The following is a 72,089-nucleotide window of genomic DNA, read 5'->3' on the forward strand; positions in this document are numbered from 1 at the left end:
CTATTTTTCCTTTTTCCCTTTAATCTTAATCTAACTTACAAAATTATTTTTTAATACAATATTAAATCATATTTTCAAATATTCTAATAATTATATTTCTTAAAAGTTTCTATTTTTAAATTAATTCTATTAAAAAATCTTTTATGTATAATAATATAAATTTTATTTAAATTTCGATTTTATAAAATAAATTAAAATATTAACTAATCATGAAAGTCACATTATGAACTTCTATACCAACTGTATTGAAATGAAATTATTAAAAAAGTTACACTATGTAAACTACACAATGGAGATGGAATGGTTAAAAAATATGCTCTATGAATTTATAGAGCATGGAGATATATATTCGCACATTCAACCAGATTACCATCCGCGACATTGGTTTTTCTCTGTCTCCCTTGTCAAAGCTCTGGTCCATTTTCTTGATCGAAAGGGGAAAATTATTCAATTTTTTGTTGCAATAAATACAAGTAGAAGGTGTCGGAGATATTATAATGCAAATTGATTTTCAATATTATTTTAATGTGTTTAATATTTATTAATAAAATTGAGTTTGAAAAAAATTTGCTTTCAAAACAAAAATTGTTAGAAAAATAGCTTTTTCAAAATTAATTATAAAATAAAATATTTTAGTATTTAACTACGAAAAATGATTTTATATAATGATTTGAAAAAAACACTTATAATAATATGCTATTCATGCCATTGTGAATCGACATTTTATGAGTAGAAATATTAAAAGAATTTCGGCATGATTTTATTAAATAAAATGTTGAAATTGATATAAAATTATATCAAATTTGATATAAAATTATATATTTGACCTAAAATTATGCTCTGTAAAACAATTTTACTTGATATAAAGATCGATATATTTGATATAAATTTAATTTTATATTAAAACATAAGCAATAAAATAAGGATTTTCGCATGATTTGATTCTTTGCAAATCCCTTTACATTTATGATTATTTATAATTATATTTCGTGGTCCCAAGAAAATGGATTTATGAATGAAACTAAAATAAACTACTATTTTTTTCCTTGGATATTCATCTCCTGCAAAGGGGGAAAATATCCCTAATGAGGAAACAAAATCCAATCTTGCAAATCATTAAATATTAAATAAAATGATTAATAAAATATACAACATCACTTTCAATTGTGCAAATAACTTTGAACATATCTTAGGGCAATGAATCTCCCTACACACCAACCATTGAAAATTATTACAAGAATTTAAATTAGTGTACATCAAAATTACTGATTTTATATTTTTTCTTTGTCACTTTTGACTTTTGGGAATTCTTTTATTTACCGTCAAACAAAACAGCTTTTTGTGAATGTCAGAAAAAGTAATCCAATTGCAAGTTCTGAGCACTATTAGTGGAAAAAGAACATAAACTATTCCAATGGCACAAGTTCTGAGCAATATTAATGCAATAAACAATGAAAAAAGAAAAGAAACTATGCCAATGGCACAAGTGATCCATAAAGATTTTACAACATTTGTTGAAGTGTCTTTTGTAAAATCCTTGTTAATTCAAAGTCTTGCAATCTTCTTGCTAGATATTCTTATTCCAATTTCAAAATACCACAATGGTTAATCCCCACAATCTGACCAAACATTAACCCAACAAATGTTCAGTTCTCCACCAAAAATAATTTTGTCTGCCCAACCATTAACTGCATACTATATATAAAACACAGCTTCAGTAGGACAATGATCTCAAATAATTCCAGTGACAAATAACATAAGTGAAGACAGCATCAATGAAGCAAAGGTAATTCCAGTAGCTGTTTCTGGCCTTCAGTGGCTTTGAGCAGGCCGAACTGTAGCTTTGCTGCAACACTGGGGCTGCACGTATAGTATCTTGCAGCCTTACTGCAATATTGGGGTTGCTCGCATTGAAAACACCAAAGCAACAAATTTTCCGATCGTCATGTTCATGGGCCACCATTCCGTTCATGACTGAAATGCCCTCTACTGTAACTGAAGAGACATATGTCAACCTATCAGGAAAAGGGAGACCAGCCATGTCGCTCTAATTCACTCAACAAATGTCAGCCGCCTAAGAAAAGTGCAGACGAAATTGCATAGTGAACTGATTCAAAAGATATGCCTATGGGCATAAACATCATGTTGTGTTATATTATAGATCAAGAAAGTAAATGAGGTTTTGCTCTAGGATCGTGAGTTTTATAATATTCACTATATTTTTAGTTTGATAAATATAGTTTGAGATACCAATATAATATATGGATCAAAAGAGTTTGGCTTAATTTTAAAAATAGTTTAAATGTTTTACATTTGGATTATTTTGTTTTTTTTGAAATTCAATGATATAATTTTTAATTATTAGGATTTTTAGATCGATTAGGTATAGCGTAATTGGTGTTGTCCTTTTAGGATAAGTAATATATAATATATGAAGTATGAGATTTAAAGTTAAAATTTGTGAGTTAAAAATAAAAATATTATGATTTTTAGTTTTTATATAATTCAAATTTATAATTTTAATAAATTTATATCTAATTTCAAATAAAAATAAACTAAAAATATAATAAAAGAGAATTAAATTAGAAATATAATAAAAGAGAAACCTGAAAATTAAGAAAATTAAACTATAAATAAGTTTATTTTTAAAATATTTATAATTTTATGTATTTTTAAATAATTATTTTGTAAAAAAATGTAACATATTCCGTTAATTTCACATAAAAATGTAGGGAGTTAGAATTTCTTTATACAAATTACCTCAAGTTTCGGGTAATTATCCACATTCCTCATTAACCATTAGATAGAATGTTCATTAATATATAAAGTAATTTTCAATAGAAGATAGTAAGTTGCATAACATTAACCACCACTGTTGTAGTAAATTAACATAAATTGTGAGATGAACCTTGCATCTATTTCATGATTCCCTTAACTAGATTAATTAATCACATACTTGACATTATGATTATCACATGAAATAAGAAGCCAACATCATCAAGGAATCAACATCATAAAACTGACACAATAATCAATCACATCATTGAACACCGATATACCCTGGAAACCCCATAGGGTGAAAACCAACAAACGTTTAATTTTTATTATTAAACGCTCGTGAGGTTGTTCACCCCTCAATCAATGGCTTATAAGCGATTCCATCCCCTATCTATTGTTATAAAATATTACAATGAAATATCATTAAAATACCACATACCTACCTAAAAGTTATTACAATTTTCATCAAACCATTTACCTACATATCACCACTCTCTACATCCTTGTGGCATGATTTCTCCATCCATATATGGTCCTACAACTCGTACTCATGAGCATGGACCGTTAGTTATTTATCTACCACAATGTTAAACATAATTTGTCTTTGGCACAAACCACTATCGTTTCCTGTCATTGTTGTCGTCAACAAACTTTGGTAACAGAATTAAGTAAAATATTAATCAATCAATAATCAGTCCCTAAAAGACATCTTTTAACATCTATTCATGTGCACACATGAGATGTAAATATAATATCACAACATGCTTCATCCAACAACATTGTGCATGTATAAACAAATAATTATCAAGCATGTCACCAGCACACGTTCATATTCAAAGGATACCACTGTAACTATTCTTTCTATTTAAAGGATACTAGCAACTTACCTTTGTTTTTCGTGCATGTAATTAGATAAAAACTTATTCAAAGAGAGCTAATCCCTTAGCCTCTTAATTGTGCATGTAACTAAGTATTCTTTCCAATACAATAGATATTATTATGATACATAAAAATACATGCCCCTTATAAGGAAAGACTAACATGATAGACATCATTATCATATCACTTTTCGAAAAGAATCTTTCCCAAGATAGAGCTATTTACAAAATCTACTGTATGCACAATGACGTGCATTGCTCTAAACCAGAAATAATGTGTTAGTCATTATTTCTTACATGTGGATTTATGTATTTTACAAAGGAAAGCTAGTACATTTATTCCAAGTAACTACTTATTTTACTTTCCACAATACTTACTCTTTTTTGCACGCAATTCATATTTCTCTTTAAAATATCTAACACAATAGTTCTACAAATCCATGTTTCTCTTTAAAATATCTAACACAATAGTTATATATTCATACATGTAATCAACTATGGTAATGAACTATTGTTTCTATGCCTTTGCATATGTGCATATGTGTTCGTTTCACATAGTTATTTTCAAGAACCCAACATACTTTCTCTATTGTATGTACAAGTTCTCATGCATTTGTTTTCAAGAAAGTATCATAATCAAAGTTCCCATGCATTTATTTTCATAAAAGTATCATAATCAACCTTTCCTTTGGGCATAAGAACTAAGATAACAATAATGTTAACTTTTTATGCAATAAACCATGCAATTAAATCAAACTATCCAATTTACAACACCCCCGTCATTTATCTTTTTACCCATCAAAGATGTAACTTTTACAAACCCTTGCAAAGCTTTTTACCCATCAAAGATGTAACTTTTCCAAACTCTTGCAAAGGAATTAACACAATTAACTTATCTTTTCTTCAACAAACAATTATGTCTTATAAACACATAATTTAGTTATTAAAACTATACGTTTCAAAAGGAATTCTCACTTTCCAAGAAAATAATTTAATTAATTTTTCTCTTTTATTTTTCACCACCCATGAAATTATTTCACAAGTTACCCTCTTTAATCTATATTCACTTCCAAGAAAATAACTTGGATAAGAAAAGCACATGCACCCTATATTTTCTTACATAAAAGGCATTTGCATTCTTATATAAAGACAAGAAAGATTACTCATCTCTTAATGCTACAAATATATTTATAATAACAATCATTTTCTATATATAGTAATAATAATCTTTATCTACATGAAGTGATATATTTTCTTGACCAAGAAACATATATAAAAATTAATCTTTATCTACATGTGGTAATATATTTTCTATTGCTTAAGCGAGAGTCTTTCCTTCTATTCAATTAACTAAAAGTTACATATTTTAGATAAAAAACAAAGGCGGTGTGGCCCACCAACATTACAAGCCAGCCCAACCTTTGTTACCAAGCCTAAATAACATTCCCTGGGCTGAGGGCCCACAAAAAAAATACAAAATACATACCCTGGGCTGAGGGCCCACATAACCATACGAAATAGCCTCCAAAGACCATGCGATCTTCCCCCTTAGATCAAACAATCGGGAGGCATTTCGGGTGGCAAAAATGCTCACCCCTTAACCATAAATTCGGATCCGAAAAGACCATTGAACTGGCTTTAAAAGTCATTTCGGGTCCGTCTGGGGAATTAACCCCCGAGCACATTACCTGCCCGAAATCCATCAGATGCATACTATTCCAAGATGTCAATACGACTAGCCTGTAACTTAACCTCCCTATCAGATCCGAAGCTTGATAAAAATCTGTCCTAAGTAATTTCGGGTCCGATTTAAATGTTAAATTTCTTGTTGTTGTCCACGCGAAATCCATAGGATTGTTGTGATTGCGCTGACCTGCTACCCTTTTAAATGAGTCTTTGGCCCAATTAATTAAAAGGCCCATCTGAAAGTAATTATGGTCCATGCAAAGATTAGACCCATTTATAGTTTCCCGCCCAAGAACTATAAGTGTATATAGTTCCGGGAGCATTTTCCACCCGAAAACCAAATGCATATTTTCGAGGAGTGTCTGACCTCTAGCTCACACTTTGCCATAAACTGCTTCCCCCTGTGGATAAAAAATCCTCTGTCTCCAGCCTTCTTCATCCTGTATAGTTTCCTTGCTTTGATAGAACTCTCTGTCTAAGGCTGCCTGTTTGGAGCATTCTTCCCGCAGATGTCCTTGGGGAGTTCTTATCTAGTCATAATTTATATTTCTTTTGGAACAGAGCACGCTTTCGTTTGCCAAAATATATGCTAATATGTTGGCTATTCTGCACACATGGATAAAAATAAGGGTTCTCATGGTCTACAGGTGGGATTGAATCCATTGATAAACTTGTAGTAACCTCCAGTGTCTCGACACTTTCTCTGGTGCTGAGCCATTGCCAATTTTCTTGACCAAATTAATTGTTAATTCGGAATTGGCTTCAATTATGATGAGACCCTTTTCATCTCTTATGACTCCTCCATATCCAACCATTCCAGGGTTTCCTTTTGAGGCTCCGTCTATATTAAATTTCATAAAACCATGAGGTGGAGGTTTCTAGAATTCCTTATCAGCTATCATATGACTAACAATCTTGTTTGTGCCCTGGGGGAAAAGCCCTTGCAGTCCCAAATTAAGAAGAATCTGCTCATCCTGAACTTGAGGTTGGTTTTCAGGGGGGGTTTTTATGAGGGTTCCAACAGTCTCTTTGAGCTGACTTATAATCAGAGACATGATGCTCTAGGGTGACCCAAACTCGTTCTTGAAGATTCTGTTGTTGCGCTCTTTCCAGACATCCCAGATTATAAAGCCTAGAACCAAAGCCCACGCTTTGTTGATTATTTCATTTTCAGAGAAATTTTTCCTCCAATTCTTCAAAGTACTAGTGATGCTGCCAATGTCCCTGTCTGTTTGTCTAAAGATTGAAGCCATCCAATTCCATAAGGTGGAAGTGAATGAACAAAGGTTGAGAAGGTGTTCCATAATTTCTTCTTGTAATTTACATAGCTGGCATCTAGATGGACCTGCTACCCCTCTTTTCCTAAGGTTTTCCCAAGTTAGAATCTTTTTATACTGCACTAACCACGTAAACAATTTAATTTTCATCTAGTTTTGGTTCTGCCATAGATCCTTCCATACCTTATCTGGGTTTGGGAAGTCGAGCCCCAGGGCTATTCGTTTGGCCTCTTTGAGGTTAAAGTTGCCCTCATTATTTTTACCCCATCTTTGTTGGTTTGAAAATGTTGATTTCAAAATCTTTCTCTGTTCCAAGATGACTGTAAGAGCTTCTGCCTAGGCTTTCAACGGGGAATCATCACTGTTTACTAGGTTCTTCCATATTCTCCATTTTCCGTCACTTCTATCCTGATCCCAAAAGTCCTTTACTTTGAGTAATCCTTTGTCATCAGTATTATACTTGAGATTGGCATATTCTTCTTTTAACAGTTTAGGTTCCTCTTGCCAATTATCTTTCCAGAACCAAGCAAGGTCTCCATCTTTGATCTCCCAGAAACTGTGTTCCTGATCTATGGCTTTATTCTCCCAAGCTTTGTTCCAAATGTGGGAGCCTTTGATGAGTCCAGACATCTTGATGTAATCCCTTTCTTGCCAATCGTTTGCATATATTTGTTTCCATACTTTGGCCGAAGGGGAAGCTGATTCTTTTAGCCATCTCCACCATAGTTTTGCTCCCAAGACTTTGTTTAGGGTTTCGGGGTCATCATGTCCTAAACCTCCGTGTATCTTTGGTTTACATATCTTATCCCAGGCTACCAAAGCCTATTTCTTTTTCTCTTCCCCTTTGCCCCAAAGAAAATCCCTTTGGATATTTCTAATGTTTAGCATTACTTCTTTAGGAGCTGGAAAGGCTGAAAGCATGAAGATGGGGACAATTTGAAGGATATCTTTTGTAAGCACTAGCCTTCCTGCTAAATTCAAAGACCTATTTGTCCATTTCCAGATTCATGTGGTAATATATTTTCTTTACCAAGAAAAATATATAAAAGATCAATATTTATCTACATGAAGCAATATATTTTCTTTACCAAGAAAATCTATCTTATTTAGTGTCATTTGTGTGCGTTAAACACATATTCAACTTAAATTTTTGAACATGGAAATTTATGAATCTTTTCAAAATAAATACTAACTACTCTTTAATGTCATTTGTGTGCATTAAACACATATTCAACTTAAATTTCTGAACACAGAAATTTATGAATCTTTTCAAAATAAATACTAACTACTCTTTAATGTCATTCGCATTTAAGCATTAGCATTATGTGGGTGGATTTCTTCAAGAAAACGTGGAATTAGAAGGATATTTCAATTTTATCTTAATGAAATTAACAAAAATATACTTATCATTTCTTGGCATACTACATCATTCGCTTTGTTTTCTTGACATCCATGGCCAGTGTACATGGTTGCATCGCATGGAGTTTTCCTTTGAATGGCATCCAACCAGTATGATCCCGCCATCTCTAAGGAGATATTTTCCATTATCCCCCTTGTCCAACACAATACAAACATTGAATAAAATCTTGACCTCTCTGATTATGATCATAACCGCGTCACCAAGTTTGCATTACCTCACTGTTCCATGGTAACTGCCCCTAAGAAATACGGACTTGGTTGTAGTAGAGTGTAAACCCCTAAACAACCAAGCTGCATCTTGTATTGTTTGGAACCATTCTTCCACCCCGGAATACCTTCTTTCTCCTGTCTTTTAGTTGCACGAATTCTTTTACAATTAGTTTTGGAACTAATTCCCTAACTCATAACCGATTCAAGTAAATTATAGTTACTTTTCTAACTAATTTTGATTTTCCATTTTAGAAGTAAATGCTATTACTTTTGAGGGAGATATATATATATATACATACATACATACATACATACATACATACATATAATTTTTCTCTTAATTATTAAAATTAAAATAAATTTCAAAAAAATCAAAGTTAATTACCTCAAGAAGCAGTGCAAGGGTAGAGATGTAGGGATAAATGTTTAACATTTAACACTTATATGTCAGCTCAATTAAAAAACAATCAAAGATTAAAACTAATATAGTGTTGAGTATGGTGGAGATGTTTTAGTGTAAACATCTAAATCTTGGTTCAATTAATAATAATAATAATAAGTAATAAAAATAAAAAATTCCAATTTGTTATATAGAAGTTTAGTCTTCCCAATTCAAGTTAAAAATTATGCTCTAGGAAAAATTGCATAAATAGTATAAGTTATATTGATCAATGCTAAATTAATAATGGTTGATCGACAAATCATCCTATAGTCTTGTTTTAATCCTATAGTAAGTCTAGACATTTACCATTTTAATCCTACACAAGTGGTTAAGAAAACATAAATAATGGTGGGAGCATCTTATTCCTATCCAATTTTTTATGAAAAGACTTGCTTAAATTACGGTGTGAAGTAATTAATGGTAGATGTGTTATTTAATTGAGTATATAAGTTATTTTCAAGTTTTTAATTTTTGGATGGTTTTCTTGCAAAGCTTAAGAATAAGAAATCACTACACAAAATTTAAAAATCATGCATGAATATTGCAATGATATCCATAAATTATGGCATAAAATATGTAAGGAAGTTATCCACATGGCATTATGTTGTGCAAAGATTGCAATAAGATAGTTATGGTCCAATCAAATGTTTGAAAATTAATTATTTTAAAAATATTAAAAATTTGATATTTATTTTTCAAAGTTAAACATTATAGTTTGCATTGGTCAATGCTAAACTAATAGTGATCAACAGGAAAATCGATCTTGGCAAGGACTAATAATTATTCCATAACCATATTTAAATATAATTAATAAGCACATAAAAACTTAATGCTTACAATAAACTTACAATATAACAAGTTCCTTAGCCATGTATATCCATCCCCACTTTACCCTGGATATTATTAACTTGTAAATAGGTTTTGTTACAATACCATGTCTTACCAATACCACATCTTGAAAAACCATAACTCATTTCACAATAAAAAATTAAAATGTAAAATATTTTAGACATTGCATATAACATTGATTACATAGAGTGAAAATTATTCATTATATGGAGAGAGAGAGAGAGAGAAAGAGAAAGAGAAAGAGAGCAAAAAGAGAAGGGGGGGAGAGAGAGGGAGGGAAGAATCAAGAGAGAGAAATAGAGGTGGAGAGAGAGGGAGTGACAAGGGAGAGATGGAGAGAGAGGGGGAGAGGAGAGGAAGGAAGATAGAGAGGAGAGAACAGAGAGGGGATGAGATAAAGGGAAGAGAGAGAGGTAGACATAGAGATGGATGGGAAAGAGGGGGAAAAAGAGAAGGAGAGGGAGGGATATAGTGACATAAGTGGAAGGTAGAGAGAGGGAGAGATGGAGGGGAGAGATAGAGGGAGGTGGGAGAAAAAGGGATAGAGAGGACTTGAGAGAGATGAGGAGAGAGTAAGGGAGAGAGTAGAGTAGGAGGGAAGAGAGAGAGAGCGATAGAGTAAGGGAGAGAGTAGAGTAGGAGGGAAGAGAGAGAGAGAGCGAGAGAGGTGAGAGAGGGAGAGATGGATCTAGCATAGATATGGTATGCATGTATATAAAAACCATCATATATCAAACTTAATCCCAGATCTATCAAGTGTCGAGAGGGATCAAATATTTCAAGGTGCAAACCTTTCCTCAAGTTTTTCACTCAAAAAAGAGATTTGCACCTCCAGGGATTTGATCCCACTCAGTGCTTGATAGATCCTAGGTTAAGATGCACCTATGTTGGTTAATTTTATTTCCATAATTTTTTTTTTATATTGATAGATTTTTATATTTTGGATATGGAAGGGGGTTTCTAAATTAAACCATAATGTACATTTAACAATCTTCCTTATTTTTAATTCCCATTTTTCAACATTAAAATTACACAGAAATTAACCATCATTTACATAAATAAAAATCTCTTCCCACATCATTCTATATATACATAAAAATATATTCCCACCTTTAACTAAAAGAAGGAAATAAACAACACACAATTGATAAATAAATGTGCCAATTCAAACTGAGTAAACCTCTCTGTCTGCCACATTCCTCGAGCTCAATTTTTTTTTCTATTTTCTTACCTACTCACTAGTTGAGACCGCCCTCTTCTTTCTCATCCACAATGCCATTCAACGATTTCTATTTGTTGGTAGCAGCCGATAAGTAGAGGTGTTATCTACCGAGCTTCAATTTGGACAGCCAAAAATCATCTGATTTTAAAAAATTTGACAATAAGAGTACTTGAATCATGTTTTTTATAGTGGAAATGGATTCAATACCATCAAAAATTCAGCCAAAACTTGAATCTCGATAGCTATAACCTGGACTTCCAAAAATTTCCACCATCTTTTATCAAAATTGTTTGAAATTTTCATTATTTTTTAGACAAAAATGATGCCAAATTAGACTACGGCCTACGAATAGAATGACGTGTTTTTTTGCGAACTATGAAAAATCCTTGAACTGCGGTTATTGGAACTTATTCTCCTAATTGATTACGAGTTTATTAATTTTATAATTAATATCAAAGAAATATAATTATGGTTCTTCACAAAAAATAAATATGTTGCGGAAAAATTAAAATGGAACTGAGAAATTCAAGCGCACAATTAACACAATTATTTTGGACTAATGTCCCTAGAAAAACCAAAGGGAAAAGTGGTGTAGAAAATGAGAGTTTATTTTATTATGTAGAAATAAAAATCGAAGTACAATAATCTAGATTCCCAAATGGAAATCCTCTGAAAAGTATATTGGAAAAATAATTTGGAGAATTTGCAAATCCACTGTAAATTCTGGTAATCGTGAATTCCTGCATAAATATTCGACCTCCTCTCTCCTGCCAAACTAACACTGGAGAGACACTGGAAAATCTTCTAGATCTCTCTATTGTTTCTCCCTCAATCACCAATGCTCCTCCATTGGCTCGAATTCTTCCCTCGATGAATACTGTGTAATGGGAAATTCTTAGTCCTTGGAGAATAACTCCCTCACTTATGTATCACCATTGTATCTATCTCAATCCCATCGAATTGCTCATATAAGGAGCTTCAACGACCATGATTAAATCATCATTAATAACTAAGATAATCTTAGACTCAATCCATGTGAGTCTCTAAAGCCTTCTTGATCATCCTTAATTAATTCCCATTAATTAATCAATTTTTCTAAGTTAAAATTAGCCATCTTTTAAATATTTTTTAGAAATATTTGACCTTCTCTCTCCTGCCAAATTGACACTAGAGGGACATTGGAAAATCTTCTAGATTTCTCTATTGTTTCTCCCTCAATCACTAATGCTCCTCCACGGGCTCAAATTCTTCCCTCTCTAAATACTGTGTACTCGAAAATTCAAACTTCTTGGAAAATAGCTCCCTCACTTATGTCTCACCATTGTATCTATCTTGATCCCATCGACTTGTTGTTATAAGGAGATTCAACGACCATGATTATAAACTCATCAACAACTAAGATCATCTTAGACTCGATTCATGCAAGTCTCTAGAGCCTTCTCAATCATCTTCTGATTAATTAATCAATTTTTCTAAGTTAAACTTAGGCATTTTGTAATTATTGATTAATTAATTTAATTAAGGTGTTTCACAAGCTCATCCCATGAGACCTTCTCCAGGTTTTGGAGATATCCCGTTCCTTAATCTCTCAAACAAAATCGATACTACAACACTTATCTAAAGTTACAAAAACTAACACTCCCTCTTAGCGACAAAGGTGTTCTCTCTCCACATCATTAGGGGAATTTTGAGGTCTAAAATGGGCCTCCTAAGAAAAATTTCAACCGAAATAAACCTTATAAGAACCAATAGGATTCAAGATGACGATGTCAACCATGGGGGATGATTCACTATTTTTTGAGTAAAAAAGTAAAAAGATTAAAAAATAATAAAATAATAAAACTACTTTTCAACTCACATTTTCAACTTATCTCCCTAAGGTTTTACTCAAATTTTGAGCGGGAGTACTCATTGGATGAAAAATTTAATTCCTCATCCAAGGAGTAACCATGTATCATACTTTTGATAGACCCTGCTACATGAAAAATGAGAAATACATGAAAAAACGTTATTGCAATCACAATTTTCATGTATTTCTCATTTTTCGTGTAGTAGGGTCCATCGAAAGTATGCAACATGGGTATTCCTTGGATGAAGAATCAAATTTTACATCCAACGAGTGTTGTTGCTCGAAATTTGAGTAAACCCATAGGGAGATAAGTTGAAAATACGAGTTGAAAAAATAGTTTTTTTTTTCTCCTCTGAAATTTGATGATGTAATTTAATCTTATTTTATTATTTCTACTATTATTTTTATAATTTCCTTAGGAGCGATTTTAGACCTCAAAATTACCCTAATGCAATTCTAGTCTTCTGCACCTGAATGGTCCTACGTTGTTGATGTCTAACTAACATTCCCCAAGCTGAGCAATCTCCCTATCACTATAAATCACTGTGAAGAGAATATTTCCCATCATGTTATTGTTTAACTTTGATTTGCTTATATTTTTGTTGCTATTGCTCCACTACTATCTTTTCACTACTACTATAATAATGAGTCTGATTTCCTTAGACCCTGAAGCACTAGCTTCCATGGGGTTGCTCCCTCTGAAGCTAGACTCCCTCTAAGTCTCGATATCCATGTGGGAAATATCTATTCCCCCTTGGAAACTCGCACTATCCTCCTACACTAGAAACTAGACTATGTAGCTCTATGCTAGGAATATTCGGGTTGGAATTGCACTTGCATATTATAATTGGGAAATTCACACTGCCCGTGTCACTGCAACTGTCTCACATGTATTGGTTGTAACTAGTTTTGCAACAGTCACCTGATTGCATCTTGTTGACACTACGTCATTGTAGCTAGCTCTGCGTCATCTCACATGCACTAATTGCAACTAGCTTTGTTGATATTGAATCTTGCTACTATGATATTGTAGGATCCTATAGCAAAGGTGATGGTCCTATTGCAACAATTTGGAACTGATCTGATTGATCTTCGTGTTGCTACTTTTTTGGACACTTCCCAGCTTGATATTCATAGGTATCAAGTTTCTCCTCCACTTGGAGGCACTGCTACTATCAATAATGCATTGTTTGTTTTACAGGGTCTGAGGCCGAGTCGTTTGACTACAAAAACGATCCAAGAGGGCCTAAACACTGGGGATGTCTGCAGAAAGACTAGAAACCCTGCATTGATGGTAAACACCAATCTCCCATTGATTTGGCGAGCCAGAATGTTAAGATCCTTTCTCCTCTTGGTAGATTACAACGCAACTATCACGCTGCCAATGCAACCCTGATCAATCCAGGCCCCTATCTCATGGTAATTTGTAAATAAATAAGTTTTCATCTAGGCATAGTATATAGGAAGTTTTTTTTTCAACTAATCAAATTATGCTTGGAACAATGTTTAGGCAATGCATAACTTAAGATTAGATCACGAGAATTTGAATTAGAATTGGGATGGGAATTCACTATAAAAGTTCCAATGAAAATAAATTAATTTTTTAAAAAATTTGATAATAGGTATCTTACTAATAAAATTATTTTAAAATTTTCTAATTCATCTTTTTCTTCCAAAACTTATTTTTTTTTAAACTTTGATGTCATATTTTTCTTTAATTTGAAACTAAAAAAATTTATAGATGCAAATTTATAAAATCTATATTAAAAACTAGTTTATCTGTAATCTTTCCATAAATAAAAGACAATCACTTTTAAAATTAAGCCACTTCACACATTTCTTTATATCATTTTCTCTAGATTTCCAGGATCGAAAAAATAGAATTTTTCTAATATCACTTTTACTTTCTATTTTGTTTTATTTTTTTAACTTTTTATTTTCCTTCTTTATATATGCCATCCAACCTCTATTTATTTCTATTCAAAACATCTTATAACGATTAAAGAATAAACCACTTTCATACATTTTCTTTCTTGTCCTTTCCAAAATTGAAAAAACATATTTTTTCTAATTTCACTTGTCTCTTCATTTTTTTCATTATTCTAAATGTAATTTTTTTTCTTTCTTTATATATCCTATCCAGCTTCTATCTATTTCTGTTCAGAGCTTTTTATAATAGTTAATGAATAATCGTTTTGGATATATTCCATAAATTTTCAGTCAATATAATTATGCCGTAAGGCGTTTCCCTCTGAAATGAACTTTCCTAAAATCCACCTGTCATCCCTATGTGCCGTTAGATTATGTGTTAGACGTATAGATGATTGTTAATCGTTTGATCAATGGAAGGTAGTTGGAACGGTTCACGATATTTACTTGATCAGCCTTCAACTTTCTGAGCGCTCGAAGAAAAAATCCGTTATTGTTTCCTCCCTGGTTATCGCATGAGCAGCGCAAGGAGTGTTTCAAATGGATTATACAGAGAATCATGGCGGTGCAGCTCAAGGCCAGTATTGTAAGTGGAGGCATCTGTTTTCTTGTGGGTGCAGCTCTCAACGCCGGCGCCATCAGCTTAGGCATGCTCATTATTGAGCGCATAATGCTTGGAGTGGGAATAAGCTTCGCAAATCAGGTTGGCTCGTATGGGTTGTGGGCTCAATGATTTCGAAAGGGTTTCTCCATGATATATTGATAAAAGCACGCATTACTCAAGCTTTAGACATTTGGCTTTGAATTGGAGTGATTTGAGTTACAGAGTTTTTTTTATAGATATGAATGCCTAGGGTTTACAGAGCTTTTTGTTTGAATTTGTGTCAAGGGCGTTCCTCTGTACCTCTCAGAGTTAGCACCACCAAAATTCCGTGGAGGGCTTAATATAATGTTCCAGTTGGCGACAACACTCGGGATCTTCACAGCAAATATGGTTAATTATGGGACTCAGCACATAAAAACTTGGGGATGGCGTCTCTCTCTGGGCTTGGCTGCAGGTCCTGCACTTTTGATGACTGTTGGAGGGATGTTCCTTCCTGATACCCCCAACAGTCTGATAGAACGTGGTCATCTGGAGAAAGGTAGAGCTGTCCTGGAGAAGATCAGGGGCACTAGGAATGTAGAAGCAGAGTATGAGGATATGGTCGATGCAACCGCACTCACTAAATTCATGAGGCATCCATTCAGGAATATTTTAGAGAGGAGGAATCAGCCACAGGTTGTGATGGAAATCTGTATGCCAATGTTTCATATTTTGACTGGAATCAATTCAATATTGTTCTATGCCCCTATCCTTTTTGGCAGTTTGGGCTTTGGTGCAAATGCTTCCCTCTACTCGTCTGTCATGACTGGAGCTATTCTTGTAGCTTCAACCCTTGTATCTATTGCCACTGTTGACAGGTGGGGGCGCAGAGCCCTGCTACTTAGTGGGGGTATTCAGATGATAGTCTGTAAGGTAAGACTAAAACACACAGAGGTAGTCTCTGTTCTGCTTTTTCACAGCATTTCATGTTTCCTATTTTTAAGAATGACAATATATATCTTAGACTTGGTAATTGAGCTGCCAAATCTCAAGAATCATGACCCATGTTCTAACCATGGATTGGGAGGTCCCCAATAGACAGGGAATACCAGTTCCTATCCATTTTCTGAGATTTCCTGTTCCTCGAATCTAGAAACTGAATGAAAGTGATGATCTCTTATCGATTATTAGGGTCAGAAAAGTTTTAAACCATGGGAATTGCATTGGTCTCTTACTTTTACACCAGCTGTTAGCCTCCTGCTGCAACAGGTATTCATCTTTCATGATTGACATTTTTACATGCCAAATATGTCATACTTTTCAAGCTGCAGTGTTCCATATTTCCACAAGAAGCAATGAAAGTGTGCTGGTCCAAATGCCACTGTTGTATTCCATTTTTGATGAGTTTTTCAGTTAAGGGAAGGCCAAACAGCTAAATCCTGGCCTCCCTAGGTTTCAATTTCCTATTTTAGAATATAGAGAATGATATCTATCCAAACAGTTCAATCTTGGCAGAATTGTAGATAGGTAGAGAATCGAAGGGACCCAACTGTTTAATCTGGGCCCTGGCAGAAATAAGTGTAGATTTAGATAGGAAATGTTCAAAAGAAAATTGTAAATCTGGGTTTGCAAGCCTAAGTGCACCCAATTAAAAAGAAGAAAAAATGTTAGAAAAATAGGCTGGGTAGGTAGCTGTGTGGTTGCAGAATGATAAATTGTGATCAATTTTGTGGTACAAAGTGTTTTATCTTTTTTAGATCACAGTGCAGGCAGTTTTCATGCAAAGGAGCTCAAAGGCAGATATAACTAACTCCCCCTTCTTCTAAAAAAGTCACTTATTAACTCCCCAAAGAGGTCAAGATCTGCTTGATTCCTCTTAGTTTCATCATCAGTTGCCTTGGCAAAGATCTGCTTCACTCAAGGAGTTCATTTCTCTACAAGTTCTTTTCCCCAAAATTAGCCTAAGGTCCCTGACCTTAGCGCTTGCTAGTCACCTTCATATTAACTACTAACAGTATTATATAACTCCCTATCAGTTTTCCCATTCCCCTACTAAAGTTATGTACATATAACCCCCCTATGTAAATATCCCCTCCCTGGCAATATAGCCATATTTTTATAAGTCAGGGAAAAAATGGTCCATCTAGGGTTGTTTTTAGCCCATCCGAGTCATAGCAGGGATTAATCTGACACCTGGCCAGATTAATAACCTCCCCCCTAGCCCAAAAAAACCCCAAAAAAAAATCCTCTAAAACCATGTTTTACCCCTTTTTCCCTAAGTCCTAAATATAAATATCATACTCCGCGCGCAAATAACCCCCTTTTTCCACCCCTAACCCAAAGTTTTTCACATAAAACATCAACCCCGCCGCTTATTAAACCTATAACCCACTTTTCCCTAAGTCATAACCCACCCACGCGCATATTAAAAATGACATATTCTTCGCATATTCCCCGTCTTTTATCCCACCATTGCCTCGCGCCTACCACCAACCGTTGGATCGCCCGCCCCACAGATCAACGGTGGGCAGGCCGCCCCATCCCTGAACCGCCCGAGCTTTAGCGTCCGGGAGATGGGTGGTATTGCCGCCATACTCCCGCCACGCGTCAGCTCCTGGGCTGTGGCGGAGGCCCCCCTCACGAAACCGCTCTCCCCCAATGGTGGTGCGCCACAATACCACTTACCGCCTCCTGCCTGGTGACATCACCGCATACGTCACCCCCTGCACAGTGACTGCTTACGTCACCCCCTCTGCCCAGTCACATGTCCAGTCATCTACCTACGTGGCCCCTTGCCATGTGTCATGCCACGTCACCATCCGTACATGATGACATCATGCTGACGTCATCCCGCCACGTCATCATGCTGACATCATCGCTGACGTCACCCGCCATACAACGTCACGTCATGCTGACGTCATCAGCACTTTTTTGGCGCGAAGGGCAAAAGTCGCACTTCGGAGCCCCGGAATCCAATTCTGAGGCAATTTTTGATGAGCGATTTGCGCCTCATCGCTAGATTTTTTGGGCTTGAATGGGGAATCTTCAGGGAATCTTTTCATTCTGCAGCCCCCAGCAAGCCCGAAAGGCGCCGAATAACCCATTTTTCTTCGTGAAGCTTGCCGGAAGGAGCAGAAAACAATTTTGAAAGAAATAGAGGCCGAACAGCGGCCATTAATTTGTGAAAAAGACCCACAGCACGCCAAAATAGCATCAAGTTATTGCCAAATAGTATCAGAGGAAGGAGGAGAGCCAAAGAGTATCAGCCGAAGATTTTTTAAGGGCTCGAAGCACCTGAACATTGATGAGCCCCACAGAAAGTCAAAAACAAGAAGAGTAAGCCCGTCCTAGCTCTCAAATCATAGTCAGAAGCATTCAATGCCACCGAACAGCAAGGGTGCAAAGACCAATGCACAGTTATGAGAGATGAACAGCACACAGCCACCAGGACAGACATTAACTCATCTTGTTACAGCTGCCCCCAGCATAGCTCAAAGATATTTTCTGGCATTTATTTCTGGATAAGATTAGGTTAAAGCAATCAGTTTTCTGTCAGACCTGTTAGGTCGGCTGCAATAGATAAATTTTGGATAAATCTTCCCTATATAGACCACCCTCTGGATTATTTTTAAGGGTCGGTTGGTTGATAGTCTTCAGGGGAGACTCGCACTGTATACCTGATATGTTTTCTGTAATCAAAGACTGTTGAAAGGCTTGGAGGAAAGACTATCTGCTCTGTGTCTAATGGTTTTGAAGAAGTGAATTTGGAATTCTTGTGCTGCAACATGATTCAATAAGTTTTCCTACCTCTGTTTTTCCATTGGTATACCTTCTAAAATAGTACAAAGAAAGAATAGTCTAGAATTGGTTTAAACGCCCTCTATGCTCATTTTCTGCTATTTCTTTATGTTTTCATCTGGGTTAGTAATGAATATGAATTCCATATGGCTCATGTTTCCCCTAATCCCTTCATCTTTGACAGTTGTCTAGGAATTCTTAATTGCTCCTAGACAGAGCTCATTCACCTTTCCCCCTTTTAAGCTGAGTGAGAGATTCTTTATTGCCTCTCATTCCTTATCTCTCATTCCATCCTTTTAAGCTTTAAGTGTTGTTTCATGAGCAGCTACCTTGCTCCTTATTTCTCTTGTGACCAAGAAAACGCACCAGCAGTCCCACTCCTTGACTCCACGCCCAATGGTTTGAAACTTACCAGACTATGTTTTGCCTCTCTACTTGAGACATCTTCCTTCCCACCAAAAACAAAACAAAAACCCCTGAACTCAATAACTAGCCTAAAATCATTTTAAACAAAGCTAAACCTAAAAGAGAGAGCCCTCTCTGATTGCAGGTTGGCTAGAACCTGCAGTCCAAAGTTGGTCTGTGGTTACCTCGGCCGTATCCTTTTCCGGAGCTTAAGGACAACCTGAGTGATAACACCAGCTAAACAAAGCCTCAGATAACATGCTTTCTTCTTTATTTTAGTTTTCTGCAACCATGGTAGCTCTCCATGCCCGAGTCCTTTTGTGACCTATCTCGCTTACATTTTCAGAGCTGAATAGGAAACCAGAGTTCTTGCCTGCAACATCTGAGTGAGGTGAGAACGGAGCTTGAACAAACATGCTTCAATTATCTTGATGAATGCCTTTATTCACCACATAGGTCCCTATTACTTCTGAAATTTTATTGTTACATAAATTCCTGTTAATTTATGGAAAAAAACTTGGATATAAATTCTCCAATTAAATTAGAAATTTACTTAGCCAGTGTGATTCAAAATTGCGGGGAGGCATTGCATTGTACCAACCACAACTACTGGGATGTGGGATTTAAAATGGAATGGAGGGGATAACATTGATGTGAGATTTAAAATTGGATGGAGGGGATAAAATCCCATTATATCAGCAACAACCACTCGAACGTGCAAAATGAGATGAATTGTAAGTTTGTAACCCCATCTTCTAAGTAGCTTGGAAGGAGAGATTTTATAGTCTGTCCAAGTTGCAACAAGGACACGCGAATTTGTTTCCAGAGTTCTTAAATCTAAATCCCTTCATTAATCTGGGAAATTGACTGCATTGCACAAACGAAGTTGACCATATTTTCATTTGATCCCGAAATAATTAATAGCAGATTATAGAGATTTTTCCCTTTATCGTTGGATTGTTTACTGTTGGATTCATCAATAATAATTTTATCCTTTTTCATAGGTTTCTGTTGCCATAATCTTGGGCCTAAAGTTTGGAGGGGACAAAGTACTATCCAAAGGGTTCTCAGCGTTGTTGGTGGCAACCTTCTGCTTATTTGTGGCTGCATTTGGGTGGTCATGGTGTCCTCTTGGATGGACCGTGCCAACTGAAATTCTCCCACTAGAAACACGTTCTGCTGGACAAGAGATAACGGTCTCTGTGAACCTTCTTTTCACATTTGAAATTGCGCACGTCTTCCTATCTCTTTTATGCACATTCAGGTACGGGATCTTCACAGCAAATATGGTTAATTATGGGACTCCGCACATAAAAACTTGGGGATGGCGTCTCTCTCTGGGCTTGGCTGTAGGTCCTGCATTTTTGATGACCGTTGGAGGGATGTTCCTTCCTGATACCCCCAACAGTCTGATAGAACGTGGTCATCTGGAGAAAGGCAGAGTTGTCCTGGAGAAGATCAGGGGCACTAGGAATGTAGAAGCAGAGTATGAGGATATGGTCGATGCAACCGCACCGACTAAATTCATCAGGCATCCATTTAGGAATATTTTAGAGAGGAGGAATCTGCCACAGGTTGTGATGGCAATCTGTATGCCAATGTTTCAGATTTTGACTGGAATCAATTCAATATTGTTCTATGCCCCTGTCCTTTTCGGCAGTTTGGGCTTTCGTGCAAATGCTTCCCTCTACTTGTCTGTCATGACTGGAGCTGTTCTTGTAGCTTCAACCCTTTTCTCTATTGCCACTGTTGACAGGTGGGGGTGCAGAGCCCTGCTACTTACTGGGGGTATTCAGATGATAGTCTGTAAGGTAAGACTAAAACGCACAAAGGTAGTCCCTGTTCTACTTTTTCATAGCATTTCATGTTTCCTATTTTTAACAATGACAATATATATCTTAGAACTGGTAATTGAGATGCCAAAGCTCAAGAATCATGAACCATATTCTAACCATGGATTGGGAGGTCCCCAACAGACAAGGAATACCAGTTCCTATCCATTTTCTGAGATTTCCTGTTCCTCGAATCTAGAAACCGAATGGAAGTGATGATCTCTTAACGATTATTAGAGTCAGAAAAGTTTTAAACCATGGAAATTGCATTGGTCTCTTACTTTTACACCAGCTAAACAAAGCCCCAGATAACATGCTTTCTTCTTTATTTGAGTTTTCTGCAACCATGGTAGCTCTCCATGCCCGAGTTCTTTTGTGACCTGTCTCGCTTACATTTTCAGAGCTGAATAGGAAACCAAAGTTCTTGCCTGCAGCAGCTGAGTGAGGTGAGAACGGAGCTTGAACAAACATGCTTCAATTATCTTGATGAATGCCTTTATTCACCACAGAAGTCCCTATTACTTCTGAAATGTTATGGTTACAGAAATTCCTGTTAATTTATGGAAAAAAACTTGGATATAAATTCTCCAATAAAATTAGAAATTTACTTAGCCAGTGTGATTCAAAATTGCGGGGAGGCATTGCATTGTACCAACCACAACTACTGGGATGTGGGATTGAAAATGGAATGGAGGGGATAACATTGATGTGAGATTTAAAATTGGGTGGAGGGGATAACATCCCATTATATCAGCAACAACCACTTGGATGTGTAAAATGAGATGAATTGTAAGTTTGTAACCCCATCTTCTAAGTAGCTTGGAAGGAGAGATTTTATAGTCCTTCCAAGTTGCAACAAGGACACGCGAATCTATTTCCAGAGTTCTTAAATCTATATCCCTTCATTAATCTGGGAAATTGATTGCGCTGCACAAGCGAAGTTGACCATATTTTCATTTGATCCCGAAATAATTAGTAGCAGATTATAGAGATTTTTCCCTTTATTGTTGGATTGTTTACTATTGGATTCATCAATAATAATGTTATCCTTTTTCATAGGTTTCTGTTGCCATAATCTTGGGCCTAAAGTTTGGAGGGGACAAAGTACTATCCAAAGGGTTCTCAACGTTGTTGGTGGCAACCTTCTGCTTATTTGTGGCTGCATTTGGGTGGTCATGGGGTCCTCTTGGATGGACCGTGCCGAGTGAAATTTTCCCACTAGAAACACGTTCTGCTGGACAAGAAATAACAGTCTCTGTGAACCTTCTTTTCACATTTGCAATTGCGCACGTCTTCCTGTCTCTTTTATGCACATTCGGGTATGGGATTTTCCTATTCTTTGCGGGCTGGATTTGTATCATGACTGCCTATGTGTACCTCTTCTTGCCAGAAACCAAGGGTGTACCCATTGAAGAAATGATTTTTGAATGGAGAAAGCACTGGTTTTGGAAGAAAATAGTTCCTTGTGTCGAGGAGGGGGCACTAAAAGGAAAACTACCAGAACTGTAATTCACTTAAAGAATAACTTAGTTTAGTTTAGTAATTCACTTAAAGAATAACTTAATTTGGGAGGTTTGTCATTTGTTCATTGCAATTTACAAGTCTATTTCAGTAGCTTTTGTCTCCACTTCCGGAGAATTGTTAAGAAAGTTCAGGAAAAGTTATGGATTTCCTTTGATGGTTTTTTTTTTTTGTTTCTGGAGTTCAATTCATTATGAATTTCTAAATACAAAACATCAAAATTATCATCACCAAAATGATCATTCATAGACAAACATGACTGCAACGATTTTACACCCTAAATAAAATTTGTCAATGGTATCAATCACTGTTTCTCAATCTCAATAAATAATTTATGCTTTCTTTTCATCCCTGATGAGGGATGATGATGAGTGAAGTGCCAGAAAAGTTGTTTACTATTTCAGTGATTTTTCCATTCTTTTTGTTTACTAATTGAGCAACGTTTGATATTGTGGGAGCCTTTATCACTGTTGAGGGAAATACCACATTCACTAGGCATTAAAACAAGCTCTCTGCTGTCTTTCTGAGGCTGGGAAATTGCAGAGAGGTTGATCTTCATATTGGAAATTATAGAGCATACTATTTTTATTACTAACATTGGGTATGATTTTCAGATTTTCAAGTCCAAGTTGGTTAAGAGCTCAGATTCTGGATTGCGACCAAAGTCTAAAAACAGGGCACATAGGGAGATCCCAAGCATCAAAGATATGGATGCTAAGACTCCAAAGATGCCTGGGTGGTGCTCACTCTGTGATGTTACCTGTAGCACAAAGGAAGTTCTTCACAAACAACATGTGTTTTGGAAGAAGCACCAGTCCAGGTTAAAAAAGTTGAAGGAAAAGGGTTCAGAAGATGTAGTAAAGCCACAAAAAAAGCAGCCATAAGGACTGGTGGGGTGGTGTTCTCTTTGTGAAGTTAACTGTGGAAGCCTAGAAAATCTTCATGAGCTGCATATGTCAGGGGAAAAAACACCTGTCCATGTTAGGAATGGCAAAGACAAAGGAGCAGGAGACAGTAGAGACTGGCAAAGACAATGTTCTTGGAAAAAGAAAATATGATTCAGTGAAGGAAGAAAGAGATATGCCATCCAAGAAACGCCACAAGTTACATAAAGGAGATGTTGCCCATGCCCAACTTACAGAGGATGGAAATTCTGAAGCCCATTTACCGGTCTATGGTGAGACAGAAAGTGTTGTTGGTCGCAAAGTTGCGGAAGAATCTTTTTTCAAAGCTCAAGATGAAGGGAAAGATTAAATGTTCCAAGCTTTCAACCCGTTGAGCGTAAAATGGTCTGTGTTTTAGGTTTTGTGGACATTAGATTTCAAAATTTTCTTTAAGGTTTTGTGACAGTTGAGACACTTCAGGATTGCAGAACAGAAATCCCTAGAGATTCATAAGAAATGTTTTTGAACATGCTGGAATTAAATATTACGTAGGGTTGAGTTTCGAAAATTTTGATGTGATTCATAAGAAATGTTTTTGAACATGCTAGAATTAAATATTGCGTAGGGTAGGATTTAGAAAATTTTGATGTGATTTTGAACTTTCCCTATGTAAACAGTTCTTAAGGTGGCTGTGATTACAAAAGAAATTGATTAACCTCTTTGCAATTTAATTCGTTTATCCTTTCAACGTTGAAAGGTTTTTAGAGAAGGTTCTCTGTAGCAAGGGGCCTCTGTAAAACTGAATCGGGATTAACGAACAGAGCTGGATGTTTCCATTTGTGCTGGTAAATTGTCTTCTGAACAAATTCATCTGTCTAAACTTGATGGAAATATCGCTTCTCTAGGTACTCAGTGTTCAGTTTACATTACAGTCTCCCATGCAACATTACTTGCAAGTGCCTAGACGGGTAGATTCACGTGTTGGCTCCAAAAAAGTTCAGTTTATTAATGTGGACTAAGTTCTTTTGTTGCAATTTTGATGTAATCAGGAACAAATGACTGAAAGAGGAACAGCCCCGAGGATCAACCAACAGAGCAAGATGTTTCCACTTCTGGTGGTAAATTTTCTTCTATACGGATTCATGTGCCCAGTGGAGTGTACCAAATGGATTATATAGAGAATCATGGCGGTGCAAGGGCTCCTTTATCAAGGTTATCTTCAGGCCACACTTATTACACACTTGAATCTATACAAGGCGTTACAAATCTTCCCCCTTACCATTCTCATCAACATCGTTGCCTTCCTCGGTGTTTGCTCTCCGCCAATCTGTCCCCATTCACATGGGAGGCAGGGAAATGCTGCCTACCCTTTCTCCTCGATTGGTACCCATGACCTCAGAGACACGATGATTAGGGATCCCTACAGACAACCCATTACTGATAGAGAACCCACTTTGAATATTATGAGTTATGGGGCAAAGCCTATTGGATATTCCATTGGCCATTTGCAGAGCTTGAACCGGTCTGTGAATCCAACTCAGCAATATCAACAGCAGGAATTTGTTAATCAAACTTCACCTCCACCTCAGATCTATCAACATCAGTCACGCCAACAAGAGGTATTTGTTTTTTATTTCAAATTTCCATTCCGGATTGTGTAATGTATCCATCCTTTTTCATTCACTTCTTAGCCTCTCAACTTTGAACTTTGTTTTCTGATTCAGTAGTGTATCCATTCTTTTTCTACCTTTTCTTATTGTGCCAGAAAAGTTGTTTACTGTTTCAGTAATTTGTCCATTCTTTTTGTTTACAAATTGAGCAATGTTTGATATTGTGGGAGCCTTTATCACTGTTGAGGGCAATACCACATTCACTAGGCATTAAAACAACCTCTCTACTGTCTTTCTGAGGCTGGGAAAATGTAGAGAGGTTGATCTTCATATTGGAAATTATAGAGCATACTATTTTTATTACTAACATTGGGTATGCTTTTCAGATTTTCAAGTCCAGGTTGGGTAAGAACTCAGATTCTGGATTGCAACCAAAGTCTAAAAACAGGGCACATAGGGAGATCCCAGGCATCAAAGATATGGATGCTAAGACTCCAAAGATCCCTGGGTGGTGCTCACTCTGTGATGTTACCTGTAGCACAAAGGAAGTTCTTCACAAACAACATGTGTTTGGGAAGAAGCACCAGTCCAGGTTAAAAAAGTTGAAGGAAAAGGGTTCAGAAGATGTAGTAAAGCCACAGAAAAATCACCCACAAGGACTGGTGGGGTGGTGTTCTCTTTGTGAGGTTAATTGTGGAAGCCTAGAAAATCTTCATGAGCTGCATATGTTAGGGAAAAAACACCTGCCTATGTTAGGAATGGAAAAGACAAAGGAGCAGGAGACAACAAAGACTGGAAAAGGCAATGTTCTTGGAAAAAGAAAAGATGATTCAGTGAAGGAAGAAAGAGATATGCCATCCAAGAAACGCCACAAGTTACATAAAGGAGATGTTGCCCATTCCCAGCTTACAAAGGATGGAAGTTCTGAAGCCCATTTACCGGTCTATGGTGAGACAGAAAGTGTTGCTGGTCGCAAAGTTGAGGAAGAAGCTTTTGTCAAAGCTCAAGATGAAGGGGCAGACTAAATATTCCAAGCTTTCAACCTGTTCAGCGTGAAATGGTCTGTGTTTTAGGTTTTGTGGACATTAGATTTCAAAATTTTCTTTAAGGTTTTGTGACAGTTGAGACACTTCAGGATTGTAGAACAGAAACCCCTGGAGATTCATAAGAAAATTTTTTGAACATGCTGGAATTAAATATTATGGAGGGTTGCATTTCAAAATTTTTGATGTGATTCATAAGAAATGTTTATGAACATGCTACAATTAAATATTGCGTAGGGTAGGATTTAGAAAATTTTGATGTGATTCTGAACTTTCCATATGTAAACAGTTCTTAAGGTGGCTGTGATTATGAAAGAAATTGATTAACCTCTTTGCAAGTTAATTCGTTTATCCTTTCAGAATAAATTCCAGCAGTGAGTTCATGAGAAATAAGTCCCCAACCCTTCCAAGAAACATAAGGAGTAACATCCCCTTACCAATGCAATCAGTGGCTCGTCCATTGCAGAATGTCAGACATCTACCTCTGCAAATGCATCCAGGACAGGTTGTTGGGCTGCCACCTATGTCACAGTCGTTACCATCAGAGACTCCATGCAGTAGCAACTTCACAGGAAACAATTTAGGAGTCCTTGGAGCAACATGTCCCAGTAGTGTAGTTTCCTCAACTCCGACCCCAATCAAACCTGATGCCACTGCAACAGAGCAACTCCCGACCCCAATCTGACTTGATGCCCCTGCAATAGGGCAACATGTCCCAGCCCCTATCTGACCTGATGCCCCTGCAACAGAGCAACATGTCCCAAGGTGCAGTTCCATTAACTCTAGGCCCAATCCAACTCAATGCCAGAGCAACATGCCCTAGGAATGCAGTTCCATTAACTCCAAACCCAATCCGATTAACATGTCCCAAAGGTGCAGCTCCATTAACTCCATCCCAAAGCAACATTATTCCATAAAAACAGTTCCATTTACTTCAATCGCAATACTATCAACATGTCCCAAGGGTGTAGTTCTATTAACTGTAGCCCCAATGTGACCAAATGAAGAATTTGTTGCTATTTTGTTGAACACATATCTAGGCTGTCCTTTGGTAGAAATTAGTGTTGGAACTTGGCAGGTTCATGCTTCTTCGTGAGACCAATATAGATGTACTGTTTCAACGTCGTTGGTGGCAGATTTATGCAACATATTTGATCATTTAAGTTTAACAGATTTGCCTTTTCTTTTCCTACAAAGAATTTGCTCTTTATATGTGCTGGAGTTATTGGATATTCTTTAGGAACTAGCAGGCATGCAAATTTATATTTTTAAATCCCTAATTCTCCTCATCATTTTCAAATTGTTTGTCTGCATCTATGCTCAGAGAAGACAACTTAGCTTCAGAATGTTTGTAAGACAGAAAATGAAAATTTTAGCAAATATGGAGGTAATAATAAATGCCCTGTGGTGTCAGAACAATGTTTTCTTGGGTTTCTTTTGAGCAATAGCATTAGAGAGCCGTATATTGGTGAGGGGCCTTTAACCAATGCATCAGTGGCTTCATACAGGTGTGATTGGGGGTGCTCATCTTTGTAGGCAAAAGAAAGGAATGTCATTGATACATTTGTGATTATTGCTTTCAACAGATCTCTTTGCAGTGTTATCGATCCTAGGTCTGGCATTTACAAAATGTGACTCAGCTTTTAAAAATGAGGTAATATTCTTTGTATTTTTAGAAAAGAAAGAAAAATTGAACACTTGTTTTTGCAATGGCAGAGTATGGATATGTTGTTTGCATGATATCAAGGGAAATATCTTATTCAGCTGACATATTCCTTACATTCCCGTGCTATTTGTAATCGTGTTGTTAAGATACTTAATAGTTTTCTTATGCACAACACTCATGTGAAATTTGCTAATAGTGATTTCTGGTCAAGTTTCCCAGCAGATCTATTTGTACCCTGAATGGCAGTCACTCTTTTATCATAGAAATTTATACTTGAAAAGTGCTGATATTACATTCATAATAAGGCCTCATGCTAATTGAAAATTAGTCTTGAATCCCTACAAATTACATAGTTTAATTTATGTCACAATGGAACCATTTTTACACCCAGTTTGATGATTTAATGCATTTGTTCGAGATATTCAACTATGTTTCTTCAGATTGAATGCGGTTGTGGGAAGTCATGAAGTCGTTGTCGATGATGGTCAGTGTAATAATTATATTGTATTTGGCAAAAATGTTGAAGATCCAGTAGCTGCTCTTAATGTACAAGGTTGGAACAACTCTTGATTTCGTTTTTGGGAGGTATCATCTTTTCTTCTCCCCATAAAGATATAAGCTATGGAGGATGAGTGGATGGCTATAATGACTTTGAATGTGTAGTAATCCTCTGGATGGTATTTATTGTGAGAATGTCATGCACTTGAAAAGGTTTCCAAATCAAAAGACAACGCAGCTTGGATGTACACATTCTTAAGGAGAAGGCCATAATGAAGGGTTCATCTTCCTCATTATCTATATTAAAGATCCTCTGCATACATGCCAATGAAGAATTTGTTGCTTCTAATTCAGCAGGAGCAACCTACAATACCATGTACCAAATTTTTTTATCTTACGGCTGAGTTTAAGAAGAATTTACCTAATTGTTTGCAAAAGTTTAGCAGAATGCACATATTAACAAGTTAAGACTTCTCAAAGAGATGTAGGTAACCCCTGGTAACCGTTATATTTGATCAACTCTTTCAATCTATCCACTACAAAGATGTAACCATCATCATCAATGTAACAAAGATCACCTGTTCGTAGCCAGCCATCCACATCCAGAGCAGAAGTAGTAGCTTCTGGATTGTTCAAATAACCTACAGTAAAATAAATGACAGTGTCAAAATGTAGAATAATGAACCCTGAAGGAAAGGATCAGATTGTAAATTATTCATCATTATAAATACCGTTGTTTCACTTATTTATCAGAAACCCTGCAACAAAAGTAAAATCATATTTTGAAGGTGTGTCATCTCACCCTTAAATATTTCGTTATTGAAGGGAAACAACACATTTCCACAATCCTTATTTTCAAGAAGTTTTCTGGTCTAAAAGAAATAATTTTCTCAGGAACATCAAGCTAAATTCAAGTATATATGTTACCCAGAGTGGGGAAACAGGAAGGAAACTGTAAATGGGGTCATAGAGTTTTGTGGGAGAAATGGGAATAGAGGGTATGAGTAAAAAGGCCTGAACAGACCACCATCTTGGCATATATTATGCATACAAAATTGATGAATAAGTTCAAATCACCATGTTTGTTTTAGAATAGTGGGTAGTTAAATAATGTGTATCTTTTCAAAGTGGAGTTTTCTCTAGAAAAGGTTAATGCTAAAATTCATTATGCGGACTATCATGAAAATCGTTAATTTTATGATGACAAAGACCGAATTGAATATTTAGTCTCAGGTACTAGAGCATTTGGCCAGTGTGTGAAATTTAGTCTCGATCTGGTTACTGATTTAAATTCTGTAGTACCTCTCTAACACCTCAGCCCTCTTCAAAGCCATGAACTCCTGGTAAAATAAAGTACTTAATTGAGTACTTCTATAGAACAGGATTGGATGCTTCCCATTTTATAGCTCTATTTTGTTTTATGCCATAGGGTAAATATCTTTGATAGCATAGTTTACTTCTTGGTCCATGGCAGTTTTACTACTTATATTGGGTCCAAGGATGTGTTTGGTTCATTGATCTTACAGTAAAATACATTTCATGATATCAAATTTTCATTTTATGAAGGAAATAATGTTTAAGAAGCACATACCTTTCATAACAATGGGACCGTGAAGCCACAATTCTCCTCTGTTGTTTGGAGGTACAGGAGTCCCAGAATCAGGATCAATTAGTTTTGCTTCAGTATTTGGAGTCAACAAGCCAACTGATCCATAGTGCCTACTTTCTTCTTCACCATCTAAATATGCTGCTACTGCTGTGGTTTCCGTGAGCCCATAGCCCTGCAAAACTTCTTGCAACATGGCTAAAGAAAGAGCATAACATAGGTGTAAGCTCACCAAAATAGTTAGGTACTATGTCTAGATTCTAATGCCAGGAATAGCAAGGGTAAAGATGATAGGACCTATCTTACAGTTTGATTCAATGTTAGATTGGGAAACCCCGATGGGCATATGCACAATAAGATTTTTTCCTGATGATGAACCTTAGTAGAAGTTCAAAATGCATCGATCTTAAAACTTGATGTGATTTATCCAAGAGAATTTTGCTTTAATAAGAATGAAGTTTATGAATCTCAAATTCCCAATCATCCAAGATGCAACAATGTAGTCCCAAAGACCATAACCACCATTTTAGACAAGAAGAGTCAAACTACCCACCATGAGGGAATGAACAGGAGGGGCGTGAGGATACACCAAGAGTTTTTAATCTGGCCAGTAGCCACAATTATGGTGTAAAACCCTATGTTGATATTAGCTCTCATGAGTGCAAATTTGATGTTAAAAGATTTCCAGAAGTTATGCTATAATATTGTATCTGATAATAAAATGAATAATTATTACAAATGAATGGTTATATTAGGGTTCTGGGGAGTTTGAATAGCAATAAACCATAAAATAAAGTAAATGCCCTATTACCTCTCAAAACCACCATCTTCAGGTGTTAAGCCTTGAACCAATTTGAGGCAGCCCTAGGGCCCATAGCAGTGCTGCCCACTACCACCACAATGGCTACACCTTTCAAACCTTTCACTATTTCCTTTTGTGAGGGCTATGGAGTTGAATGATGAATGAGTGGGTTTGAAGTGGCAATGAATAAATTCAATGGGTTATCTTGCTTTAGATAAATCCCGAAGGATGAGCCTCCTTGCCCTGGGAACTTAAGAAATATGTTAGTTGAAGGTGAACTGATTCCTTGATGGGTTGCAACTTTAATACATGAATCAGATCAAAATGATCCCCTCATAGTAGATGAGGCAATTCAAATGGATAAGTATTATGAGAACCAATGAAAGAATTGGGATGATTTTGATAAGTGGAAGTAGGAAAAAAGCAATAATAAGGTTATAGGATCTATTTTTTTTATATGCCTACAATGCTCCCTACCTAAACCAAATTGCTCAAAGTAGGACACAATACACAAAAAGTCATAAGAAAGAGGAAAAGAATATTGAAATGAAAGAACACTAAAATGTTTCATATGTGATTGGGTTCATATTGAAAGGATTCCCAAGGTGAATAAAGAATACTAGAATTGTCAACAATGTTCAAGAAGCAACAATGGACAATGCTGCATGCGCACACAAGATCTATGAAACATTGGAGAACCACTAAGCTGATCACCAGTCCATCATGGTTAAGGTTAAAAGCCAATTTATTTAAATTTTAAATAACCTTAGAGCTAATCATAGTAATATTACATCTAAGTTGGTTGAAAGTTGCACCTAACCCCAACTATTGTGACTATTGTGTGATGGAAGCACATTCACAAACATTAGCATGTCAAGGACAGGATTTTAAACTCTAATGGAAGCTATATTAACTACCCACTTGCTTCCATTAACTACCCACTTTCACCAACCAAGGAAGCTGCACTTGACTTTATTGTTTTTTTATTATATAGAAGATTCATTCTGGACTTCAATGGTGGTTACAATGGTTGTTTACCATTGAAGGTAGATTCAATACTCTATTGCGCCACATAAAAGAGTGAAGAGCCTAGTTAGGTGGTCTTTTACGCGGCGTAAAGCAACTAGTGTTGTGTTGTGAGAAAGCGACAACTTATAATAGCATGCTTGAGATGGCATAGTGAAAAATTTGCATACGTTGAGGCATAAGGAGTGCCTTAATTGCAATAAGGAACTCCAACCTCTTTTCAATTTAATCTGAGTGTTGGGAGTCAATGCTTACGATGACAACGATAGAGGAAGAGATTGAATGGATGTAATCTAATGAAGTGACTTTTTGGTTCTTTTGTAGGTAGATCTTCTGCTTGGTTTTATTCCAAATCTAGCCCAAAAAACAAAAGAATTGTAGTCATAAGTTGTTGACATTGATAATCAGATTCCTACCCCAAAAAAACTGAAAAAACACCATGCCCGTTAAATGTGTTTAGACTGTCTTGCATCGTATGACCAGGCCCGATGACGCTACAAACCTTAATCTCCAAACAAAAACATCATTTACTTGCATCGACTACCTGGAACAACGATGCACAGGAAACCCATTATTGTAGGCAGGGTGGAACCATGATGTGGCAGAGGTCGTCTATCATGGTCGTTTCCACCCCTGCTGCCTTGCCCATCATGGTTTCTGGCAGTGACTGCCAGACAGCGTTTCTGTCTGGCAGATGATGTGTGTCAATGCTGTCTAGCTAGGTGGGCGATTGTGTATTAAGAATTGGACCTATTTTAGACAATTCATCGTTTTAGATATGAACTCTGGAAGAGGACGGTGAATCTGCTAGGATGTCACTTTGGCGCCTGTCATCTGTCTATAGCACTACAATTTAGCCTGGACCCTAGAATAGCTAGAATCGAGTGAATATTTTTCATAAAATCTATTTTTAAGAGTGTTTGAAAGGTTTTTTTATGTTAGAAATGGATTTAGCACCATCAAAAACTTCAAACGCTCAAAATCTTAGAAGCTTAAAGCTATAACCAGTATTTCCAAACATCTGCAAAATCTGGCTGAATTTCCATTGTAATGAATTCAGCACCATCAAGAACATCGGGCACCCGAAATCTTAAAAAATTAAAGCTATAACCACGATTTCCAAAAATTTCTATAGAATCTTATTGAATTCCATTATTTTCCAGACGAAATTGTAGCCTCTTTAAACTCTGACAACTTTTTAAAGTAAACATACAGACATGTCCTCGAATTTGCTGCAACTAGGAAAATAACGAGCTACCTGTGATAGCGTGACTGTGGGGAACTGAGAAACAAATTCTTCTGCAGACTCCTTGCTGAGGGGAGCTCCACCACAGACTACAGTGTGCAATGACTTCAAAACCATTCAAACCGGCCGGCTTGAGCCGAAAACTGGTCAAACCAACCTGTTCATTGGCGATCGAGTCAAACCAGACAAAAAAACCTAGTTTATGGGCCTATTTCACCGGAAAAACCACAAAAACTGGTCCAAACGTTTTCCATAAATGGTAGGTTTATTGCCAAACCAACTACGGACCCACAAAATGCAATTTTGTGAGTATTGATGTTGTTTTGAGGGAAATTTGGGGTTGTTTCCCTCCAAAAACAACTCATCTAAGAAAAGCATGTCTCCCCTCATTTGCCTCACACATATCAACCCTAGCAACACTAGCAATCAATGCCAAATGGTAATGCTAAATTCTTAAAGTAAAAGTGGCATTTCCTTTATTTTTCATTTTCATACTTTTACTTGAAATGACTGAGGATGTTTGAGAGTGGTTTCGACCTCATTGGATTTCATATGGAGAAACTAGAATTTTAAAGTTTAGTCAACATTCGACAGACTTAATTTAATGGTTTTTAGGATTTCATGGTTTGGGGGTTTTCATTGTTTCCATTTGATATGCCAATGAAGAATTTGTTGCTATTTTGTTGAACACATATCTAGGTTGTCCTTTGGTAGCAATTAGTGTTGGAACTTGGCAGGTTCATGCTTCTTCGTGAGACCAATATAAATGTACTGTTTCAACGTCATTGGTGGCAGATTTATGCAACATATTTGATCATTTAAGTTTAACAGATTTGCCTTTTCTTTTCCTACAAAGAATTTTCTCTTTATATGTGCTGGAGTTATTGGGATATTCTTTAGGAACTAGTAGGCATGCAAATTTATATTTTTAAATCCCTAATTTTCCTCATCATTTGCAAATTGTTCGTCTGCATCTATGCTAAGAGAAGACAACTTAGCTTCAGAAAGTTTGTAAGACAGAAAATGCAAATTTTAGCAAATATGGAGGTAATAATAAATGCCCTGTGGTGTCAGAACAATGTTTTCTTGGGTTTCTTTTGAGCAATAGCATTAGAGAGCCGTATATTGGTGAGGGACCTTTAACCCAACGCATCAGTGGCTTCATACAGGTGTGATTGGGGTGCTCATCTTTGTAGGCAGAAGAAAGGAATGTCATTGATACATTTGTGATTATTTCTTTCAACAGAGCTCTCTGCAGTGTTATCAATCCCAGGTCTGGCATTTACAAAATGTGACTCAGCTCTTAAAAATGAGGTAACATTCTTTGCATTTTTAGAAAAGAAAGAAAAATTGAACACTTGTTTCTCCAATGGCAGAGTATGGATATGTTGTTTGCATGATATCAAGGGAAATATCTTATTCAGCTGACATATTCCTTACCTTCCCATGCTATTTGTAATCGTGTTGTTAAGATACTTAATAGTTTTCTTATGCACAACACTCGTGTGAAATTTGCTAATAGTGATTTCTGGTCAAGTTTCCCAGCAGATCTATTTGTACCCTGAATGGCAATCACTATTTTATCATAGAAATTTATACTTGAAAAGTGTTGATGTTACATTCATAATAAGGCCTCATGCTAATTGGAAATTAGTCTTGAATCCCTACAAATTACACAATTTAATTTATGTCATAATGGAACCATTTTTACACCCAGTTTGATGATTTAATGCACCTGTTTGAGATATTCAACTCTGTTTCTTCAGATTGAATGCGGTTGTGGGAGGTCATGCAGTCGTTGTCGATGATGGTCAGTGTAATAATTCTATTGTATTTGGCAATAATGTTGAAGATCCAGTAGTTGCTCTTAATGTACAAGGCTGGAACAACTCTTGATTTCGTTTTTGGGAGGTATCATCTTTTCTTCTCCCCGTAAAGATATAAGCTATGGAGGATGAGTGGATGTTTATAATGACTTTGAATGTGTAGTAATCCTCTGGATGGTATTTATTGTGAGAATGTCATGCGCTTGAAAAGATTTTCAAATCAAAAGACAACGCAGCTTGGACGTACACATTCTTAAGGAGAAGGCCATAATGAAGGGTTCGTCTTCCTCATTATCTGTACTAAAGATCCTCTGCATACATGCCAATGAAGTCTTTGTTGCTATTTTGTTGAACACATATCTAGCCTATCCTTTGGTAGCAATTCTGCATGCACCATTGAGAGAAGCTTCTGAATGTAGGGAATTCGTGATGCAACATATAGTCATTATGTGAGTAATAAGGAGTAGAACATAGAGTTTCCCCAAAGAAGTTGAGGAAGATGAAGCCCTAGAAGAAATGCTTATCAAGGCAGTCATGGATTGGAGAAGTAGGTCAAAGATGGAAGCTTCTAGCTACTAAGGGTGTTTAAACTCCCATGAATGATTTATTGGATTGGGGATGTCATAACATTTTCTTTGCAAAATAATATAGTTAAAATTTTTGAGCTTTTCCAGAAATCCACCAGCTTTATTGGTTGTTCTTTTTCTCATAACAATTGGTATATGGCCCAAAGATTTTTTCACTATATTCTTTGCATCATAGTCGAGCTGTATTCAAGATATTATAGGGTTGTATTACTCAATGATTATCAATGGCATACCTTAGTGTTAGTACTATGACAGGGGCATTATCACCTTTTGTTGCATCTATCACACAATGTTTTTAATTGCACCAACAAAAGTCATTGAATTGTAGTCATAACAATGCCAGGGTTCTGTAATGAATGTGAGGCATATATGTTCATAGAAATGAGATGGAACAGTGAATGGATGGGCAAGCAATATTCTATTTGCACTTCGTTTTATGATTGTGATATTGTCAATGGAAACTAGATTAAACTTCCTCATTGGTCATATCAAAGATCTCCTAGGAATATGTTTTATTGCCAAATAGAAGTAGATATTCTATACTTCTAATTAATTAGTCATTCACCAGTGGAGAGAACTCAAGGATGGATCTTCTTACAATCCTTAGTTTTGGTATTGAATTCACTGGTTGAAAGGGCATTTTCCAGAGGCCAATCATGATTCCGACTGCCATCTTAGTTAGATTGCAAGGATGAAAGGATGACACATTTGTTATTTGTTTGTCTCAATTTTCTTAATTTTGAGAATCTTGACAACAAGTTATAGAAAGGATCAAGAGATTTGCAGATCCACAAACCTTAGAAATTGTATATATGTTAATGCTGCATTGAGATATTGGGGCTCTGAAATTCAAGCTGGAGCTCACGGATATGGTACATTCTACCCAACTTCCCCTTCTTATAGAATCTAGATCAATCAATATATCAATGATGATACACTTTTCCTATAGTGACTGCAAGTGTCTCTTTTCTGTCAATGGATTCTACAATAAACTAGGACATTGCCTTCAAATATTTGAATGCAGATGCAAAAAATCTACTTACAATGAACAATGATAGTGGGAGAAACATATCACCAGTGATATTTGATCAAACCAATAATGAAAATATGGCTAAGTTGTGAGCAAAGGCAGATGTGTGGACAACCAGGGTCCAGTAAGATGAAATTAGTGAAGGTTGAAAAAAAATTAATATGCAAAGTCAGAGAGATAATATCAGAAATTTACAATTGCAGACACGGTTGAAAGAGCCAAGAGGTTCGTTTTTGCTGGGTGTTTTGGTGACCAAAATGTAGTATAAAAATAGGACTAATTCACTAGGATTAGATCCATGATTTTGCTGAGAATTTACCAACCAAGTTGCAACAAAAGGGAGCACATTTTTAGTTGGCAAGGCACCCATCAAATCGCTGTATTGAAGGGCCATGAAATGCCGTTGACAGAGACACAATTTCGTTGGGGAAGCAGCAACCAAAACACAGTAAATTTTAGCACAAATTAGCCATGGAAATTGGTATGATTTCGCTTGGTAAAAGGTTCATTGAATCTGCTGTTTGAGGGGCCATTAAATGGTAGTGGTTTGTGCAATGGTTTGCAGAGAAAACTGAAAGAGACACAAATAAAAACTAAGTTCGAAAATAGCCAAGAAAATGGCTAACCTAAGAGGATCATAAATGTGCCAGAAATATGAAATTATGTTCACGCCAATTTGGACTATGGTTTATTTGGGTTTCAAGTCAACTAGGTGTAGATTGTGAATTGGTGAAGCTAACCACCAGGGAACCACCCCCACGCAATTCCACTTTTGGTTTTTGTCATCCCACTTTTCAAATCTCAGCAACAGACTAAGAGTGCCAACAAGAAAATATCCATGTGTTGAAAAAACCAAGCATGTCACCAAGAATCAAACACAAGTGCGTGCCAAGAAAGACTAAGTGCGCCCAGGAAAAGAACTTATGAATATCAAATGCACAATGCATCCAATAAAGAGATGAACACATTTCCATATATATGTTTTAAAAAATATTTTAGTGTTGGAACTTGGCAGGTTCATGCTTCTTCGTGAGACTAATATAAATGTACTGTTTCAGCGTCGTTGGTGGTAGATTTATGCAACATATTTGATCATTTAAGTTTAACAGATTTGCCTTTTCTTTTCCTACAAAGAATTTTCTCTTTATATGTGCTAGAGTTAGGATATTCTTTAGGAACTAGCAGGCATGCAAATTTATATTTTTAAATCCCTAATTCTCATCATTTGCAAATTGTTCGTCTGCATCTATGCAAGAAGACAACTTAGCTTCAGAACGTTTGTAAGATAGAAAATGCAAATTTTAGCAAATATGGAGCTAATAATAAACACCCTATGGTGTCAGAACATTGTTTTCTTGGTTTCCTTTGAGCAATATCATTAGAGAGCCATATATTCTTCAAATTGTTGAGGGACCTTCAGCCCAACGCATCAGTGGCTTCATGGGATTAAATGTTCCTCTTCCAATGGTGGCAGATTTATTCAACATATTTGATCATTGAAGTTTAACAGATTTGCCTTGCCATCACACTCATCTCCTCCAAATTCAACTGAATTTCTTAATGCTGTCTCATTTTCTTCCTGCAATCCTTCGGGAAAGCTTCTTATTTCCACCACAGTCTAGGTGAAGATGGAACGGTAGCATTAAGAATTTCTAAAGTCAGTTTGCCCTCATTTTCTTATTGCTTTGGGAAATAAGTTGGGGTTTAATAACATATTCCTAATTATTCACTGCATATCTCTGTACACAAAGCAAGTTCGTTTGGAATGGCATCAGTCTGAATACAAAGAGCAGTTTTCCCTTATTTATTAACTGTTCGGTTAGGTTGGATAAAGAACCATCTAGAAGATGGAAGCAGAATATTGAAGAAACCAGTTCTGTTTGTAGATTTTGGGAAATCCTCTAAAGACCCAGGATTCGACATCGACTAGAGAGACAAAATATTTGATATGGTTTATAAACAAATATATGCTTCTGCTACATGGGAAGAGCAAGTGGAGGAGCCATGTTTTGGTAGCTGATGGCAAAAGGAATGAGCTCATATAGAGATATAGCAATTGCTTTTTAATTGAGTGACTCAAATTCATGTTTCTTTAGGTTGAACGTAAAGCCACTAAAGTGAAAAAAATTGTGATGCCAATAATCAAAGGGATTGTGATAAGAAATTTAATATTCCAAGAAGAGGAGGTAGTAGTAGATTCTAAATAAATTAGCAATGCAACAACATAAATGTTTACAACAAATTTAGAGAGATCCACCTTGTTGAATAATGCATACACTACATGGATAATGGATTTCCGCACTTTATGCCTTACGGCGTTTCCTTTGCAACATTTGATGCAAATGCTAGTTTAATAAATTAACCCATATATGTTCGGAAGCATCATGAGCCATAGAATTAACCAACTACATTAACCCATTGGATTAAATTTTGGTGAATTGTTAACCTTAGGATTGGATTAAATTTTGGTGAATTGTTAAACAATCGAACTGAATTGACAAATTTCCGTGCTGTTTACCCTAATTTGAATTAACTCGGTAACTATAGTTCACTAAAATAACAAAAAATAGAAGAAAGAAATTATTTTAACGTCCACGAAACTGAAGTTAGTCTATAAAACAGATTTCTTATTCATCTGCTTGATATATTCAACCTTTTTATGTGAAGCTTCAAAATAAATATTTAAATATATAAATTCAATACAGGAGTAAGATCGAAAAAACCTGGAAACCAAACCCAACATAATGTTTGGACCACATCCACGGCACTTTAGAAAGCCGACGTAAATCTAAACTTCCATTATTTTTGCAGGTGAGCTGGCCAAGCGGTGCGGGGACTATACGCGTGAATAGGAGCAACTTTACTCTCTTTCAATGCCACTGGCATTCTCCGTTTGAGCACGCTACTAAAGGCAGACGGTAACACTGCCTTCATATGTTTTTCTGTGTAATCCTATGTGATAATATTTTCAATGCTCTGAACTGGGTTTCAATTGCAATGCAGATACCCATTAGAGATACATATGGTGCAGAAGTCCAGTAACAACAAAACAGCGGTTATTGGAATTTTATACTAGTATGGAAGACATGATACGTTTCGTGGAGAGGTATTGAGAAGGTTTACATAATTTTTTTTTTGGTTTTGTAATTGATATTCTCAACTAATAATATATAAATGATTAGTATAATTAGTTGATAATTGGTTTCATCTTTTAAGATGTTATTAATAATATTGTTTTAGAAATTAATTTCTATAATGTTTAATTTTTATGATATTTTTATAATTGTATTAAGTAAATGTGAAAAAATAATTTAATAATTTATAAAAAAATGAATTTATTATTAGATAATTTGTTATAATTCTATTGAAATCTATTTACAAAATATTAATTACTTTTATGTTTTTTTTAATCATAATTTTATTAAAATAAATATACAAAATGCCATATGTTTTCGTTTTTAAAATCTATACCTAGTCACGACATATACCCTGGAATTGAGTTGCATGCTTGCTTCTAGTAGCTTATCTTTTAGAGAGGAAAATGTAGATATTTCAAAAAGACTACTTAAAAAACTAATATAACTATATGACAACACGAATATATCTTGCATAAACATCCCAGCAAAAGACAAGATTTATAATAAGAGTACATTAGTAAAGGAGTGAATTCCCTTATCTGAATTCCCATTGAGTTCAAGAAAAAAATACAACTTAAACATCCCAAGAAAAAACAAAATTTGCACTTTAAATACATTCACAAAATTTGCACTGAAAAGACATTAATATAGGAGTGAATTCCCTCGTCTCTATTCCCGTTGAGGTCAAGAAGGGGGCTTTCTGCATCCCTGCTAATAGCGCTTATTCATAGTTCTTAATGTTCATGAAAGAGAGCTGTTTAATCCTATTTATTAGTGTAATTAATGGGTCAATCCTCCCTCAAGTCTTCATTTGTTCTGGTAGTTTCATGTTTGCCTCAAGAATATGAAGTTGTAAAGCTTCCATCAAGTGTATGGAATTGTTACATAGATTACTATTACTATTTCCTGGTTCTTTGTTATTACTTCCCACATTTCAGTCCAGGTGAGAATGATTGACAAATGGTCCCCTAGTGTCCTTTAACAACCTTGTGAGGAAATGATTAGGCACCATTGACCGTTCCTCTCTGAATCCTCGAGAACCTGGTGGGTTGACTGACAGATTGACCAAAGCCCTAATAGAGTGGATTGCTCGAATTACACAAGATGTCATTTAATTTATAGGGTAGTTTTATAATTATAATAAATAAATGTGTGAACAACATCAATATGTGGATGGATTTAGTGGTTGAAAATAGTTTATAATTGAAATTTATCATTTAAAAATATCATAAAGATAGAGTAGCATTTTTCATTTATGAACATAAAGTAAAGAGTACGATTAAAAAAAATTATAATAAAGATTTAGATTTTAGGAAAATTAGGTTTATGTTTAACAAATCTGGCCCATCACATAAAGTACGATTCAGCTTTGACATTCTGTTTGTGGACGTGGTACTCATGTGCAGTTAACGGACGAAATAGTTGCCATTGCTGGCATGAAACCAGCAGAAGAAAAAGAAGCTTTGGGCATTGTACATCCGATGCATATAAACTTTGGTAGCAGGAAATATTATAGATATATCGGTTCTCTCACCACTCCTCCCTGCACAGCAGGAGTCATCTGGACGATTGTCAAAAAGGTATGTTTTCAGCCAGAAACACATGCGATCCTAAGTGTAAGTTTGGAGGCGAAGAGATAGTGAAATGAGATAAATTGGTGGTTGTTGCAGGTGAGAACTGTTTCAAGGGAGCAAGTCAGGGCCCTCATAAAAGCTGCTAATGATGTGAGTACTGTTATTCTTTAGTCAGTCAACATTTAATGATAAAAATTTCCTGAGAAGCTGTGAAGTTTATGATAATTTAGTGAGATTATAATTTAAATATTAACATTATTAAAGTTAGATTTTTTATAATATTTAAGTAGTTTAATTTAAAGATGAATAGGTTTTTTCATTAGATTAGGTAAAATAATTAAAATAAAAATTCGATTTTTTTGTTGTTTAAAATGCATTTTTGAATATAAAAATAGATCAGGTGCTCTGAAAAATCATGGGACACTCAAAATCTACAGATTAAACAACTTAAACTAGAGTTTTTAAAAATCTCTACAGGATTTAACAATACTTTTAAATTATTTTTAATTGAAATTTCATACACAAAACAAATTCAATACTATTTTTAATCACTTACTTTAATATAAAATCAAATAAAATATATTTAAAAAAATAAAAAATAAATTGTTATAAATTATAAAATTTTGCTTTCACTGCTTCATAAATGAGTTTTTAATAATATTTTTAAAATTTAAATTTAATTATTAACAATTATTATTAAGTGGATAATAGAGAATTAACATTTTTATCTAATATTTGAAAATATTTTTATAATAGTTACAAATTAAAGTTGATATTTATCTCATAAGTAATGTCCTTTCTACCCTTCATAATAACAATAAAGTTATAATTTATTTAATTTTTAAATAAAGTTATATTTTAGTTCATTTTTATGCATCAAAGTTGAAATTTTGCTTATGTCTACCAAAATACAAATTTAAAAAAATAAAAATAAATAAAAAAATTTAAATAACTACACAAAACATTTAAATAATGTCTCATAAAAAAAATTGCATGTAAAGAAATTGGATCCCTCTTGGCTCATGTTAGATTCATATTTAAGATCGATCTATGCTAGTTCTACAGCCCAGTATGATGTGTAACTTTGTGAGTCCATCAAAGTTGAAATTTTGCTCATGTCGGACAAAAAAACAAAAAAACAGAAAAAACATTTAAATAATGGCACCTCATAAAAAAAATTGCAAGTGAAGAAAATGGATCCCTCTCTCTCATGTTAGATCCATATTTAAAATGGATCTATGCTGGTGATAATGTGAAATGTATTATTGGAGGCATTTTGAAGCCTAGTATGGGGGAGATGTTGTAATGTTCTATCTTGTTTTGTCTTATCATATAAACATTTTGACTCGATCAAATTACATATCAAAAAAATAAAATAAAATAAAAAAACAAAATGGTTAAAAGAATAAAAATAAAATGAATTTAATAATTAAAATAAAATAAAGATAAAACAGTCCATTTATCAGTGTGGTTTCTTGGTTCTAGCTTTTGACAACCCATGGTTTTCTTATATAAGAACATATATAAAAGAAAGAAAAAACATAATTAATAATTAAAATAAAATAGAGGTAAATGTTGAAAAAAATACAACAAGAAATTCCACTCAGTTAACTTAGTTAATTCTAGTTAAGGACATGAAGTTCAATTGTGTGTAGTGATTCCTAAATTTTAAAAGCCTACGTTGAGTTAATTTGACTTAATTTCAATTGTAGCAATCTAATTCATTTAAATTGAATTATGGTCAATTAAACTAGTTCTAATTGTTAATAGAATTAGTGGGCGGTCAGTTAAGCAGTGGGACATGAGCCTAACTCATCTAGTTAACTGATCAAATAATTAACTCATGCATGCAAAGAATACCAGTTGCCTAGTTGTGGTGGAGTTTCCAAGGAAGTTAACAAGCAATGGTAAACTAGTTGAGTGTACATGTGTTCCATCAGGTCTGGAGTTTCCAAGGGAGTTAACAAGCAGTGGTAAACTAGTTGAGTGTACATGTGTTCCATGAGTAGTGGTAAACTAGTTGAGTGTACACAATTTTCATAAGCAGTTGCAAATCTACATCATATTTCTACACTAAAATAGTCTATTACATCATATTTCTACACTAAAATAGTCTATTTACCATTTGTGGTTTCTTGGCTATACGTTTTGACAACCCATGGTTTTTCCAATGGTATTATCCATCTTTAACTTCGGATCTACCAAGCTTGAGAGGGATCAATGTGCAAACTTATTTTCGAGATATCAAATATCTTTTCACGTTGATCCCTCTCTAGGCTTGGTAGATCCAGAGTTAGATGGATATAGGCTAGTGAGATAAGTGTTTTAATGTTTATAAACATTTAGTGACCATTTAATTTATATGGTTGTTCCAATATCATTTTATTAAAGAAAAAAATCATATAAAATTTCTATCTTAATCACATTCTTTTAAAATCTCTATCTTAATCACATTATTTTAAAATCTCTATCTTAATCACATTATTTTAAAATCTCTATCTTAATCACACTCTTTTAAAATTTATAATATTAAAATAATAATATAAATATGAAAAGATCTATTTAGTATAAAATAATTTTTATTTGTAATTGTTTTAATTTTTTTTCCTTTATCTTTTCTTATCTATATTTAATATATTATTAATTTAAATAAAATAAAAATACTTAATTATTAATTTTGATTTTCTTTATCTTTTCCTATCCATATTTAGTATACCATTAATTTAAATAAAATAAAAATAGCTAATTCTTCATATTTAATCCTCAATATTATAATATTATAAACCAAATTTTCAAATATCAATGTGCTATCAAATTACTTTTATTAATCACATTATGTTTGCTTATTGCAGGGATTTGAAAAAATGCAAGGCCATTACAAAAGGAAAATGGGCGAGTTATTGGATTGTACAACCGTGGGCATACACCATAAGAATATCCCGTGCTATCCTCATATACAACTTGATTAACCTTTAGTAAAACCAATGAAGCTTTGATTGGGATAATTTGATTAATCTTTAATAAATAAAAATAAAGTCCCTGAGGCTTTGTTTTGGGATAAGGAGTGATATGTTATTTATTATGTTTTCAGGAGTGATATGTTATTTATTATGTTTTTTAGTTTGTTGTATATATAATATATTAGAAATTGTTTTAGAAGGTGTAAGGTGTAAAGAGAGATTGATAAGATTGTTAAATTGAAAAAGTTGTATTTTGATTATAATTATTGAGCAAACAAATTTTGTTATATGATTTAAATTTAGTTTATTATGAGTTTGTCTTTGCAACTTATTATTTTGTAAAGATTATCAAATTGAAGAAGTCGTAATTTGGGTTCCACAATCATGTTCTTGAAACATTAATTATAATATAGAATATTGTAATCTATAAAAACTGGAAAAATAATTTTATGTCATTGTGAACAAACATTTAATGAATAGAAATATAAAAAAAAATTATGAATAATTAATTAAATGTAATATTAAAATTGACCTTGTGATTATCTTACTTGGGACTAGCACAAATAGATTTGATACAAAATTAATACAAACTGCTCATTTTAAAATAAATCCAAAACATATTAAAAGTAGATATTTATATATAAATAAAAATTCCCAACTTTCTTTTAAAAAATATTCATTATCATTTATAAACTATTCTTTATAAAATAAAATAAACTGTTTCTTAAGAAATCAATATTTCTTTTTTTCCCTTTTCCCTTTAATCTTAATCTAACTTACAAAATTATTTTTTAATACAATATTAAATCATATTTTCAAATATTCTAATAATTGTATTTCTTAAAAGTTTCCATTTTTAAATTAATTCCATTAAAAAATCTTTTATATATAATAATATAAATTTTATTTAAATTTCGATTTTATAAAATAAATTAAAATATTAACTAATCATGAAAATCACATTTGAACCTCTATACAAACTGTATTGAAATGAAATTATTAAAAAAAGTTACATTAAGATGAACATATTTCTCCGAAATTGTCTTATTATTTCTCCCAGATCCACTATGTAAACTACACCATGGAGATGGAATGGTTAAAAAATATGCTCTATGAATTTATAGAGCATGGAGATATATATTCACACATTCAACCAGATTACCATCCGCGACATTGATTTTTCTGTGTCTCCCTTGTGAAAGCTCTGGTCCATTTCTTGATCGAAAGGGGAGAAATTATTCAATTTTTTGTTTTTAATTTTATTAATACAGTGTTCTAAAGTTCAACAATTTGGTTGCAATAAATATAAGTAGAAGGTGTCGGAGATATTATAATGTAAATTAATTTTCAATATTATTTTAATATGTTTAATATTTATTAATAAAATTGAGTTTGAAAAAAATTGCTTTCAAAACAAAAAATCGTTAGAAAAAGCTATTTTTCAAAATTAATTATAAAATAAAATATTTTAGTATTTAACTAGAAAAATGATTTTATATAATGATTTGAAAAAAACACTTTTAGTAATATGCTATTCATGCCATTGTGAATCCACATTTTATGAGTAGAAATATTAAAAAAATTCTGAATGATATTATTAAATAAAATGTTGAAATTGTCCTGGGATAATTTTACTTGATATAAAGATTAATATATTTGATATAAATTTAATTTTATATTAAAATATAAACAATAAAATTAAGATTTTTGCATGATTTGATTTCTTTGCAAATCCCTTTACATTTATGATTATTTATAATTATATTTCGTGGTCCCAAGAAAATGGATTTATTAATAAAAAAAAATTCCTGGGATATTCATCTCCTGCAAAGGGGAAAAATATCCCTAACGAGGAAACAAAACCCAATCTTGCAAATCATTAAATATTAAATAAAATGATTAACAAAATATACAACATCACTTTCAATTGTGCAAATAACTTTGAACATATCTTAGGGCAATGAATCTCCCTACACACCAACCATTGAAAATTATTACAAAGAATTTAAATTAGTGTACATCAAAATTACTGAATTTATATTTTTTCTTTGTCACTTTTGACTTTTGGGAATTTCTCTTAGTGAGAAAGTAATCCAATTGCAAGTTCTGAGCAATATTACTGGAAAAAAGAAAAGGAATTATGCCAATGGCACAAGTGATCCATCGCGGTTATACAATATAAAAGATATTTGAAATTATTTGTTGAAGTGTCTTTTGTAAAATCCTTGTTAATTCAAAGTCTTGCAATCTTCTTGCTATATATTCTTATTCCAATTTCAAAATACCACAATTGTTAATCCCCACAATCTGACCAAACATTAACCCAACAAATGTTCAGTTCTCCGTTCATGAGTGAAATGCCCTCTACTGTAACTGAAGAGACATATGTCAATCTATGAGGAAAAGGGAGACCACCCATGTCGCTCTAATTCACTCAACAAATGTCAGCCGCCTAAGAAAAGTGCAGACGAAATTGCATAGTGAACTGATTCAAAAGATATGCCTATGGGCATAAACATCATGTTATGTTATATTATAGATCAAGAAAGTAAATGAGGTTTTGCTCTAGGATCGTGAGTTTTATAATATTCACTATATTTTAGTTTGATAAATATAGTTTGAGATACCAATATAATATATGGATCAAAAGAGTTTGGCTTAATTTTAAAAATAGTTTACCTCTTTTACATTTGGATTATTTTGTTTTTTTGAAATTCAATCATATAATTTTTAATTATTAGGATTTTTAGATCGATTAGGTATAGCGTAATTGGTGTTGTTGTTTTATGATAAGTAATATATAATATATGAAGTATGAGATTTAAAGTTAAAATTTTCGAGTTAAAAATAAAAATATTATGATTTTTAGTTTTTAAAAAAGATTGTGTAAATTATATAATTTTAATAAATTTATATTTAATTTCAAATAAAATTAAATTAAAAATATAATAAAAGAGAATTAAATTAGAAATATAATAAAAGAGAAATACTGAAAATTAAGAAAATTAAAAGTTTATTTTTAAAATATTTATAATTTTATGTATTTTTAAATAATTATTTTGGAAAAAAAGTGTAACATATTTCGGTAATTTCACATAAAAATGTAAGGAGTTAGAATTTTTTTGATACAAATTACTTCAAGTTTCGAGTAATTATACAAATTATTTCAAGTTTCGAGTAATTATCCAAATCACTATTCCACATTCCTCATTAACCATTAGATAGAATGTTCATTAGTACATAAAGTAACTTTCAATAGAAGACAGTGAGTTGCATAACATTAACAACCACTGTTGTAGTATATTAACATAAATTGTGAGATGAACTTTGCATCTATTTCATGATTCCCTTAATTAGATTAATTAATCACATACTTGACATTATGATTATCATATCAGATAACGAATTAACATCATCAAAGAATTAACATCATAAGACTGACACAATAATCAATCACATCATTGAACACCGATATACCCTAGAAACCCAACCAACAAACGTTTAATTTTTATTATTAAGCGCTCGTGAGAGTGTTCACCCCTCAATCAATGGCTTATAAGGGATTCCATCCCTTATCCATTGCTATAAAATATTATAATGAAATATTATTAAAATACCACATACCTAGCTAAAAGTTATTACAATTTTCATGAAACCATACCTACATATCACCACTCTCTACATCCTTGTGGCATGATTGCTCCATTAGTATATAATCCTGCAACTCGTACTCATGAGTATGGACTGTTAGTTCTTTATCTACCACAATGTGAAACATAATTTGTCTTTGGCACAAACCGCCATCGTTTCCTGTCATTGTTGTCGTCAACAAACTTTGATAACAAAATTAAGTAAAATATTAATCAATCAATAATCAGTTCTTAAAAGCCATCTTTTAACATATATTCATGTGCATACATGAGATGTAAATATAATATCACAACATGCTTCTTCCAACAACATTGTGCGTTGTGCATAATTGGTGTTGTTGTTTTATTTGTGCATGTAACTAAGTAATCTTTCCAATACAATAGATATTATTACGATACATAAAAATACATGCCCCTTATAAGGAAAGACTAACATGATAGACATCATTATCAAGTCCCTTTTCGAAAAGCAACTTTCCCAAGATAGAGCTATTTATAAAATCTATTGTATGCACAATGACATGCATTGCTCTAAACCAGAACTAATGTGTTAGTCACTATTTCTTGCATGCGATATATGTATTTTACAAAGGAAATCTAGTACATTTATTCCAAGTAACTACTTGTTTTATATTCCATAATACTTATTCGTTTCTGCACGCAATTCATATTTCTCTTTAAAAGATCTAACACAATAGTTCTACAAATCCATGTTTCTCTTTAAAATGTCTAACAAAATAGTTATATCTTCATACATGTAATCAACTATGGTAATCAACTATTGCTTCTATGCTTCTGCATATGTGCATATGTGTTCGTTTCACATAATTATTTTCAAGAACCCAACATAGTTTCTCTATTGTATCTGCAAGTTCTCATGCATTTGTTTTCAAGAACGTATCATAATCAAAGTTCCCATGCATTTGTTTTCATGAAAGTATCATAATCAACCTTTCCTTTGGGCATAAGAACTAAGATAACAATAATGTTAACTTTTTTATGCGATAACCCATACAATTAAATCAAACTATCCAATTTACAACACACCCATCATTTATCTTTTTACCCATCAAAGATGTAACTTTTCCAAACCCTTGCAAAGCTTTTTACCCATCAAAGATGTAACTTTTCCAAACTCTTGCAAAGGAATTAACGCAATTAACTTATATTTTCTTCAACAAACAATTATGTCTTATAAACACATAAGGTAGTTATTAAAACTATACGTTTCAAAAGGAAATCCCACTTTCCAAGAAAATAATTTAATTAATTTTTCTCTTTTAATTTTCATCACCCATAAAATTATTTCACAAGTTACCCTTTTTAATCTATATTCACTTCCAAGAAAATAACTTGGATAAGAAAAGCTCATGCATCCTATATTTTCTTACATAAAATGCATTTGCATTGTTATATAAAGACAAGAAAGATTACTTATCTTTTAATGCTGCAAATATATTTATAATAACAATCATTTTCTATATATAGTAATAATTACCTTTATCTACATGAAGTGATATATTTTCTTTACCAAGAAAAATATATAAAAATCAATCTTTATCTACATGTGGTAATATATTTTCTTTACCAAGAAAAATATATAAAAAAATCAATCTTTATCTACATGCAGCAATATATTTTCTTTACCAAGAAAATATTATAAATTTGAATATTTTCACAAAAATATCTCCAAACATTTTATAAATTTCATATTATGGACTAGTGAGATTCGCCAAAGTTTCTAAACTTTAAGATAAATTTCCATCCTTAAAATTTTCTTTGCGAAGAAGGATCAAATCTCCTGAGGTGCAAACTATTTTGGAGTGAAAAGAGATTTGATCACTCCAAGTGCTTGGTAGATCCGGTCTTAATATGAACATAGGCTGGTATTATATAAATTTCACACACGTACGCACACACACACGCACACACACATATATATAAGTATTCTCATTTTTAAATTTATTAAAACTTTTATTACGCCCTAAGACGTTCCATTTTAAAAACAACTCCCTTACCTGCCATTGTGTACCAGTCTGCACCATTGAATAGAATGTTAAACGATTGAAAATTTTTAGGCAGTGGGATTAATGGTTGATAGTTAAAAGAAAGCTAATAGTTAAGGCATCTAATTCGCAAGTTCGAAAAGTAATCAAAAACTACTTGTTGAAAGGTTTTTTGATGGCTTAACCAGTGTATTCCCCTCAGAGGGTTTCTCTTGTAGGGATTTGTGCATCCTTGTTCAACAATCGTAAGTGAGGTAATGGACCAGTGTCATTCTCTTCATCGCCCCAACTAACTAATTTTAATGAGAGGTGTAGGCTAAGCGGCTCCTACATTCAACCGGAGTCCAATGCCAACTACAACACAAACTTGAACCAATGGCCAAAGCTAAATCAAGTCCAAAGCTAAGAGAAAATAGATTAAGGTTGCTTAATTATGTTTTTGCTTGCAGGTGACAAGGGTTTGGAAGTGAGTAACTATTTCTAGAGGTATTTTTATTTTTATTTTTAAAAGGTTTATCCCTAATGGAGATATGGTTCAGTTGTTTGTGATGGAGAAAGTTAAGACACGAGGTATTTTATTCTATTGTTGAACTCAATGGTCCATCTGGAGCTTTTGTAAGACAATGATTATTAAAAAGATTTCTTTTGAGTCTAACTAGAAATTTTGCAAGAATAAACCATGAAAAATCTATTTGCATATTTCTAAGATAGGTAGTAAGAGGTTGACCCCTAAGATTAATTTCCAACAACAACATTGCTTAGTACTGGAACACTTGAGTCAACACCACTCATACTATTTGCAAAAGGTTGTGAGTATTCTTCTAGGTGGGGTTGAAGGCCTTCTCGCATGTTGTACAATTTGATTGTCCAACACCATAGCATCGCCAACTTCCGAGGTGATGTCCACACACTCTTCTTGAGTTAAATCCACTAACCTGCCGCCATTATCTTAATATCTCTTCTCTCACACAAATAGCCTAAGCCTAAGGATTATATAATTTCCAGATTTGTTCAGCCACAAGTAAAGTAGATGTGTTAGAAATGTTCCGTTTTTTACCCACACGCAATTTCACTAACACTATGACAGTGAACGCATGGATCTGTTGATGTAAGTCAGCAACGGACATCATAACCCAACATGTTAATTGACGTGTTATTGGCAGAAAATCCTCTTAATTTGAATTAAAACAGAGAAAAAATAGACTCGCTAAATGGTTTTAGTAACAACTTGACTATGTTGGAGGAACATTTCATAGATTGGGCATAAAACGATGCGCACATTCTGCAACATGTTTGTTGTCAATGAATGCATTCACAAGAAATGATTATCGAAAAGTGCCCCTCTACTCAATTATGGAAAGTTGTCTCTCTGTTCGATTGTGACGTTAATGGAATCTACATCTCCTGATTTAAATTTAAGTAACTTGCACCTTAATAAATGGAGAGCCTTCTAAAAAGCTTGTCCACACTGGGATCTCGCCTTTCATGTAGTTGACGCCCCCGAACAAACACGTATCAACAAAGACGCACCTATATTTAGATGATTCTAATATATTTTATCAAATAAATAATTTTGAAATAGTTCTTAAATTTAGTTTAGCACATCGTGTTATTGCAATAATAGTAGAATACTTTTTGTTTATTCCCCATGTTAAATGTTTAGTTTATGTTTTTTAATAATCAACTCTTCATATTGTTTAACAGTATTATGTTTTGAATGTATGATAATAGGATTTTTATTAAAAACTAGTTGGTAAAAGTGATATGATATATTAGCGATCATAAAGTACTCTGTATATTTTATTATAACTTTTTCATTAGATTTTGATCTTTTAGGCATTATTAATTCAATTTTTCTTTCAAAATAACTTCTTATTACAAGTTTGCATATCATAGATATATAACCTAATATATGTATATATCTTTCATGGCCGAATTATGGTGTTCAATGTTCACCATTCCTTTTTGCATGCATTAATAATTGAGAATTTAAATATTTATGTGATTTTCTATATTATAATTAGTATAATATTTATTTATGTGATTTATTACATTATAATTAGTATGATATTTGTTAATGGTATTAATAAATATTGATAATAATGATGATGAAATATCAGTAATTATTGGAACAGTATTACGATGATTGGTGACCTAGATTAGTTTTTAATGTTATGGTTAAGATTATATGTATATATGTATTGTTCAACATACTTATACTTATTGACGTTTCAATGTTATGGATATTGATGATAATATTTCATATTCTTTATGATGGGAAGGTAGTTGTGATATTCTTTGGTCACTATTAACATGATATACCACATTAGAGTGACATGATTCACCTTTGTATTATGTTTTCCTAATCCACCTTTGTATTATGTTTGCTTATTCTGATGCCTGGTTCGAGAGAATTTACAATGTGATTTTGGATAAATGCCTATCATGATATGGTTTATGGAATGCATTGCTACAAAGCTTGGATCATAATTTATTACAGACTTCGATTTTTTTTATATTATTAGTGGGACTTATCTTTCAAAACAGTTTTTTTTTATGAAAATTTTATATATCATAATTTAAATGTATGGCTTTATATATATATATATATATCTATATATATATCTATATATATATATATATATATATATATATATATATATATATATATATATATATATATATCCTTGATGGTTGAAGCTGAGCAATCCTTATTACTATTATATTTATATGAAGATATGTCGATGTTCGAATTACGACTATTAGAAAATGGTGTTTGCATGCATTAATACTTGAACATAAAAAATTTGTGATTTACAATATAATTGATACTAAAATTTCCTAATGATATCATTAAATATTCTTAACAATGACTAAGAAGCATTGGCAAATATTGGCCTAATGATATCATTAGACATTTTTGATAATGATAATGACTAGGAAGCACTGGTAACTATTGATAAGTCAATACCAAATTTTTTAAGAGGATTATTCCTTAATGCTATGGTTAGGATTATATATATACTTATTGATATCTGAATTATATTGATATGGATGATAATTTTTCATATTCTCAATGGTAGGTAGTTGTTCTAACTTTTGCTGACAATTAATATGAGCTATCGCATTGCTATGACATGATTCACCCTTGTATGATGCTTGTATATCTCGATCTCCCATTGGAGGCCTTGCTAGAAAGACATTTCAGCATATGTATGCACATGTGTTGGATACATTATCATTGATTAGTTTCATATTATAATTGATGATGTATTAATGTATTAGATACATTTCATTCATGCTTTCAGATGATGTATATATATTCAATAATTTCCCATTGATGGATTTTATATTATGATTGATAATGTGTACATGTGTTTGATAATTTTCTATGAAGTGGTTTCATATTATGATTGAGGATATGTACACGTAGTAGGATGCATTTTTATTGGTAGGTCATTTATAAGTTTCATATTGTGATGTGATTATTATAATGATGATAATTTCTATTTTGGATTAACTAACTTATATTATGGTAGGATTATTATAATTATGGCAATTCGTATTATGGATGGACTAAATCATTATGGTTTGATACATAGGTGGATGAAAAGGAAAATTCACTCAATGGAAGGGTTCTTGTCTCATTGAAGTTGATTATATAGCCCTCGGAACCTTCGAAAAAAGGAAAAGGCTTGTGAAAATATCCTCCAAATTCAACTTGAGTAAATGGGTAGAAGGAAAGACCTTTTATTTTATTTTTACCTTATTTTAAATAGTTATAATTTCACTTTCAAGCCCAAATTCACTCTGGCATGAAAAGAAGGAAGGAAAAGAGAAAAATCCAGTGGGGGAAGTTACAATAATATTAATTATAAAAGAAGTGGCATGCCCATTGTTGGGGGTGCTCATGAGGAACTTGTTTGTGGAACTAAATATGATTGTTGGAATTCTACATGAGGATTCTGGTTTGGGTAGAATTATTCCTATGCCAACCAAGTATATATGGTTTAAGGGGTTGGAAGTGTACCTATATCATGAATAGGTAGTAAATCTTTCTATACCTACCTACTTATAGTTTTTATTTGGGATTAAATTGAAGGATTTCAATATTGTAATCATAATCACCCACTATGGTGGTAGTAAGGTCATTGTAGAGAACAAAAAAATGTTTTGGTTGCAATTACCAACTAAAGAACGTAGTAGTACTCTTAATGGAAAGAGAATACAACTACTGTGTGGTTGTGATGACTAACTAAAAATGTGTAGAATGATACAATGGTTGCACCACTATTGTAGTTGTTTCAACAAGTCTAATGGTTGATGGTTGGAGGAAGAAACCATGAACAACTACGATAGATAAAAATGAACAAACCTCCCATATTGAGCTTCATGTCATAAACTTAGATTCATTCATTTTTTCAAGAAGGAGACGTAAATAAGACAAAACAATATTCAAAAAAAATCTTCAAATATGCTAATTATAGACAAATAGGTAAATCGACTCTTCTAGAGGATAGAGGGAATAATTATTATATTCCAAAATCCTCCCTTAGTTATGATTGCTAAAGATTATAATATTGACCAATCAATAATGCCTCTATAAACTTACAAAATTCATAACATGATTGCCTATTGGTTGAAGTCTCAACTAGCCTGCTTACAACGCTTGAGATCAATTCAGAAAATTTGTTTTCCTTTTACATCTACATGATAATGTAACTTATCCTTAGCTCTATGCTTTACAATTTTTCCCTTCATTTTCTTTGAAACATTATATTATGTATCCCTTTTTATTTTTCTTTTTCTTTATTGTTACTTTTTTTTTCTTCTTCAATATTTCCTCATCTTCTTTATCTTCTTCATTTGTTTTCTCTTTTGGATATACTTATTATTTAGCTAATAATAATTGAATAATTTTATCAACCTCTATAAGATTAATGGCATCTTCATTTTCTTTAATCTCCTCTTCCATTGCCACAACATCTTTAATAAATTTGTTGGTTCCCCCCTTTTTTCCTATTCATTTTCCTCCTATAACTATAACATCTTTTCCATAATCAATTTAATCTTCATCATACTTGGGCTATGCAATCCATTCTACAAGAAATTTTACTTCAATACCATAATTAGATTTAATATTCATTATAGCACATTCATGTCTTCAATAACATCCATGGCTAGATTCTACTTACATTTTTCTATTGATACAAAGGTAGTTTCAATTTCTTCTTCATCTTTGACTTCATCATCCACATGTACATATAGATAGTGGGATTCACTTTTTTCACTATGTTTATGTTTTGCATCTTATACATAGTCTCTCTTTTCTTCAAAAACTTATTCAATGGACTTCTCTATAGTGTTCAGGCCAATTGTAGTCCCCATGTACTTTTTTACCCTCTCCTTCAATAGGCTCTTCCACATATTCTCCAATTATTTCTACAATATCATAATATTTTCCTTATTCTATTAGTAACAGTCACTTATCAACAACTGTACTGATCTATGACTCAACCTAATGCTCATTGGTGTTTCTCTAACTCCCCCCAATGCACTTTTCAATACATGTCATCTCCAAAATATCCAAAGAAATTTTGGACTTGGTTTCCACTACAATTTTGAGAAGAATGTCCTAATCCAAGCCTTCTAGAATGACATAAAAGTTTTTGGATCATCCATCTTGTTTTCTATGAGATGCTTCTTGTAATCCTAAATCATGGCCTCATATGCTGCTTGATTTTGGGTCTTCCAGTCCCTTCAAAGAAATATCCCATAAATCTTTTACACAGTGTATTTCTTATCTTAATGGTTTAAAAATCATAATTTTTACTAGAGAAAACATGAGATGGTTGCAAATAGGAAATGTTGAGAAAATTCAAACTAGTAACTCTAAATTTAGTCTAATTCACTAGAAACTGTCAATCAATAATTATTCTCCTAATTGTATTATTCCAGTGAAACAATTATAAAAAAATACCTTTACCTTTAGGAAAAATGTTCTGGTAGAAATACCCTAAATTGATTATCAGCCTATATAATATGTGGAAGAATTACTTAAAACAATTCATCTAATAGAGTCTGTAAATCCTTAATTAAAATATGTAGAAATGATGATAACTAGATCTAGAGGTCCAAAAAAACATCAATTTAAATCAAGATGCACCAATTTTTTTTAAAAATAGGATAATACAAAATGACAATTTGAAAACTTACTAATAATTCACAGACATCATCACTAATTTTCCTATCAGAACATATAACTTTTCCTAGCCACATTGAGGATTTCGATAACCATAAAGCAACATGATCCTCATCTATATAAATCCCTACTCCCTTGAAAAACTTAACTCTATGCTCCTTTTATTTGTGGTTTGGAAATTCCAACTCCAATGGTGGCTTCACATTCAAACTCTTTAGATGGTGTCTTTTTCCTCAATATCTATACTAATGGAAACTCTTACCACACCATGCATACCTTTATTCTCTTAATTTGGCCTTTTCAATGAAAATGTATAAAAAAATTTCTAACTACTCCCTTTAAGTGACTAGATAGGTTCTTTGGTTGTACTTCCTTAGTGATGGCTATGCTCCTTCAGTGAGAAATTCTCAAAATGGGGAGTTACTTGTACTCCCAATACTTCACTCTCTATAGAGATATCTCCTCTCAAAACCCTAATTAGACTAGACCAAGAAAATACAAAACCCAACCCTTGACAAAGGAGATGTATTTTTTGAGAGAGTTGTTGGCTGACGTTCTAATCCTATTGGGCTTAGTGATGTTGAATAGGGAGCATTCGAATTCAAAACTATGATACCAAAATTTTTGTTGCTGACATGCCTTCCAAAGGATCAAATATAATGCTTTAAAAGTACATTCGCAAAGTTGTTTCCCTATATTTTTTGTCTGAGTTCATTGAGTTATGTTCTATTACTCCTTCCCTATAGTGCTAACGTAGTTGAAACTTTAGAAATGTCCCTTTCAATGGAAAACCTTGGATTCTGGAATGAATCTTTTCAACCCCTCAAACTCCATTACCAACGACTTTTGAATGAATTTGTTCAACCACTCAAACTCCACAGCCACCAACTCTAGCCTTGATAGCATCCTTAGCATATACAAAGAAAGCAGTTATAATTGGTAATCAAGACAATGTAGAAATTTTGAATAATTAAACACTTATTCACAGAAATTATCCTGATTATACACTATTGCGAAATACATGTGTAATACATAACCTCCTCTACGTTGATCACCAATTTTGCAGCATTAAAAACAATGAAACATCAATCGCATGTGCACATTAACATAGTATGTAACTCGGGGAAAGCATACAGCTGAAAACCCCACACTATCTGTATATTATAATGATTGAGAACATGTAACAATACATAGTACTATACTCCTCACAAGTATTCAGTACTATCTCCACCTGTTACACACAAACTAGCTCAAATCTGATGCCTCAAATCTCCTCCACTGTTTGTCTGCCTTCACTACGCAATTCTGCATGAGAATAATGATGAATGGTTGATCCAAACTCGTCTTTTCCTTGGCTGAACCACGCAATCCTCATTGGCATTACTCAATCCATGCATGTGCAAAATCTCATGCACAACTATAGTCACAACTGATAGCAATCTCAACCTCTAACACCTGTCTCCACTGAACTGTCCATGCACTGAGTTAACTAATGTATTCTTTAGTTGCTTTATGAGTTAATAATTAGTGAATTAATTAATAATTAATTCACATCACTCATCACTAGTGTATTCTGCAGTTAGACTAAATACAACTAGTTCAACCAAGTCAAACTGAACACAACTCCACAAACTCCTCAATCAACTCCACCAAACTCAACCACTTGAGTTCTAATTGAAGTCCACCATGCAATAGCTCAACTGACTCATAAGAAAAGCGTATTTCCTTCTGACAGCTACATGTGCCACATTTGTAGCTCAAACTGAAGTGCTCCAAGAGGATAAGATAATGTTTATAGTCTAAATATTATTATGAGCTAATAATATTCGACTGTTCTATTTTTAGCCTGGCAGTCTAAAAATAGAATCCGCCCATATGTCTAAAAATAGAAGTCCATCTATTTTTACCAACATGACTAATCATCCACAAATAGCATCCTGCAACTCATAGACCATGATCCATATGTCTAAAAATAGACATAGTCTAAAAATAGACTTTGCGCCAAAAATAGCCTGTGGGCCCACTTAGTGAAGGTGACTCTTTTCCACTAAGCTCCATCATCTTGTTGCATTTTCAAAACTCCCTCTCAACAAGATATAGATTATCTGCAACCCCTATCCTGCAACTCTGGAATGTTCTGCATGCAACACATTTGCCTGGTCCATTTGCTCCAACAACACTTGGAACAAAAACACTCCCAACTGACCACTCTGTTGGGCTAGGAACATACTCTGATGCTGAAGCTCTACTTGCTGCTGACAAGTTCTCCCTCTCTGACATCTACGCTACTGCAACATCTCCATGCATCTCGCACCATTGCACACTTCTCTATGCCACCTAGCACTGTGCAAAACACTTGTGCCTCTCGCATTGCTGCAGCTTGCTAGCTATGCGTTGTCCTGGGATTCCCTAAACTGTCACTCTCTCTGCCGCTCCATCCGCATCTGTCTCTACCCAATCAGTCAGTTCTTGCTACTCCATATCAGGGTTCCCGTAGCAAGGTCTCATCCAAGAGGTTGGGTACCTCAAGGATCCTGCCCCTCCTCCTTAGGACGATCACTCTATATCGGCCCACCTCCTACCTAGAGGGATGGCTGCATGTGATCCCTCAGCCCACCTGGCTCGAAGTTTCCCCCTACTGGAGGTCTCTGCATGAGTAGATGTCTCTACTCGATCTCCTCTCAGCTTCCCTTGTTGTGGCTACTCCACAACCTCCTGAAGCTGCTGCACCAATCGTGGATCCTCCACAATCGTCTGAGACTTCTTCTAGCTCTGCATGTTGAGAGGTAATATATGCTCCCTCTCAACCACCAAGTCTCCATCAGTTGCCTTGCTGCTCAAGGCTTTGCATGCATCTTGAACCTCAAGAGCATACAGGTTCTTGATCCGTGAACCAATCTGCTTCACCTGTCTAGTGATGATGTGTCTAAGGAAAACCTTTCCCTTACTGAAGACTACATCACAGCCTCTGTCTTCCAGCATCGCGATCGACACCAAGTTTCTCTTCAGTCCTGGTACATACTTGACATCGGTCAAGGTAAGGCGAGCTCCATGCTCCCTCTGAAAAATAATCGTGCCTACACCTGAGACACTATGCTTCTCATCATTACCCATCGCTATGAGTATCTGGAGATCTTTCTCCTCCAAAGTACTAAACAAACTCTTTTCACCGGTCATGTGGAAAGAAGCTCCACTGTCAAGAAACCAACCACTTCCCACCATGGATGAAACCATGCATGCGAAGAGTGTGAAATCCAACTCAAACTGTGAAGCAAGTGCCTCACCTTCAGATCCTTCCCAGGATCCCTTCTTGGATTTCTTCTTTGGGAAATTAGTAGCATAATGACCCACCTCATGACAACGAAAGCATCTCACTTTCGATTTGTCAACCTTCTTCCCATCATTGGAATAACTAGATTCGGAAAGAGAACCCTTCTCCTTCCCCTTCTTCACCTTTCGCTAAGGCACAGTTCTCCTCATCATGCATGGATGAAGAATTGTCTCTGGTGCCCCGTCTGATCTCCTCTTGCACAAGATCCAACCAAAGTCTCTCCCATCCTGGCAATTTCTCCCGACCATTGACAGAGTCCTGATAGGAATGCCAACTCTTCGGAAGACCAAGGAGAGCCAAGCTCACCAAGTCCTTATCATCAACAGTCACCCCCACACTTCCTAGCTCATCCCTGCATTGGGGGGCATACTGTCTCCATTATCACACTTAATGTTTCTGAGTTTATCCTTGAGCACCAACTTCCTCTGGTCATTCTTGGTTTGGAATAGATCTATCAACGCTTTCCACATCAAGTATGGAGAAGCCTTTCCATGCAGGCTAGATACAATGTGATCCTTCACGCCCTGCAACAGAATCCTTCGACACTTTGTTGTCTTCTTTTGCCAAACCACAGCTTCAGCAGCATCAGTAGGCTTTGGGACCTCAACGTCTATGAACTCCTTCAGCCCATTGTCATCTAACACCGCCTCCATCCTGTCTTTCCATGCAATATAATTTGAGCTGCCTTCAAGAGCATACTCCAATCACAATCCGTTGAAAGACATGGCTTCTTTGACACCAAGAAAACACTGCTGCAAATTCGAATTCCACCAGCTCAAAAACTCAATTTCTTCCGATCTAAAATTCGTGAGAACAAAGTATTTCTCGTACAGAGATTGACTGTATAGGCTTTTACTGGATATCTCACCTTCCAAAGGAAGGATGAATCCAGAGGCTACCTGACCCGATTACAGACTCTGCTTGAATAAATAAAATGTAAACACTTTCTGAATAATAGATCTGATGATCAACAGCTCTGATAACATGTAGAAATTTTGAATAATTAAACACTTATTCACAGAGATTATCCTGATTATACACTATTGTGGAATACATGCATAATACATAACCTCCTCTACGTTGATCATCAATTTTGCAACATTAAAAACAATGAAACATCAATCGCATGCACACATTAACACAGTATGTAACCCGGGGAAAGCATATAGCTGAAAACCCACACTATCTGTATATTATAATGATTGAGAACATGTAACAATACATAGTACAATACTCCTCACAAGTACTCAGTACTATCTCCACCTATTACACACAAACTAGCTTAGATCTGATGCCTCAAATCTCCTCCACTGTTTGCCTGCCTCCACTGTGCAATCCTGCATGAGAATAATGATGAATGGCTGATCCAAAATCATATTTTCCTTGGCTGAACCACGCAATCCTCATTAGCATTACTCAATCCATGCATGTGCAAAATCTCATGCACAACTATAGTCACAACCGATAGCAATCTCAACCTCTAACACCTGTCTCCACTGAACTGTCCATGCACTGAGTTAACTGATGTATTCTTTAGTTGCTTTATGAATTAATAATTAGTGAATTAATTAATAATTAATTCACATCACTCATCACTAGTGTATTCTGCAGATAGACTAAATACAACTAGTTCAACCAAGTCAAACTGAACACAACTCCATAAACTCCTCAATCAACTCCACCAAACTCAACAACTTGAGTTTTAACTGAAGTCCACCATGCAATAGCTCAACTGACTCATAAGAAAAGCGTATTTCCTTATGACAGCTGCATGTGCCACATCTGTAGCTCAAACTGAAGTGCTCCAAGAGGATAATATAATGTTTATAGTCCAAATATTATTATGATCTAATAATATTTGACTGTTCTATTTTTAGCCTGGCAGTAAAAATAGAATCTGCCCATATGTCTAAAAATAGAAGTCCATATATTTTTACCAACATGACCAATCATCCACAAATAGCATCCTGCAACTCATAGACCATGATCCATATCTCTAAAAATAGACATAGTCTAAAAATAGACTTTGCACCAAAAATAGCCTGCGGGCCCACTTAGTGAAGGCGACTCCTTTCCACTAAGCTCCATCACCTTGTTGCATTTTCAATAGACAACTATGCTTTCCTTGAAACCCTCATCAAATATTTATATAATGAAACAAATTCCAAGGCATTATTTACTACAATAATAAAGCAATCCAAGGTAGATTTTGTAACTATTGGATCTGGCATAGCTCTAGTATAGTTACCTTTTCAGAGTAGATCAATTATGGCAGACACTAGTTTCTAAAGGATATAAATATCTACATATTGCTATATTAGAGTCCATTATTAATCTTATCTTTGCTTACTAACTAGTAGGAGAATACATGGCTCCTCTTGAACATATACTTGAAGAAATAATTAATCACTGACATACCTAAATAGACAATCATAAAGAAAACTTCTTTGTTGTGATATGTCAAGGTTATTAGAACATTAGCAATGAAAACAATAGTACAAGTAATATTAATGATGGTTGGAAGTTTTTGGAGTGCTTGGAAATGATAATATCTTAGTTGAATAAGATTTGAAGAATTTTATGTTGAAGATTTAATTCATTATTCTGATGAGTTGGAGGCTACCTTTGAAAATTACATAGGACATAAATTATGTATTAAGACGTAAAATTACAGTGGGCATGGAAAATTAATAGCATAATGGTTTTCATTGAAAGATGAAAGAAGAATGATCAAGCTGGAGAATGGGGCAAAGAAATCACTTTCTATGAACATGAATTTCAACAAGTAAATATAGAATAGGGCCATGCAATTTAAAAGCACAGTAAACATTCATCAAGCTGGAGAATGGGGCAAGGAAATCACTTTCTATGAACATGAATTTCAACAAGTAAATATAGAATAGGACCATGCAATTTAACAGCATAGTAAACACTCATGATTCAAGTCTGATTTTTTTTTAATTAAGATTTACTCTGTATTTGATTTGTTCTGAAATAATAATTTCTTTTAATGTACAAGCTCACTTGGCTCCAAACAGAAAGTTTGATTTAATAAATGTATCAAGAGATCTTTGGATGATGACTTCAAGAGCGTGGTTGGAATCAGGTTAGTAATGTTTTATGTGTGTACAGCAACTTTGGTCTCAGAAAGAATTATGTAGACAGTATTTCCCTTGTCTGAACTTGCTTTGTCATCCTCCAATTTGTTTTTAAATATATTCTTGAATTATAACTAATACACACCATTGATGATTTATTTGCAGTCCTCCTTTGTGGGATTTTTCTATAGTCTTTATGCCTCTTATTGTGAATGGAAAATCTTCAGTACTCTACCCTTATTCCAAATTCTTCATTCTACATATCCACAATTGTTTAAACTAACATTCTCCTTCTCGTTTAATGGATTCCTCTTAGCAGGATCAGAGGAACATGGTGACTATTGCCAGAGATGTATTGGATATGCATAGAGGATCGAATTACCATAATCATCTCAGAATGGAATTTGATGGGTTGATTCAGAAGAGCTTCATTTGCAGTGTAAAAACTTCTTTCAACCCTCGTCCTTGAAGGTAAGGCTAGAAATGGATGTTATTCCCATCCAAATGCTTCAACAACTAAATTGAAATTTGATGTACTTCTCATTTCTTATTAATATAATTAGGTATAGGTTAAGCACTACATAGAAAAATTTTACTATTATTTGGACATCTGGATAATTCGTAACACTAGATTATTGTTGTTGGTTGACTACATAGAATTTTTTAATTATTATTTGCACATCAGGACAATCCATACTTTTTTTTTTCTGATAAATTGCTAATCATCTTTCTAAATGTTTTTATTGCGTTAGAAAGCATTGGTATTTATTTTTCTTTTAAATTCCTAATCATCTTTCTAAATGTTTTGTTATTGCAGTATAATCGTGTTTGTTAAGGGCACTGATTTCTTGGTATATAAATTTGCTAACATATTTCACTGATAAGCGTATATATATGAACTTTAGATGGAAGGAGGTTTGTTGCCTTTTTTTTAATTGAGGGCCTAGATTGATTCTCAAGGGAATATGCTCAACATATGCTTCTTCTTAATGTTTATAATGAGTGTAGTGTATTACCGAGTTTTTTAGGTTGCATTGACTTTTAATAAATTTAAAAAATTAGATTCGTGCCACGTGGATCCCCACCCACCAATTTCTAAGGGATCTGAGATTATTCCAATTCTAATAAGTTCCTCCATGTTGATATTATTCTAATTCTAATAAGGTCCTCATTATTATTTATAACATTCATTTATATATAAGAAAATTTTATTTAGCAAAATGGTCCATTACTTGCCATGTGGCTCCCCACCCACCAATTTCCTAGGGATTTGAGATTATTCCAATTCTAATAAGTTCCTCCATTGTTGAATTTAGGCTTCTGTGATCCATATCAAGTTTTTTGAGAAGATTTTTCGATGATGATGAACCACACTTGTTGGTTCGAAACGCATCGACAAATGTATTCTAATGTGATGTAAGTTCCTCCATGTTGAGATTATTCCAATTCTAATATTTTCCTCATTATTATTTATAGCATTCATTTATGTATAAGAAAATTTTATTTAGCAAAATGGTCCATTACTTTTAATAAATTTTAAAAATTATATTTGTTCCATGTGGCTCCCCACCCACCAATTTCCTAGTGATTTGAGATTATTTCAATTCTAATAAGTTCCTCTATGTTGAGATTATTCTAATTCTAATAAGTTCATCATTATTATTTATAGAATTAATTTATACATAAGAAAAAATTATTTAGCAAAATTTTCCATTACTTTTATTAAATTTAAAAAATCAGATTCATTCTATGTGGCTCCCCACCCACCAATTTCCTAGGGAATTGAGATTTATTTCAATTCTAATAATTTCCTCCATGTTGAGATTATTCGAATTGTAATAAGTTCCTCACTATTATTTATAACATTCATTTATATATAAGCAAATTTTATCTAGCAAAATGGTCCATTACTTTTGATAAATTTAAAAATTAGATTCATCAAAATTAACCATGCTCAACCATGTTCCAACATCACATTGTGACAAAGTTTGTCTCAATCATGGTCAACCATATTCCAACATCGCATTGTGACAAATATTTATCTTAGGGTTTATAATATTTATCTTAGAGTTTATATTCCTTGGGTTTATAATATTTATCCCTTGGGTTTATAATATTTTTATAATATTTATCTTATGGTTTATATTCCTTGGGTTTATAATATTAATCCGTTGGGTTTTTAATATCAATCAATTGGGTTTTTAATCCCTTGAGATTTTAGTATTAATCCCTTGGGCTTATTATTTCCTTGGGTTTATAATATCAATCCCTTTAGGGTTTATATACCTTGCATTTATAATATTAATCCCTTGGATTTAATATTATTCTCTTGGGTTTATAATATCTTTGGGTCCATTCATGGTCAACCATGGTCAAACATGGTCACATTGTGACAAAGACTATCTCTTGGTCCAATGTCACATTATCACAAACATGGTCATCGACGGTCAACCATGGTCCAATGTCGCATTGTGATAACGATTGTCTCAATATGGAGATCAACCATGGTCAATGATGGTCAACCATTGTCCAACGTCGCATTGTGACAAACATCGTCTCAATATGGAAAGAAATCACGGTCAACCATATTCCAACGTCGCAATGTAACAATTATTTATCTTAGTGTTTACAATATTTATATTAGGGTTTATATTCCTTGGGTTTATAAGATTTACCTGTTGGGTTTAATATTATTCCCTTGGGTTTATAATATTAATCTCTTGGGTTTAATATTATTCCGTTGTGTTTATATTATCAATCTGTTGGGTTTTTAATTCCTTAGGTTTTTAGTATTAATCCCTAGGGTTTATTATTCCCTTGGGTTTATAATATTAGTCCCTTTAGGGTTTATATACCTTGCATTTATAATATTAATCCCTTGGGTTTAATATTATTCCATGGGTTTATAATACCTTTGGGTTTTAGAATTAATCCCTAGGGCTTATTATTTCCTTCGGTTTATACTATCAGTCACTTAGCTTTATTATATTCATATTCCTAGGGTATAATATTATTAAGAAGGTTTATAATATTAATCCTAGGGTATAATATTATTGAGAAGGTTTATAATATTAATCCTAGGGTTTTATATAAATTCCTTGGGTTTATAATCATGGCCTTCCAAGCTCAATGATTGTCCAATGTCACAATGTGCCGAAGATTGTCTCAATATGAAAATAAACCATGATCGACCATGGTCAACCATGTTTATTTTAGGGTTTATTTGTCTGAATATGAAAAACAATCATGGTCAATCATATTCCAACTTCGCATTGTGACAAATATTTATGTTAGGGTTTATAATATTTTTCTTAGGGTTTATAATCCTTTGTTTTATAGTATTTATCCCTTGGGTTTAATATTATTCCCTTGGGTTTATAATCCATTGGGTTTATTATTCCCTTGTGTTTATAATATTTATCTTAGATTTTTTATACCTTGTGTTTATAATATTAATCCTTTGGGTTTAATATTATTCCCTTACATTTATATTATCAATCCATTGGGTTTTTAATCCCTTGGATTTTTAGTATTAATCCCTTGCGTTTATTATTTCCTTGGGTTTATAATATCAATCCTTTTAGAGTATATATACCTTTTATTTATAATATTAATCCCTTGGGTTTAATATTATTCCCTTGGGTTTATAATACCTTTGGGTTCAATCATGATCAACCATGGTTAATAACCATGGTCACATTGTGACAAAGACTATCTCTTGGTCCAACATCACATTCTCACAACGATGGTCATCCATGGTCAACCATGGTCCAACGTCGCATTGTGAAAAATATTGTTTCAATATGGAGATCAACCATGGTCAACAATAGTCAGCCATTGTCCAACGTTGCATTGTGACAAACATTGTCTCAATATGAAAATCAATCATAGTCAACCATATTCCAATGTCGCATTGTGACAAACATTGTCTCAATATGAAAATCAATCATAGTCAACCATATTCCAATGTCGCATCGTGACAAATATTTATCTTAGGGTTTATAATCTTTGTCTTAGGGTTTATATTCCTTGTGTTTGATATTTATTCATTGGGTTTGATATTATTCCCTTGGGTTTATAATATTTATCTTAGGGTTTATATACCTTGGGTTTATAATATTAATCCCTTTAGAGTTTATATACCTTGCATTTATAATATCAATCCCTTGGGTTTAATATTATTCCCTTGGGTTTATAATATCTTTTGGTTTTAGAATTAATTCCTAGGTTTAGTATTATTTTTTTGTTTATAATATCAATTGTGTGGGTTTATTTGGTTCATATTCCTAGGGTATAATATTATTCATAGGGTTTATAATATTAGTCCTAGGGTTTAAGATAAATCATTTGGGTTTACAATCACGATCAGTCATTGTCAACAATGGTCCAATGTCATAATGTGCCAAAGGTTATCTCAGTATGAAAATAAACCATGGTCAATCGTGGTCCAATGTCAAATTGTGACAAACATAGTCTCAGCATGAAAATCAATGATGGTAAATCATGATCAAGCATGTTTATTTTAGTGTTTATAATATTTATTTTAGGATTTTTATACCTCGTGTTTATAATATTTATTCCTTGGGTTTAATACTCTTCTCTTGCAACAAGTCACTCTAGATATTGGAGACAAAGAGAGGCAAGGTATGACATTTACAACTATATCAAGAGTGAAATCAATAGATGGTTTGCAGATTTCACCACCTTTTCCTTTTCAACATTATGAAAAAATGCAAGATATTGCGAGAAGGGATTGGTTGGAAAGCGTGAATGGTCGTGATCATTATCTTGTTGATTTGAATTAGTACAAATTTTGTCATTAGTCTTGGTGTGTTTTGGAAGAGGCTATCGTTTAATAATTATGTTCTGGTGGAGTATTTAAAGTTGAATTTCGTATCGACCACATTTAAATTGTTGTTTGATTTTCATTAAATGTTTATTTCATAATTACTTTGATTACTAATATAATTTATTAAATGATTATTCATATAATTTTTGTTATTATCTTTATTATTATTATTATTATAATAGTAATAATACAATATTAATTCTGGTTAATATGGTTCTTATATTTATATTAATATTATTGATAATAATATTAATAACATTAATTCTTAATATTATTGATAATTGATATATGTGTTTGATATGGGCCTATCGATGGTTATCAACCACATTTATTAATATGGTTGTGCTAGTTAATATTCCAGTATCACTTCTTCTTGATTGTGACAAGTAAGAGAGGGAGGATATAATGTTTAATACAATGTGTTGTTAAAATGTTGGTTTGAATGGTTTATAATTGTAAGTTCTATTTTTAGATGATTTTAAATGAAAAGAAATAATATGGAAAAATTAGTGATTGTTATTATAAGAAAAGTAGAATAAAATACACGGAGATTCTAAACTATGTTACATTGATTACATGTTTTTAATTAATATTTTTCATTATTTAACATTGAACTATTTTATTTATATTCAACTTTTTTTTCATGCAATTGTTGAATTATACTTCTAAATAACATTTTCTAAATAATATTTTGTATAAATTTAAAACAATGACATTGAATTATCATCAAATCTAAATCATTGGATTAGTTGCACATGATCTTCTATATGTCACGATTCTTCTCAAATTTATGCCTTATGATGTTTCCTTTGCAACATCGTGCACTTGCTAGTTTAACCTCTATAGAATATCATAGAATATTTATTTGACATCTCTATATATAAAAGTATTCTCATTTTTCAATTTATTTAAACCTTTGCTTAATCTCTATGGAATATCACATAATATTTTTAGTAGTAGTGAGGGTAGAGGGTTCAAATATATCTCTGTATAACTTTTTTTTTTTAGTTATAACAAAATTTTTAAAATTAAATTAAAATTAAATGTTTATATAATATTTTGATTGTAAAATGAGCTATGGTTTTTGGGCATGTGGTATCGATAAGCCATGGTATTGTAACAAAGCCTATTTACAAGTTAATAATATCCATGGTAAAGTAGGGGTGAATATCCATGCTTAAAAATCTTGTTATGTTGTAAGTTTATTGTAAGTATTAAGCTTTTATGTGCTTATTAATTAACTTTAAATATGATTACAGAATCCTTTGCAAGGTGAGACTCTAGCAATCCATTTGTTGACCATTATTAGTTTACCACTGACTAGTGTAGTTTATAATGTTTAAATTTGGATAAAAAAAAATCAATATTAATAAGAAAAACTATTTTCCAAACATTTTACTTGAGGGTCTGGTTATAGCCTTTGCATAATATAATGCCATGTCGATAATTCCATACATATTTTATGCCATAATTTATGGATACGGTTTGGCTACTTTATCATGCATGATTTTTAGATATTTGTATAGTGATTTTTTAATAAAAAAATATATTTAGAAATTTTTCATATTCATATAAAAATGATATTTACCATTAGTTACTCCCACCTAATTTAAGTAAATATTTACATAAAATATAAATATAAATAATATGTAAATAAATATAAATTCAACATAATAAACTGACATTTTATTTTTATTTTTTTACGAGAAAGAGTAATATTTTATCACGGCAAAAATATTGTGATTTACAATATGGCTCTCAGAGTTGGCTCCTCCTCACATATGGGAAAAATGGAGGAACCGTATTCCTCTATTTTGGAAAAGTTAGAGGCATGCATTCTAGTAAGTAGACACATAGCAAATCGGTCATACTTCGGGGGTCCGGGGGGAATCCACAGACATTGCGCCTCTGATATGTTCGAATCTTCACTTCTTTCAGGACTAATCTAGCTTCCTTCATTTCTTGGGACTTGCATTTTAGCCAGTTGACTTCAAATATGGCCAATTTCAGTAATTTGTTGGAGCACCTCAGCTTGGAGACATTGCATGTCTTCATACAGGATCAGATTCATTTCGTTTTTATAAATAAAACGTTGAAGCATAGCACTACAATCATATTCCATATTCATTGGAGGATAAAGTGAGCATACTTTCAGGTCCTTGGATGCACCATTACTATTCTGGTTAATGTTCTCCATTGTATACAAATGGATCTTAGTTCGTTTAAGAACGCACTGGAGATGGGAAGAAACTATCACCCTTAAGCTGGTGCAAGCCAGCATCAATTCCCCCAAAATTCTACAAAAATTATAACCAACTGACAGAAGAGCGAACAGACAAACTTTTGCCAACTCCAGAGGATAAATTGGTGCCTTTTAAGGGAACAAACTATTCTCACAGAGAGGATTACTGGTATTCTTGAAATTTGTCTGAGATATTGGTTCTGAATTTTTCTTCCTTGAACATTGCTATGTTGCATAAGGTTCTAGCCCTTCAAAACATGTATCCTAATTAAAAAAAAACCAAAGAATCTTTGGGTACCTTGGGCATAACTTTTTATCCTAATTAAAAAAAAACCAAAGAATCTTTGGGTACCTTGGGCATAACTTTTCACCCCCAACTTTGATTTGGGCGCTCATTTTTTTCGAAAGAAATATATTGAAGAGATATATAACTTCTTTATTATGTTCTTTTGTTGCTTCCTTATGTATTTTAAAGGGCTTTTATTTTAGGAGTAGTAGCAGTTTCAGGCTTGACATTGTTAGTGTCAGTGTCAGATTATTCGCTGACAAAATGGGTGCTTAAAAAATCAAGATTTTATTTATTTATTTTGGAATTATTTGTGAGGCATTGACAAATACCGAAAATAAATCTCTTTTCAATAGGGGAATTATGTCACATCAAGATTCATTCAGCCAATGGAAAATTAGAAAATTTATTTCTAGAAATTAGAATTTTATTTTTGAAATTATGGAAAAATAGAAATATTCAAAATTTTCCCAAAACTTTGATTAAAGTTACTAAAAAGTCACAATAAATCCGTAAACTAATCGAGAGACAAGAGACTTTGATTGCTAGATGAGTGTTATAGTCTCTAACAAAGTAAAGACTAATAAAAAAAATTGTATAAATTTTCAACAAAATGACTAATTATAAAAATTTTGGCCTCTAAAATATGCCATAAAAAATTAAAATTAATAAAAAATATATTTTTATATAGTATATTCAAAAATAAAATAGAGTGTTCTATGGGGTTATATTCTTTATTTGGTTCATATGGCGTTAATAACAATTAGTTATAAGTGGTGACATTAACAATTAGTTATAAGTGGTGACATTAACAATTAGTTATAAGTGGTGACATTAATTCAAGGTTGCTTGTTTTCAAAATATTTTTTTGGATGAAAACATTTTTAGTGGTCTATGATTCTTTAATATTTTAATTATAGATGGCTATTTAATTATTATTAGTAATCATTTAAAATTTTAATGTTTTTTAATTGAATGTAGAAAATGAAAAATATAAAAGGAGTATTGTTTCTATTAGATAACTTTTAATGTTATTTGGTTTTGTAACATTTGAATTCTTTTATATTGTTTAGTTTTTCAATATTTAAGTAAATTTGATGGAAAATAAAGCTTTATTATATCAAAATATGTTGATTGAAAATGGGGACTTAATGTTGTTTATCTCACATGAAACTCATTTTTACAAGTTTTGCAACACCTAAGTAAATTTAATAGCAAATAAGAGAATTCTATTGTATAAGGGTTGTTTCTTCAAAATGGGAAACTTAATGTTGTTTATCTCTCATAAAATTCCTTTACAAAAAGTTAATATGGAAATGCAATTGAAATCTATGCACAAGTCACATTTTCCATTAAATCAAAGATGCATTATAACTTTAATGCTAACTCCCCAACAATATATTCCTTTCATACCTCTAGTTGTGGCAAAGGTGGCAACTTAAAGTTTGATAGTAGAGGTGGGATACCTTATTTGATTCTCCTAAGCTTTTGGTGGATTATCCCTCCATTAGTCTAGTTATCATTTTTCTCATTATGCCTTCCAAACTTAGAATGCTTTAGCATTTTAATCCTAGTCTTTTATGTATAATATATAGTATTTCAATTTCTACTTCATGTAATGGGTGGTGATTGAGTAGTTTTGGATCTAGCTATAATAGTTTGAATTTCTCCAATATGGATGGCCACAAGCACACTAGTTGTTACACACCATGTGATATCTCAAACCTTTATTGGATTATGCATAGGAAAGCACATGAAAATGACGACTTCCAAGTAGAAATTTCTCATCTCAATCATAGAATTTTTTCCTATATCAAAACACATCTAATTAAGAAATCATAATTGGAGACCAAGGTGACCATGGAAAGAAAGCAACTATAGAAACTCATTGTCTAGCTCAAATTGAAATACCAACTAATATTAAGTTTTACATAAAAACCTTATTTATTAGCATCTTATCTTGAAATCTTTATTGGTTTTATGAAACCAAGGGTCAAGGAGCAAACAACCACCCAACAACCTTGAGGGGGGATGAAAATTGAAAAAAAAACTCCAAACTCTAATGTAAATGTCATGCATGTAGTTCCTTTATTTACACATTCCATTAAAAATTTTAGTTTTTTATGTTTTGCATAATAATTCCTAAATCATTTTTCTAAACTTTATAATCAAAACACAATTAATTTTAATAAACTTTTATTTATATATATATATATATATATATATATATATATATATATATATATATATTC

General features: G+C 33.5%; 1 protein-coding gene and 2 pseudogenes across 1 annotated transcript; all 3 read left to right on the plus strand.

The window, feature by feature from the left end:
* Window positions 1-13,661: 13,661 nt before the first annotated feature.
* LOC149264989 (alpha carbonic anhydrase 7-like) lies at window positions 13,662-41,339 on the plus strand (annotated as a pseudogene).
* LOC149264990 (sugar carrier protein A-like) lies at window positions 15,099-22,666 on the plus strand. Its single transcript, XM_089376805.1, has 3 exons — window positions 15,099-15,242; window positions 15,429-16,055; window positions 22,217-22,666. Exons 1-3 carry the CDS (start codon window positions 15,099-15,101, stop codon window positions 22,664-22,666), a joined length of 1,221 nt encoding a protein of 406 aa, XP_089232931.1.
* On the plus strand, window positions 24,728-26,197 carry LOC149264991 (uncharacterized; annotated as a pseudogene).
* Window positions 41,340-72,089: the final 30,750 nt, after the last annotated feature.

The sequence above is a fragment of the Pinus tabuliformis genome, chromosome 6 (assembly GCF_031772625.1).
Source record: "Pinus tabuliformis cultivar Carrire ecotype Pingquan chromosome 6, CPIR1, whole genome shotgun sequence".
Taxonomy (NCBI): domain Eukaryota; kingdom Viridiplantae; phylum Streptophyta; class Pinopsida; order Pinales; family Pinaceae; genus Pinus; species Pinus tabuliformis.

Coding starts and splice junctions, on each gene's coding strand:
- LOC149264990 (XM_089376805.1), top strand. CDS start 15,099: ATGGCGGTGCAGCTCAAGGCCAGTATTGTAAGTGGAGGCATCTGTTTT. Junction 15,243..15,428: donor GAATAAGCTTCGCAAATCAG/GTTGGCTCGTAT, acceptor ATTTGTGTCAAG/GGCGTTCCTCTGTACCTCTC. Junction 16,056..22,216: donor TTCAGATGATAGTCTGTAAG/GTAAGACTAAAA, acceptor CCTTTTTCATAG/GTTTCTGTTGCCATAATCTT.